The 72,089-nt window shown below is 43.7% G+C and overlaps 3 protein-coding genes across 3 annotated transcripts; all 3 read left to right on the top strand.

The window, feature by feature from the left end:
* The first annotated feature begins 27,517 nt into the window (after positions 1-27,517).
* LOC125541650 (xyloglucan galactosyltransferase KATAMARI1 homolog) lies at positions 27,518-29,578 on the top strand. The gene has a single exon (XM_048705002.1). The coding sequence runs from the start codon at positions 27,788-27,790 to the stop codon at positions 29,306-29,308; it is 1,521 nt and encodes a 506-aa protein (XP_048560959.1). The 5' UTR covers positions 27,518-27,787; the 3' UTR covers positions 29,309-29,578.
* A 4,955-nt stretch (positions 29,579-34,533) lies between these two features.
* Positions 34,534-35,198, top strand: LOC125537797 (subtilisin-chymotrypsin inhibitor-2A-like). Its single transcript, XM_048701108.1, has 2 exons — positions 34,534-34,729; positions 34,793-35,198. Exon 2 carries the CDS (start codon positions 34,808-34,810, stop codon positions 35,021-35,023), a length of 216 nt encoding a protein of 71 aa, XP_048557065.1. The 5' UTR covers positions 34,534-34,729; positions 34,793-34,807; the 3' UTR covers positions 35,024-35,198.
* Positions 35,199-38,204: 3,006 nt separating this feature from the next.
* Positions 38,205-39,219, top strand: LOC125541649 (glycine-rich cell wall structural protein-like). The gene has a single exon (XM_048705001.1). The coding sequence runs from the start codon at positions 38,279-38,281 to the stop codon at positions 39,035-39,037; it is 759 nt and encodes a 252-aa protein (XP_048560958.1). The 5' UTR covers positions 38,205-38,278; the 3' UTR covers positions 39,038-39,219.
* The last annotated feature ends 32,870 nt before the right edge of the window (positions 39,220-72,089 follow it).

Here is a 72,089-nt window from a genome sequence, read left to right as displayed (position 1 = left end):
CTTTCTTTGGCCATGTTATTTTGAGAAGACATAATTGCTTTGTTAGTATGCTTGAAGTATTATTATTTTTATGTCAATATGAACTTTTGTCTTGAATCTTTCGAATCTGAATATTCATATCACAATTAAGAAGATTTGCATTGAAATTATGCCAAGTAGCACTCCGCATCAAAAATTCTCTTTTTATCATTTACCTACTCGAGCACGAGCAGGAATTAAGCTTGGGATGCCTGATACGTCTCCAACGTATCTATAATTTTTGATTGCTCCATGCTATATTATCTACTGTTTTGGACTATATTGGGCTTTATTTTCCACTTTTATATTATTTTTGGGACTAACCTATTAACCAGAGGCCCAGCCCAGAATTGATGTTTTTTTTGCCTATTTCAGTGTTTCGGAGAAACAGAATATCAAATGGAGTCCAAATGGAATAAAACCTTCGGGAATGTGATTTTCTCACCGAACGTGATCCAGGAGACTTGGACCCTGCTCCAAGGAACAAAAGAGGCGGTCACGAGGGTGGGGCCCCCCCTAGGGCGCGCCCCCTGCCTCGGGGGCCCCTCGGTGCTCCTCCGGCGTACTCCTTCCTCCTATATAAACACACGTACCCCCAAACGATCAGAAGAGGGGCCAAAAACCTAATTCCACCGCCGCAACTTTCTGTATCCACGAGATCCCATCTTGGGGCCTGTTCCAGAGCTCCGCCGGAAGATGGCCGTCATCACGGAGGGCTTCTACATCATCATAGCCTCGCCGATGAAGTGTGAGTAGTTTACCTCAGACCTTTGGGTCCATAGTTAGTAGCTAGATGGCTTCTTCTCTCTCTTTGAATCTCAATACAAAGTTCTCCCCCTCTCTTGTGGAGATCTATTCGATGTAATCTTCTTTTTGCGGTGTGTTTGTTGAGACCGATGAATTGTGGGTTTATGATCAAGTCTATCTATGAATAATATTTGAATCTTCTCTGAATTCTTTTATGTATGATTGGTTATCTTTGCAAGTCTCTTCGAATTAACCGTTTGGTTTGGCCAACTAGATTAGTAGTTCTTGCCATGGGAGAAGTGCTTAGCTTTGGGTTCGATCTTGCGGTGTCCTTTCCCAGTGACAGAAGGGGAAGCAAGGCACGTATTGCATCGTTGCCATCGAGGATAACAAGATGGGGTTTATTTCATATTGCATGAATTTATCTCTCTACATCATGTCATCTTGCTTAAGGCGTTACTATGTTTTTAACTTAATACTCTAGATGCATGCTGGATAGCGGTCGATGAGTGGAGTAATAGTAGTAGATGCAGAATCGTTTCGGTCTACTTGTCACGGACATGATGCCTATATACATGATCATGCCTAGATATTCTCATAACTATGCTCAATTCTGTCAATTGCTCAACAGTAATTTGTTCACCCACCATAGAATACTTATGCTCTTGAGAGAAGCCACTAGTGAAACCTATGGCCCCCGGGTCTATTCTCATCATATCAATCTCCATCACTTTAATCTTGCTTTGCTTTTTTACTTTGCCTTTACTTTTTACTTTGCATCTTTATACCAAAAATATTATATCTATCAGATCTCACTCTCGTAAGTGACCATGAAGGGATTGACAACCCCTAATCGCGTTGTTTGCGAGTAGCTATCATTTTGTGCTGGTACGAGGGACTTGAGCGTGGCCTCCTACTGGATTGATACCTTGGTTCTCAAAACTGAGGGAAATACTTACGCTACTCTGCTGCATCATCCCTTCCTCTTCGGGGAAAACCAACACAAGCTCAAGACATAGCAGGGGCTTGATATGGTCGGACCCCTCAAAGGGGGAACCCATAAGAAAAAATACTTACTGGTCATGGTGGATAAATTCACCAAATGGATAGAAGCCAAACCTGTCAAAACGGCTGAATCCAAACCGGTGATAGACTTCATATCCGGGGTTGTACACCATTATGGCGTCCCCGACAGCATCATCACTAACAATGGCACGAATCGTTTCGGTCTACTTGTCACGGACGTGATGCCTATATACATGATCATGCCTAGATATTCTCATAACTATGCTCAATTCTGTCAATTGCTCAACAGTAATTTGTTCACCCACCGTAGAATACTTATGCTCTTGAGAGAAGCCACTAGTGAAACCTATGGCCCCCCGGTCTATTCTCATCATATCAATCTCCATCACTTTAATCTTGCTTTGCTTTTTTACTTTGCCTTTACTTTTTACTTTGCATCTTTATACCAAAAATATTATATCATTGACAACCCCTAATCGCGTTGTTTGCGAGTAGCTATCGTTTTGTGCAGGTACGAGGGACTTGAGCGTGGCCTCCTACTGGATTGATACCTTGGTTCTCAAAACTGAGGGAAATACTTACGCTACTCTGCTGCATCATCCCTTCCTCTTCGGGGAAAACCAACACAAGCTCAAGACATAGCAGGGGCTTGATATGGTCGGACCCCTCAAAGGGGGAACCCATAAGAAAAAAATACTTACTGGTCATGGTGGATAAATTTACCAAATGGATAGAAGCCAAACCTGTCAAAACGGCTGAATCCAGACCGGTGATAGACTTCATATCCGGGGTTGTACACCATTATGGCGTCCCCGACAGCATCATCACTGACAACGGCACGAATCGTTTCGGTCTACTTGTCACGGACGTGATGCCTATATACATGATCATGCCTAGATATTCTCATAACTATGCTCAATTCTGTCAATTGCTCAACAGTAATTTGTTCACCCACCGTAGAATACTTATGCTCTTGAGAGAAGCCACTAGTGAAACCTATGGCCCCCGGGTCTATTCTCATCATATCAATCTCCATCACTTTAATCTTGCTTTGCTTTTTTACTTTGCCTTTACTTTTTACTTTGCATCTTTATACCAAAAATATTATATCTATCAGATCTCACTCTCGTAAGTGACCGTGAAGGGATTGACAACCCCTAATCGCGTTGTTTACGAGTAGCTATCGTTTTGTGCAGGTACGAGGGACTTGAGCATGGCCTCCTACTAGATTAATACCTTGGTTCTCAAAACTGAGGGAAATACTTACGCTACTCTGCTGCATCATCCCTTCCTCTTCGGGGAAAACCAACACAAGCTCAAGACGTAGCAGGGGCTTGATATGGTCGGACCCCTAAAAGGGGGAACCCATAAGAAAAAAATACTTACTGGTCATGGTGGATAAATTCACCAAATGGATAGAAGCCAAACCTGTCAAAACGGTTGAATCCAGACCGGTGATAGACTTCATATCCGGGGTTGTACACCATTATGGCATCCCCGACAGCATCATCACTGACAACGGCATGAACTTTACAGCCAACGAGGTGAAACTTTGGTGCAGCAACTTTGGTGCAGCAACATGGGCATTAAGCTCGATTATGCTTCTGTCTATCATCCGCAAACTAACGGTCAAGTCAAACGAGCGAATGGTCTTATCATGAGCGGCATTAAACCCAGATTAGTGCGGTCCTTAAAGGAATCAGACACGCATTGGGTAGAGGAGCTCGACTCCGCACTATGGGGGCTGCGGACCACGCCGAATCACACTACCGGATACACATCATTTTTTATGGTGTACGGCACTGAGGCGGTGCTGCCTTGCGACATAATTCATGACTCACCTCGAGTGCGCATGTATGAATAAAGAGAGGCCGAGCTCGATCGGCAAGACAGTTTGGATGCCCTGGAGGAGGAACACGACATAGCAAAGGCCCGTTCCGCACTCTATCAGCAACAGGCTCGAAGGTATCAAAGCAGAGAAGTACGGGCCAAAACCTATAACGTTGGCGAACTAGTTCTACGCCTGCCGGAGAAGAAAAAGAACAAGCTCAAGCCCAAATGGGAAGGTCCCTTCATTATCGACCAGGTTCTGACTGGTGGAGCGTACCGTGTGTGGGATGCATCGGATAATCGACTCGAGCCAAACCCATGGAACGCAGCCAGACTCTGAAGATTCTACGCCTAGCGTCGGACTCTATGTTCGTCTCCTTACCTCCATCAATTTTTTGCACATATGTTTTTCTCTCTTTCTTTCTCTTTTTCTCTTCATGGTCCTAAAAGGCTACACTTGTGTCTTGATTACACAATCTTGATGCGCTAACCGCGCTCAACATACCTGGGGGCTTCTTATATAGAAGCTTAATCTAATTACCTTTCCGGGCTTTATGCCCCACACATGTGTTATTCTTCCGCATGTACATTTTTTCGCCATTATATGCATCGATATGACTTAAGTTCTGGCCAAGCTGGGTTGCCTGGCTCTTGTATTTATGCCCTACGTTCCCGTTAATTCGGCTAGGGCATAAGGGGAGCACCTCTGCGATTGTTACTGCCGGGTCAGCCGGATGTGTACCTCAGACTGGGTGAAGCCGAAAGCTAGCGTTCTTAAGGGAATATTCGGTCGGTGAATAAAAGATGACTTTCATTTGATTTACTACACGCCCCCAGATGTTTTAGCCTGCATTTCGCAGTTTGGACATGCACATTAGGGCATGCGTACCCAGGGAAAGGAACCCTTAACGGAACTATTCTCCCTGGAAGATGTTTCTTACTATCCATGTAATATAACATAGCTAGTTGGATACTTGTCTGTTCAAGCACTTATGACCCCTACTCCGGGTTTCCATGCATACCCCGGTTTTTACATAACCGAGTGGGTATTCGGATACACTCCGGACTATCGGGTCCAGAGGTCGAAGCCAAAAGGTCTGCCATGACAAATGATTTACAATCTGGCTAGGGACATTACAGATGTCACTTGAAGTACACAGTCACTAAGACTGATTAAATTCTTCTTCTATACCATCCAACAAGCTGTCTAGCCTACAATCCTGTTGGGAATACTTTGCGGCTAATTCTACTTGGTCATACACTAAACTGACAGGGTCTCTTTCCCATCGGGCCCCACAGGTCCGACCTCGGCCATGTGGTTTGGGTCCGCCTTGGTATATCGTGTCTTCACCATAGCCCAGGCTTCCCTTGCAACTTGTCGAAAGGCTGATATCTTCCATAATCGGAAGCGCCGCCGCACTCCCTTGAGCTTCTCGATGAGCTCCCCCATGCCTCCTGGCGGGGATGCGGATGGCCACAAAGCTTGGGCAATACCCTGCATCACCTGCTGAACTTGTTCGTGCAGTTGTGAGAGCTCTGGTAGAAGATCACCCGAAGAACCAGGCATCTCCTCCACGGGATGACCCGTCAGCATACCTGCAGACATAACACTGTTAGCACGCTTCTTCGCCGAACTCCTTTAAAAAGTTCGTTCAAGCACTTACTAAAAATGCCGCGTCGAAGCTGTTTATTCTCCTTCACGGAGTCCGCAAGCTGGGCTCGGACATCCTTCAGTTCCACGCCCAGCCGGATATTGGCGTCTTGGAGATCATTTTTCTCATGACTAACTCGCGTTAGCACGCACTCGCCAGCATTTCGCTGCCGATCATCACGTGCTGTATCCGCATCCACGGCCTCCAGATTCACTCCGGGGCCACCTGCAACATCTATTGTTAGGTGTGCATACATGCCGCATACTACCTGGTACCCATATTCTTTGTAATAGTAAAAAGTGTTACCAGGGGGACCCTTTTTGGACTCCTTCAATGCGGCAACAGCGGCTTCCAGCTGGGCCTTGCACTCGTCCAGCTCTTGAGACAATTGGGAATTCTTCTCCGTAAGAACCTGCACAAATAATGATCCTTAAATCAGTTGCGTCAACTGTTTCAAGTCTCAGGGGCTACTGATACATATAATCGTTAGATTTGCTTACCCGTATATCCCTTACATACTGGCCCGTGGCTCTGGCTAGACCATTTTGAGCGGCACAGATGTACGCGTCTCCAGAATTGAAGGCATCAAATGCCTCTGGTGAGAAACAAGCGTCACAGAGTACGGCCCGGCAACGCCTGTGATTCATGGCGCTCTCCAGTTCTGAATTTGTAGCGGATAGTCCATCTGCATCTCTGTAGGAGGAGCATCCGGCGTCCGCCCCATGTTGGCTTCCGCCTTTGTGTCCGGCCCTGGAGCCCGACTGGTGGAGGCATGATCGGCAGCCTCTCAGGATATAGTCCGGCGAGCGTTCTTTCTATTAAAGAAACATGGACGTCATTATATTTTAAGAAAGACGACAACCACAGAGCGAGGTTTTGTGTCATACCTCTGCGCCGGCGTCTCCGTCCTAACCGCCTTCCTTTTTGGCCTGCCCGGCTTCGGTGCCTCTTGTTGGCGAGTTGCTGCGGGTTCGGCACGGCGTCCCGAATGCCTTCCCTGTAAAACACCATTTGTGTATGGTAGGTGAAGTGTATAAAAGGGGATCCTATTTTTGGGAGTTGGGATTTTTGGTTTTTCTTACATGCGATGCCAGGGAGTAGTCCGGGATAGTCGGCCATTATGGCCACCATTGCGTCATTACAGCTCAATTGATAGAATTGCATGTCTATCAGCTCCACAAATATGTCCGGATCCTCTTCGAGTCCAGGACCGAGGACCTGACCAGGATCCTCTGGTTGTGGAGGTGGGCCGTTGACCTCCCTTACGGCTTTTCGCAGTTCCTGCCGTAAAATGGCAAGGTTAGTACCTACGACGAAGGATGCGGGAAGAATGGGAGTAAAGAGGTATAACTCACCCAGCTTGGAGGGTTGTACATGGAGAATCCATCCCGTGGCTTGATATGGATGAACTCCTCTTCCTCCCCCTTGAACAACTCGGACAGAATTTTTGCTAAAGAAGTAGCGGAATCCGGTCCCTTACGCCCGCAACGGGTGGCATCATCTTCCTCGTTAAAACACCACAGGGGATGCCCTCGATATTGAAGTGGCTGCACTCCCCGCATTATGCATATTCACATAACCTCGATTATTGTCAATCCTGATTGAGCCAGCACTTTAATCCGGTTCATCAGGTAAAGGACTTCTCCGTTGTCTTCCTCCTGGGGGCTCCGTGGTCGCCAGCTTCAGCGTTTCTTCAGAGGAGCATTGTTGAACTCAGGAAGACCCCGTCGAACAGGGTCTGGAAGGGGGACGTCCTCCATATAAAACCACTCCGAGGGCCAATCTTCGGACGTCTTCTTCGGAGTACCGGACAAGTATCCGGTTTCGGCGATGCACCATATTTCGGCTCCGCCCACCTGATAAAGTGACCCCTCTGTGTGCGGGGCACAAGGCAAAATAACCTCTTCCACAGCTCGAAATGAGCCTCGCGGCCGAGAAATAGCTCGCAAAGGGCAACGTATCCGGCGATGTGTAATATGGAAGCAGGGGTGAAATTGTGCAGTTGGAGGCCGTAAAACTCCAGGAGCCCGCGGAGGAACGGATGAATTGGAAATCCGAGTCCCCTTAATAAGTAAGGAACAAGGCACACCCGCTCCCCCTTGGAGGGGCTGGGGAAGCTCTCCGCTTGCTCCCCGCCATTATAGGTGGCGAGCCCGGCTCGGGCGGGGACCAAATACACTGGAGGGAGAAATCCCTGGGTCTGCAGCTCTACCAAACGACTGTGCGGGACGGAACACCTCTCCCAATCACCAGGCTTAGGGCTACGGGGCGAGAGGAGGAGCTGCGATGGTCGGCCATGATGGAATGGATTTTTTCGAGCGCGCTCCGATGGATTCTCGTTGGGGGAGGAGGGCATGGATTGGATCTAAGAATCCCCATCCCTTTAATATACAACTTATTTACCTGGCTAGGGGGGCGAATGTAAAAACACCCTGGCTCCTCGCATTCGCTCGATGTGTGGAGGGTGGCACTTATTGGGCACAGAAGCCAAGAAGTCCAACATTTATGGGAGTTGGACACTACTTAACAGATATTCAACATTTGGAGAAGAACCCGCCTTGCAATGCTGAAGACAATACTGCGCGCCAGACTCATCGTCATTGAAGCCTGGTTCAGGGGCTACTGAGGGAGTCCTGGATTAGGGGGTCTCCAGACAGTCGGACTATATCCTTTGGCCGAACTGTTGGACTATGAAGATACAAGATTGAAGACTTCGTCCTGTGTCCGGATGGGATTCTACTTGGCGTGCAAGGCAAGCTAGGCAATACAGATATGTATATCTCCTCCTTTGTAACCGACCTTGTGTAACCCTAGCCCCCTCTGGTGTCTATATAAACCGGAGGGTTTTAGTCCATAGGACAACAGACAATGATACCATAGGCTAGCTTCTAGGGTTTAGCCTCTCTGATCTCGTGGTAGATCAACTCTTGTAATACTCATATCATCAAGAACAATCAAGCAGGACGTAGGGTATTACCTCCATCAAGAGGGCCCGAACCTGGGTAAACATCGTGTCCCCTGCATCCTGTTACCATCTGCCTTAGACACACAGTTCGGGACCCCCTACCCGAGATCCGCCGGTTTTGACACCGACACCCATCGATTGATGTTAATGCAAGGAGTAGGGATTGCCATGCAACGGATGCACTAGAGCTATAAATGTATGAAAGCTCAACAAAAGAAACTAAGTGGGTGTGCATCCAACTTGCTTGCTCACGAAGACCTAGGGCACTTGAGGAGGCCCATTGTTGGAATATACAAGCCAAGTTCTATAATGAAAAATTCCCACTAGTATATGAAAGTGACAAAACAAAAGACTCTCTATCATGAAGATTATGGTGCTACTTTGAAGCACAAGTGTGGCAAAGGATAGTAACATTGTCCCTTCTCTCCTTTTCTCTCATTTTTTTGGGCCTTCTCTTCTTTTTTTATGGCCTTTTTTTTATTTCCTCACTTGGGACAATGCTCTAGAAAATGATGATCATCACACTTCTATTTATTTACAACTCAATGATTACAACTCGATGCTAGAACAAAATATGACTCTATATGAATGCCTCTGGCGGTGTACCGGGATATGCAATGAACCAAGAGTGACATGTATGAAAGAATTATGAACAGTGGCTTTGCCACAAATACTATGTCAACTACATGATCATGCTAAGCAATATGTCAATGATGAATGTGTCATGATAAACGGAATGGTGGAAAGTTTCATGACAATATATCTCGGAATGGCTATGGAAATGCCATAATAGGTAGGTATGGTGGCTGTTTTGAGGAAGATATAAGGAGGTTTATGTGTGAAAGAGCGTATCATATCACGGGGTTTGGATGCACCAGCGAAGTTTGCACCAACTCTCAATGTGAGAAAGGGCAATGCATGATACCAAAGAGGCTAGCAATGATGGAAGGGTGAGAGTGCGTATAATCCATGGACTCAACATTAGTCATAAAGAACTCACATACTTATTGCAAAAATCTACAAGTCATCAAAAATCAATCACTACGCGCATGCTCCTAGGGGGATAGATTGGTAGGAAAAGACCATCGCTCGTCCCCGACCGCCACTCATAAGGAGGACACCTCATGTTTCAAATTTGTTACATAACGTTTACCATATGTGCATGCTACGGGACTTGCAAACTTCAACACAAGCATTTCTCAAATTCACAACTACTCAACTAGCACGACTTTATTACCTCCATATCTCAAAACAATCATCAAGTATCAAACTTCTCTTAGTATTCAAAACACTCATAAGAAATTTTTTACTAATCTTGAATACCTAGCATATTCAGATTATTTAAGCAAATTACCATGCTATTTAAGACTCTCAAAATAATCTAAGTGAAGCACGAGAGATCAATAGTTTCTATAAAACAAATCCACCATCGTGCTCTAAAAGATATAAGTGAAGTACTAGAGCAAAACTTTATAGCTCAAAAGATATAAGTGAAGCATATAGAGTATTCTAACAAATTCCAAATCATGTATGGCTCTCTCAAAAGGTGTGTACAACGAGGATGATTGTGGTAAACTAAAAAGCAAAGTCTCAAATCATACAAGACGCTCCAAGCAAAACACATATCATGTGGTGAATAAAAATATAGCTCCAGGTAAAGTTACCAATGGAAGTAGACGAAAGAGGGGATGCCTTCCGGGGCATCCCCAAGCTTTGGCTTTTAGGTGTCCTTAGGTTATCTTGGGGGTGCCATGGGCATCCCCAAGCTTAGGCTCTTGCCACTCCTTGTTCCATAATCCATCAAATCTTTACCCAAAACTTGAAAACTTCACAACACAAAACTTAAAGTAGAAAATCCCGTGAGCTCCGTTAGCAAAACAAAACAAAATACCACTTCAAGTTACTGTAATGAACTCATTATTTATTTATATTGGTGTTAAACCTACTGTATTCCAACTTCTCTATGGTTTATAAACTATTTTACTAGCCATAGATTCATCAAAATAAGCAAACAACACATGAAAAACAGAATCTGTCAAAAACAGAACAGTCTGTAGTAATCTGTAGCTAGCGCAAGATCTGGAACCCCAAAAATTCTAAAATAAATTGCTGGACGTGAGGAATTTATCTATTAATCAGCTTCAAAAATAATTAACTAAATATCACTTTCCAAATAAAAATGGCAGCAGTTCTCGTGAGTGCTAAAGTTTCTGTTTTTTACAGCAAGATATCAAGACTTCCCCCAAGTCTTCCCAACGGTTCTACTTGGCACAAACACTAATTAAACACAAAAAAACACAACCAAAACAGAGTCTAGGTAAATTATTTATTACTAAACAGGAGCAAAAATCAAGGAATAAAAATAAAATTAGGTTGCCTCCCAACAAGCGCTATCGTTTAACGCCCCTAGCTAGGCATAAAAAGTAAGGATAGATCTAGGTATTGCCATCTTTGGTAGGCAATCCATAAGTGGCTCTCATAATAGATTCATAAGGTAATTTAATTTTATTTCTAGGAAAGTGTTCCATGCCTTTCCTTAACGGAAATTGGAATCTAATATTTCCTTCCTTCATATCAATAATTGCACCAATCGTTCTAAGGAAAGGTCTACCAAGGATAATAGGACATGAAGGATTGCAATCTATGTCAAGAACAATAAAATCTACGGGTACATAATTCCTATTTGCGATAATAAGAACATCATTTATTCTTCCCATTGGTTTCTTAATAGTGGAATCCGCAAGGTGCAAGTTTAAAGAGAAATCATCAAAATCACGGAAACCTAACAAATCACACAAAGTCTTTGGAATCGTGGAAACACTAGCACCCAAATTACATAAAGCACAGAACTCATGATCTTTAATCTTAATTTTAATAGTTTGTTTCCACTCATCATAAAGTTTTCTAGGGATAGAAACTTCCAACTCAAGTTTTTCTTCATAAGATTGCATCAAGGCATCAACGATATGTTTAGTAAACGCTTTATGTTGACTATAAGCATGAGGAGAATTTAGCACAGATTGCAACAAGGAAATACAATCAATCAAAGAGAAATTTTCATAATTAAATTCCTTAAAATCCAAAATAGTGGGTTTAGCAACATCTAGGGTTTTAATTTCTTCACTCCCACTTTCATCAAATTTAGCATCAAGATCTAAAAACTCCGAATTTTTGGAACGCCTTCTAGGTAAAGGTGGATCATATTCAGTCCCATCATTATCAAGATTCATATTGCAAAACAAAGATTTAATAGGGGACACATCAATAACTTTTAGATCTTCATCTTTATTCTCATAGGAACTAGAAGAACACGCCCTTATAAAGGCATCTTTCTTAGCACGCATCCTAGCGGTTCTTTCTTTGCACTCATCAATGGAAATTCTCATGGCTTTGAGAGACTCATTGATATCATGCTTAGGTGGAATAGATCTAAGTTTCAAAGAATCAACATCAAGAGAAATTCTATCAACGTTCCTAGCCAACTTATCAATCTTAAGCAATTTTTCTTCAATCAAAGCATTGAAATTCTTTTGCGAAGTAATAAATTATTTAATATTAGATTCAAAATCAGAGGGCATCTTATTATAATTTCCATAAGAATTGTTGTAGGAATTACCATAATTATTAGAGGGATTACTAGGATAAGGCCTAGGATTAAAATTTCCTCTATACGCGTTGTTACCAAATTGTTCGTACCAACAAAATTCACATCCATAGATTCATTATTATTCTCAATCAAAGTAGACAAGGGCATATCATTAGGATCAGAAGAAACACTCTTACTAGCAAATAATTTCATAAGTTCATCCATCTTTCCACTCAAAACATTAATTTCTTCTATCGCATGCACTTTTTTATTAGTAGATCTTTCAGTATGCCATTGAGAATAATTAACCATAATATTATCTAGGAGTTTAGTAGCTTCTCCTAAAGTGATTTCCATAAAAGTGCCTCCCGCGGCCGAATCTAAAAGATTCCTAGAAGCAAAATTCAATCCGGCATAAATTTTTTGTATAATCATCCACAAATTCAAACCATGAGTAGGGCAATTACGTATCATTAATTTCATCCTCTCCCAAGCTTGTGCAACATGTTCATGATCAAGTTGATTAAAATTCATAATATCGTTTCTAAGGGATATGATCTTAGCGGGAGGAAAATACTTAGAGATAAAAGCATCTTTGCACTTGTTCCAAGAATCAATACTATTTTTAGGCAAAGACGAAAACCAAGCTTTATCACGATCTCTAAGCGAAAAAGGAAATAGCTTCAATTTAACAATATCATTATCCACATATTCCTTCTTTTGCATATCACACAAATCAACGAAGCTATTTAGATGGGTAGCGGCATCTTCACTAGGAAGGCCGGAAAACGGATCTTTCATGACAAGATTCAGCAAAGCGGCATTAATTTCACAAGATTCAGCATCGGTAAGAGGAGCAATCAGAGTGCTAATAAAATCATTGTTGTTGGTATTGGTAAAGTCACACAATTTAATGTTATCTTGAGCCATCGTGACAAGCAAGCAATCCAACACACAAGCAAACAAAAATCAAGCGGGCAAAAAGAGGCGAATAGAGAAAGAGAGGGGGGATAGATAGAGAAGAGAGAGAGAGGGCGAATAAAACGGCAAGGGTGAAGTGGGAGAGAGGAAAACGAGAGGCAAATGGAAAATAATGTAATGCAGGAGATACGGGTTGTGATGGGTACTTGGTATGTTGACATTTGCATAGACTCCCCGGCAACGGTGCCAGAAATTCTTCTTGCTACCTCTTGAGCACTGCGTTGGATTTCCTTGAAGAGGAAAGGATGATGCAGCAAAGTAGCGTAAGTATTTCCCTCAGTTTTTGAGAACTAAGGTATCAATCCAGTAGGAGGCTACGCGCGAGTCCCTCGTACCTACAAAAAGCAAATAACTCCTCGCAACCAACGCGATAAGGGGTTGTCAATCCCTTCACGGTCACTTACGAGAGTGAGATCTGATAGATATGATATGATAATATTTTTGGTGTTTTTGTGATAAAGATGCAAAGTAAAATAAAAGCAAAGTAAAAAGCAAAGGAAATAACTAAGTATTGGAAGATTAATATGATGAAGATAGACCAGAGGGCCATAGGTTTCACTAGCGGCTTCTCTCAGGAGCATAAGTATTTTACGGTGGGTGAACGAATTACTGTTGAGCAATTGACAGAATTGAGCATAGTTATGAGAATATCTAGGTATGATCATGTATATAGGCATCACGTTCGAGACAAGTAGACCGACTCCTGCCTGCATCTACTACTATTACTCCACTCATCGACCGCTATCCAGCATGCATCTAGAGTATTAAGTTCATGAAAACAGAGTAACGCCTTAAGCAAGATGACATGATGTAGAGGGATAAATTCATGCAATATGATAAAAACCCCATCTTGTTATCCTCGATGGCAATAATACAATACGTGCCTTGCTGTCCCTACTGTCACTGGGAGAGGACACCGCAAGATTGAGCCCAAAGCTAAGCACTTCTCCCATTGCAAGAAAGATCAATCTAGTAGGCCAAACCAAAATGATAATTCGAAGAGACTTGCAAAGATAACCAATCATACATAAAAGAATTCAGAGAAGATTCAAATATTGTTCATAGATAATCTTGATCATAAACCCACAATTCATCGGTCTCAACGAACACACCGCAAAAAGAAGATTACATCGAATAGATCTCCACAAGAGAGGGGGAGAACATTGTATTGAGATCCAAAAAAGAGAGAAGAAGCCATCTAGCTAATAACTATGGACCTGAAGGTCTGAGGTAAACTACTCACACTTCACCGGAGAGGCTATGGTGTTGATGTAGAAGCCCTCTGTGATGGATGCCCCCTCTGGCGGAGCCCCGGAACAGGCCCCAAGATGGGATCTCGTGGATACAGAAAGTTACGGCGGTGGAATTAGGGTTTTGGCTCCGTCTCTGATCGTTTGGGGGTACATAGGTATATATAGGAGGAAGGAGTACGTCGGTGGAGCAACAGGGGGCCCACGAGGGTGGAGGGCGCGCCTGGGGGGGTAGGCGCGCCCCCCTACCTCGTGGCCTCCTCCTTTATTTCTTGACGTAGGGTCCAAGTCTCCTGGATCATGTTCGGTGAGAAAATCACGTTCCCGAAGGTTTCATTCCGTTTGGACTCCGTTTGATATTCCTTTTCTTCGAAACCCTAAAATAGGCAAAAAAACAGCAATTCTGGGTTGGGCCTCCAGTTAATAGGTTAGTCCCAAAAATAATATAAAAGTGGATGATAAAGCCCAATAATGTCCAAAACAGTAGATAATATAGCATGGAGCAATAAAAAATTATAGATACGTTGGAGACGTATCATCCAACATCGAGCGTAGGAAGGTGCTCCAACTTATGAATAATGCCCTTGAGTGCGGTGATATGCTCTTGCAACAGAATATTTTCACGAGTTAGATACTTGTTCTGCACCCGAACTATTTCAATCATCTTGAAAGCTTCAATTTTAGTAGGGGTAAGAAGATTGTAATGAGGTTGAAGGATGTCTTCTTCTTCTGTTGTCGGCTCTTGATCCTCCGTGTCCTTCTTGATCCTATCATCCTTGTTGATCTCCCCGGGTTCTTCTCTCTTCAGCTCTATCTTCATTAGCCAAGCATCGTCGCCCTCATTGCTGGAGGAGGGGGACGACATGATGCCTGGCCTTGACAACTCTGGCAGAAAACAGCTTGAAACAAAAGCAGGAGATATTCGCGTGGTGTGGTGGTCAAAACCTTTGGGAGATTATATAATGAATTTTTACCGACCAAAAGGAGTATGATGCAAGAAATCGGAGTCCGGAGGGCACACAAGGTGCCCACGAGGCAGGGGCGCGCCCAGGGGGTAGGGCGTGCCCTCCACCCTTGTGGACGCCTCGGGTCCTTCCTGGACTGCTTCTTATTTTCCTATTTTCTTAAATATTCCAAAACGGAGAAAAATTGCTATTAGAACTGTTTTTCGAGTTGGTTTACTTACCGTACCACATACCTATTCCTTTTTGGAGTTTGAAACGTTCTGGAAAGTGTCCCTTATGTACTCATCCGGGGTTACGATGTCAATAACATTAGTTTCAACATTTATGGGATTACCTGAGATATAATGTTTGATTCTATGACCATTTACCACCCTCGGATTTGTGCCTTCGAAGTTGTTGATTTTTATGGCACCGGAACGATAGACCTCTTGATAACGTAAGGACCTTCCCATTTAGAGGAGTTTTCCTGCAAAAAATCTTAAACGAGAGTTGTATAGCAATACATAATCACCTGCATTAAACTCACGCTTTTGTATCCTTTTGTCATGCCATCTTTTAACTTTTTCTTTAAACAACTTGGCATTTTCATAAGCTTGGGTTCTCCACTCATCAAGTGAGCTAATGTCAAATAGTCTCTTCTCACTGGCAGGTTTGAAGTCATAGTTGAGCTCTTTAATGGCCCAATATGCCTTATGTTCTAGTTCGAGAGGTAAGTGACATGCTTTTCCATAAACCATTTTATACGGAGACATACCCATAGTATTTTTATATGCGGTTCTATAGGCCCATAATGCATCATCAAGTTTCTTGGACCGATTCTTTCTAGATCTATTAACAGTCTTTTGCAAAATTAATTTAAGCTCTCTATTACTCAGTTCTACCTGACCACTAGACTGTGGGTGGTAAGGAGATGCAATTCTATGATTAACATCATACGTAGCAAGCATTTTACGAGAAACACCATGAATAAAATGTGAACCACCATCAGTCATTAAATATCTAGGGACTCTAAACCTCGGAAAAATAACTTCTTTAAGCATCTTAATAGAGGTGTTGTGATCAACACTACTAGTTGGAATAGCTTCTACCCACTTAGTAACATAATCAACAACAACTAAAATATGTGTATACCCATTAAAGGAAGGAAACGGTCTCATATAATCAATGCCCCAAACATCAAATGGTTCAATAACAAGTGAATAATTCATAGGCATTTCTTGACGTCTACTAATATTACCAATTCTTTGACATTAATCACAAGACAAGACAAACTTACGGGCATCCTTGAAAAGAGTAGGCCAATAAAAACCGGATTGCAATACCTTATGTGCAGTTCTATCTCCAGCGTGGTGTCCTCCATAAGCCTTGGAGTGACACTTGCGTAAGATCTGTTCCTGTTCATGCTCAGGTACACAATGTCTAATAACACCATCTATTCCTTCTTTATAAAGGTGTGGGTCATCCCAGAAGTAATGTCTTAAATCATAGAAAAACTTTTTCTTTTGTTGGTATGTGAAACTAGGTGGTATAAATTTAGCAACAATGTAATTAGCATAATCATCATACCATGGAGCAGTACGAGAAGCGTTTATGATAGCTAATTGTTCATCAGGAAAGCTATCATCTATAGGTAGTGGGTCATCAAGAACATTCTCTAACCTAGATAAGTTGTCTGCAACGGGGTTCTCAGCTCCCTTACTATCAATAATATGCAAATCAAATTCTTGTAGCAAGAGAACCCATCTAATAAGTCTAGGTTTAGCATCTTTATTTTCCATAAGATATTTAATAGCAGCATGATCAGTGTGAACTGTAACTTTAGAATCAACAATATAAGGTCTGAACTTATCACAAGCAAATACAATTGCTAAAAATTCTTTTTCAGTAGTAGCATACTTTCTATGGGCACTGTCTAGAGTTTTACTAGCATATTGGATAACATTTAATTTCTTATCAACTCTTTGTCCTAGAACATCACCTACAGCATAATCACTAGCATCACACATAATTTCAAAGGGTAAATTCCAATTAGGAGGCTGAACAATAGGTGCAGAAATCAAGGCTTTCTTAAGTATTTCAAATGCTTCTACACAATCATCATCAAATACAAAAGGAACATCTTTTTGTAAAATATTAGTCAGAGGCCTAGAAATTTTTGAGAAGTCTTTAATGAACCTCCTACAAAAACCGGCATGACCAAGGAAACTTCTTATACCTTTAATGTCCTTAGGACACGACATCTTTTCAATAGCATCAACTTTAGCTTTATCAACTTCGATACCTCTTTCAGAAACTTTATGCCCCAAGACAATACCTTCATTAACCATAAAGTGGCACTTCTCCCAATTAAAGACAAGATTAGTTTCTTCGCATCTCTGCAAAACTCGGTCAAGGTTGTTGAAGCAATCATCAAAAGAAGTTCCATATACAGAAAAATCATCCATGAAAACCTCAACAATCTTTTCACAAAAGTCAGAGAATATAGCAGCCATACATCTTTGGAATGTAGCAGGTGCATTACATAAACCAAAAGGCATACGTCTATAAGCAAAGGTACCGAAAGGGCAAGTAAAAGTGGTATTTTCCTGATCCTCTTTCGACACAGGTATTTGAGAGAAACCAGAATAACCATCTAGAAAGCAAAAATGAGTATGTTTGGATAATCTTTCTAGCATTTGATCAATAAAAGGTAAAGGTAATGATCCTTTCTAGTAGCTTTATTTAATTTGTGGAAATCAATTACCATTCTATAACCTGTAGCAATTCTTTATGGGGTCAATTCATCTTTATCATTAGGAACAACAGTAATACCTCCCTTCTTAGGGACACAATGGATAGGACTTACCCACTGACTATCAGCAACATGATAAATTATACCTGCCTCCAGAAGCTTTAGTATTTCATTTCTTACCACTTCTTTCATCTTAGGATTTAACCATCGTTGGTGATCAACAACCGATTTAGCATCTTTCTCCAATTTTATTTTGTGCTGGTATAGATTGGGACTAATGCCCTTAAGATCATCAAGAGTACATCCAATAGCAGCACGGTTCTTCTTCAGAGTTTTCATTAATCTCCCTTCTTCCTGCTCTGAAAGGTTAGCACTAATAATGACAAGATATATCTTCTTCTCATCAAGATAAGCATATTTAAGAGTATCAGGTAATGGTTTAAGCTCAAACACGGGATCACCGTTGGGTGGAGGAGGATCCCCTAGAATTTTAACAGGCAAATTGTGTTTGAAAATAGGTCCCTGTTTAAAGAATACTTCATCTATTTCCCTTATTTCATTCATAAACATGTCATTTTCATGGTCTAGCAAATATTGTTCTAAAGGATCATTAGGAGGCACGACAATAGAAGCAAGACCAATAATTTCATCTTTACTAGGCAATTCGTTATCATGGGGTTGTCTATGAAATTTAGCAAAATTAAAATCATGAGACATATCCCCTAATCCAACAGAAACAACATCCTTTTGCATTCTATCTTAGTATTAACAGTATTCAAGAAGGGTCTACCAAATATAATGGGACAAAATTCATCTTGTGGGGAAGCAAGAACAAGAAAATTAGTAGGATATTTAATTTTCCCACATAAGACTTCAACATCTCTAACAATCCCAATTGGTGAAATAGTATCTCTATTGGCAAGCTTAATAATAACATCAATATCTTCTATCTCAGCAGGTGCAATATCATGCATAATTTCTTTATATAAAGTATAAGGTATTACACTGACACTAGCACCCATATCACATAAGCCATGATAACAGTGATATCCTATTTTAACAGAAACAATAGGCATGCCAATAACATGTCTATGTTTATCTTTAGTATCGGGTCTAGCAATTCTAGCAGCTTCATCATAGAAGTAAATAACATGCCCATCAATATTATCGACCAAGAGATCTTTAACCATAGAAATACTAGGTTCAACTTTATTTTGCTCAGGGGACAAAGGTATTCTAGTATTACTCTTACGAACCACAGTTGAAGCTTTAGCATGATCCTTTATTCTAGCAGGGAAAGGTGGTTTCTCAATATAAGCGGTAGGAACAATAGGATCAACATTATAATTGATAGTCTTTTCTTCAACTTTAATAGGTTCGGCTACTTTTACTTCAATGGGAGGATGATATTTAAGACATTTCTCTTTAGGGAGATCAACATGAGTAGCAAATGATTCACAGAAAGAAGCTACTATTTCAGAGTCAAGTCCATATTTAGTGTTAAATTCACGAAAAGCATCGGTATCCATAAAAGATTTAAAACAATCAAACTTAGGTGTCATACCTGACTCCTTACCTTCGTCGAGTTCCCAATCTTCATAGTTGCGTTTAGTTATTTCCAATAAATCCCATTTGAATTCGCCCTATAGTGAGTCGTATTACAATTCACTGGCCGTCGTTTTACAACGTCGTGACTGGGAAAACCCTGGCGTTACCCAACTTAATCGCCTTGCAGCACATCCCCCTGGGGCATGAATATAACATTGACTTAAGCCTCCCCCAATCTTGAGCGATACTTTATCCTTCGCGAGGACAAAAATTATATATTTAATTATGATCACGATGAACCAGATGCATAGGATAAAACTTCTAATGAAATTCCAATTTCAATCGGTTGTAGTTCCATGATCCAATATTATCACATAGCCTAAACCATGTCAATGCCTTTCCCTTAAAAGATAAAGGGAAGACCTTCTTCTTGGTAACATCCTCGGGCATACCTGCAAGCTTAGATAATCCACAAACTTCATCCACATAGATTAGGTGCAAATCGGGATGTAATGTTCCATCTCCTGTAAAAGGATTAGCTAGCAATTTCTCTATCATACCCGAAGGAATTTCAAAATAAACATTTTCAGTAGGTTCAATAGTTTGAGGAGCAATTCTTTGCTCTACTGGCCAGGGTGAAGATACCCCAAACAAGCACCTCAAAGGATTACTTTCCATAGTAACAAGTGATAGTAAATTTCAGCACACTATATAAATTTTTCCTTACCAGATTCCACTTACCAAAGGCGATTCACTCCCCACCAACGGTGCCAAAAAAGAGTATTGATGACCCACAAGTATAGGGGATCTATCGTAGTCCTTTCTATAAGTAAGAGTGTCGAACCCAACGAGGAGCAGAAGGAAATGATAAGCAGTTTTCAGTAAGGTATTCTCTGCACTGAAATTATCGGTAACACAAAGTTTTGTGATAAGGTAATTTGTAACAGGTAACAAGTAACAGAAATAAACAAGGTGCAGCAAGGTGTCCCAATCCTTTTTGTAGCAAAGGACAAGCCTGGACAAACTCTTATATAAAGGAAAACGCTCCCGGGGACACATGGGAATTATTGTCAAGCTAGTTTTCATCATGCTCATATGATTCGCGTTCGTTACTTTGATAATTTGATATGTGGGTGAACTGGTGCTTGGGTACTGCCCTTCCTTGGACAAGCATCCCACTTATGATTAACCCCTCTTGCAAGCATTCGCAACTACAAAAGAAGTATTAAGGTAAACCTAACCATAGCATGAAACATGTGGATCCAAATCAGTCTCTTACGAAGCAACGCATAAACTACGGTTTAAGCTTCTGTCACTCTAGCAACCCATCATCTACTTATTACTTCCCAATGCCTTCCCCTAGGCCCAAATAATGGTGAAGTGTCATGTAGTCGACGTTCACATGACACCACTAAAGGAGAGACAACATACATGTCATCAAAATATCGAACGAATACCAAATTCACATGACTACTTATAGCAAGACTTCTCCCATGTCCTCAGGAATAAACGTAACTACTCACAAATCATATTCATGTTCATAATCAGAGGGGTATTAATATGCATAAAGGATCTGAACATATAATCTTCCACCGAATAAACCAACTAGCATCAACTACAAGGAGTAATCAACACTACTAGCAACCCACAGGTACCAATCTGAGGCTTGGAGACAAAGATTGGATACAAGAGATGAACTAGGTTTTGAGATGAGATGGTTCTGGTGAAGATGTTGATGGAGATTGACCCCCTCCCGATGAGAGGATCGATGGTGATAATTTCCCTCTCCCGGAGGGATGTTTCCCCGGCAGAACAGCTCCGCCGGAGCCCTAGATTGGTTCTGCCAAAGTTCCGCCTCGAGACGGCGGCGCTTTGTCCCGAAAGCTTTCTCTGTATTTTTCTAGGGCTATAGACTTCATATAGCAAAAGTGGGCACCGGAGGCTTGCCAGGGGGCCCATGAGGCGGGGGTGCGCCCAGGCGGGTAGGGCGCGCCCCCACCCTCATGGACGGTGGGTGGCCTCCCTCTGGTGCTTTCTTTTTTTATATATTCCAAAAATGACTTTCGTGGAGTTTCAGGACTTTTGGAGTTGTGCAGAATAGGTCTCTAATATTTGCTCCTTTTTCAGCCCAGAATTCCAGCTGCCGGCATTCTCCCTCTTCATGTAAACCTTGAAAAATAAGAGAGAAAAGGGATAAGTATTGTGACATAATGTGTAATAACAGTTCATAATGCAATAAATATCGATATAAAAGTATGATGCAAAATGGACGTATCAAGACCACTGCCCAATAGTGGTTTTCTGCGTGGATTTTTGACATTGACTAAGTAGCTTGAGAGCCCCAAACAACAATCTGGTTCCTCTAGAGGGTTGTTTGTTTAGTTCAAGGATTCTTAAGCCATGTGTTAACCTTGTCTTTACTAAGACATAATTTGCTTCCATTGATGCTTGTTGTATGTTGGATCATATGACCTATGTGTGCACTAATCACTATGATTTTCTCATTAGAACCTTTCAATATATATGATTTGAGTCATAGAGTTTGTGTTGTGATACTTTGTCGTTCCAACACATGGTTTGCATGATGCATGTACGATTATAAAATGCACATCATGTTTGAGGTTTGGCGTATTAGTTGCTAACCCGTTGGTGGCCTTTCTGGCAGAGGAATGTATCTTTGTGTTCTGTCAGATCAAAAGTTTACCGCACCACGTCAGGTGCTGACGCTTTGGCTCAGAACATAGTGTTCGAGCGACACGTGCATTGTAGTTGCAATGTGTCGACCATTGTACGATCGATCCTGCCTGAGTTATATGACTAAAAATGTCGAGCCGAGATCTTTGTTGTGTGATTGGTACCAACTATTCGCGTATAGACCCAAGACAATAGTTTTCATGCGTACAAGCGCGGGTAAGGTGGCAGTTGTTGTTTCGGTGTGAGTCTCGTACTCCTATATAATTCGCTACAGCTATAATTATAAGCTTAGACCCCGGGTCCCAACACCTTCTGGAAATGGAGAAGGGAGGGAGAAGTAGGGGGGGCTAGTGGCCACTGGGGAGAGCGCCGCCCGAGTCGCCCAAGGGAAAGGATGACGCATGGACATCTTTATACATGGTTTGTTCCTCTTAAGATCGTATCTTGCCAAGGACAGTGGTATGTGTCTCTGTCTTCCCCGGCAAAGAGGATCAACGTCCGGTCCTCGGTCCACGCGGAGGTAATCTTGTAGGTAGTGGTGCCCTGTGTGGCAAGCGGTCAGATGAGTTGAGAATCACTTGAGCTGCTTGCGTTAGGGCAGGGGAATCCATCTTGCAGAGGGAATAGGCCAATAGAGGGACCAGGGTTTTTTAGGTGAATAGAGGGGCCAAGTGTTTTACCACGATGGGCTTAAATTCATTTGATACTATGGCCCCGACATAGAGATATCTTGCTTAGCGAAGTGAACTTAGCTCTGAGCAATCATATTTGGCGCTTCAGGCATCGGTTTATAGTGTTTTTGCAAACGTGCGCGATCGCCTAGATTCGAACTCACCCCCTCCTTTTCGATAGCGTGCTGCACTAACCACCCACCGCCTTCACGTCGTGCTCACGTACATCTTCTTCAGTCTTTTTTCTCTTTTACTCGGAACAGTTTGGTTTGGTTTTCTATTCTCTTTATTTTTTAAAATTGAATGAACTTTTTTTAAAATGGAATGGACTTTTTTCAAAAATCAATATCTTTTTCCAAAACCAATGATTTGTTTTCAAAATCAATAAAATATCCGAATTGATGCACTTTTTTCTAATTGAATGAACATTTATCAAAATTGATGAACCTTTTTTCAAAATCAATGAACTTTTTGCAAAATTGACAATTTTTTGTTTCAAAATCGATGAACTTTTTTCAACACAGATGAAGTTGTTTCAAAATTGATGAATTGTTTTCAAATTGAATATACTTTTTTAAAGTTGATGAACCTTTTTTCAAAACCGATGAATTTTTTTTCAGAACTATCGATTTTTTGTTTCAAAATCGATGAACTTTTTTTAAAACCGATGAACTTTCTCAAATCGATGAATTGCTCTTTCGAAATCTTTGAAGCTTTTAATTTTTTGTTATTTTTCTTCAAAATTGATAAACTTGTTGAGGGATTTTTGCAAAAAAAAAACTATTTTGAGGGAGTGCGATCGAGAGCAATTCTTTTTAGGAAGCGTGATCGGGAAGGAATAAAATAATGGGCCGGCCCAAGAGGTGGGGCGCGTGAGCGCCACCTACCTTCAGGCGCTTAATGCGCCGAACAAGAGCTGCCCTTAGCTCTGGCAAATCATAAATGGCGCCCTCTGAGCTAGGCCGGCCCCTTTTAACTTTTCTTTCTTCTATTAAAAATGCAAAAAAAAACATGTGCGCATAAAGGAGTCGAACCGGGATCTCCTTGTACTCGAGATGACAAACTAACCACCTAGTCACTACATGAGTTGTGCTTAGTTCTCCCTTTTCCACATCTTTTTCTTTTCTTTTCTTTTTCTCTTTACTAAATTCATGAACTTTTACCAAAAGAAGATTTTAGTAAATAACCAAATATAACACTCGGACTAAGGGGCAAATTGGTAATTTTTCTTACATCTCCCCCAGGGGCCTAGGTATCATACACCGCCAAAATAACTTTTCTCAAATCGATGAACTTTTTTTAAAATTGATGAACTTTTTTCAAACTCGATGAGCTTTTTTTCAAATTCGTGAAGTTTTTCCAAAATCGATATTTTTTTTCCAAATTCGATGCACTTTCTTCAAACTCGGTGAACCTTTTTTCAAATCAATGATCTGTTTTTCAAATTAGATGAACTTCTTTTCTAAAATCGATGAAAGTTTTTTCAAAATTAATGAACTGTTTGAAAATTGAAGAACTTTTGTTCATATTTGATAAAAAAATTCAAAATCAATGAACTTTTTACAAATTTGTTTTTTTTCAAATTTCTGTACTTTTTCCAAAATTTCATGAACTTTTTTTCAAATTCATGAAGTTTTCTCAAATTCACGAAGTTTGAAAATTTATACGGACCCTTTCAAATTTAGGGTCTTTATTTCAAGTTCACGTTTTTCCAATGAGCAAACTATTTTTCGAATCGCTAGAGTACCTCATGACGCCGGAGTAACTGATATCGCTACAGTACCTTAAACGCTACAATGCCTGGCGCCCTGCTTGTGTACTGCACAAATGGACCTGCCCAATCAGGAAGGAAAACTGGTGCAGCAGGCGCCGGTTAGGAGGTCCCTTAGCTCTCGCCTTAAGCGCGACTCAGTCTAGGCTCAGTAGCTATGCACGGAGCGTTTCTTTCTCTGGTTCTTACGTGTGTTTTTCTAGGAAAGCGATTTTCGGCGTTATTTACAGCGATATGTTAGAAGCTGTTTTGTCCGGTTTTTAATTATTTTGGGGTTTTCTCTTTCTCTAACATTTTTTTCCTTTGGTAGATTTTTAATTCTCTGCAATTATTTACCATCATTTCATTTTTGTTTTTAGTTTTCTTACAGCTTTTTTCATATTTTTTCTTTATTTCATCTTCCCCCGTGTTAAAATACATGTTGACTATTTAAATGCACATTGAACATTTTCGTATAAAGGTTGAAAATTTTCAGATACATGTTGAACAATTTTTAAATACATACACATTGAGCATTTGTTCGAATATATCTCGAACATTTGTAAAATTGCACATTGAGAATTTTTTAATACACAGTGAATATTAGTAAGAAAACCCATCAAACATTTCTTAATGTTATTTCTTTTTGTAAAACATGCAAACACATTTCTGAGATGTTTATGATTTTTTATATAAATGACACATATTTCTTTTATGCTTTGGACATTTTTTTACCTAAATTATGCAAACATTATTTTGCATTTCATGAATATTTTTAATGTTACACATTTTCATGAACATATTTGTAAAACATGCAAATTATTTCTTTAGTGTTTGTGAACATTTTATATAAATGGCACATATATTCTTTTGATGTTACGAACATTTTTATTAAATTGTATGAACAATTGTTTTTCATTTTATGAACATTTATAGAAAGGTTATTAACATATTTTTGAAGGCGCGAACATTTTAAAATGTCACACACAATGTTTGATCTACTTATTTATTTATTGCAAATTACATGACAATGACATGCCCTCGGGGTATATCCATGAAGGGCGGAAGAGGTCAAATGGACATATAGGGCGACCCCAGCAAGTCCATCGACAATACAAGGTGCATCGTCACCTTGGGGATAAGACAAGGGACTCTGCTACGTATGCAGTTAGGTCTTCTGGTTTTTTTTTTTTTTGCATGTACAAATGGACAAGGTTTCTCCTACTTCATGTAGACCGGGATGTCTCCTAATCGACTTGGGACGTGTAACCTAGCCATGAACAACTATATAAGGCCCAACAGGGACCCCAATAGGTACACACTCATTACAATCTCACAACCTTTAGTTTAATGCATGCACCCTATCGGATCTTATGATCAAACAATTGTACACACAATCTCTAGTTCTTATACAAGGCTGGATCATTAATATAGACAAGTAGGAAGTAGGGTATCACCTCGATTCAAGGGACTGAACCTGGATAAATCTCCTTGTATAACCATCCGAATCACCGCCGTATGTGCTACCCTAAGATGGATATTGTCGAAAAGAGACTGATGATGCGATAGGTAGGACCTGTGCGTGTCAGAAGTATGGTTCAGATTCCTTTCGACCTATCTTCGTCAACTTTCTTTAGTGGCAAAGTTTTCGCTTTCACTCTCCAGACTTCACAACTGATGCAGCCGGGCACCTCCCCTCCGTTGTTGCGCCACTGAAGGTTGCACTTTCTCATTCGGAGCCCTCGTCGTTCAGCTCTGTGGCATGCACCTCTGCGGTCTGGCTTTCGACCAATCGTCAGAACCGTCTCCTGGGCGACCCTAGGATCAACATCGTCTTTTGGGGAACCCCTAGGACTGACATCGTCTCTCGGGCAACCCCTAGCATTGGGAGAGATAATTGCAAGTCCTGGATGGCGTCATCGTATGGCATCGGAGACGACAACTGTGAATCGCTAACGGCATTGTCCATTCTGGATGAGGAATAGACCATTGTGATATTCTGAGGGCGACAGAGGAGAGCTTCCACCACTACCCTCTGTACTCTTATGCTTATAAACTAAGGGGGAATCTCGTGATCTGTGAGACTTCACACGATGGGCCTGATGCGACGTTTCAAAGCGACAACATGGTACCTAGGACACACCTCCAGCAGACGGTGAGTCAGGAGTCGAGTTTCCCTTTTGGAACAGTAGCTGAATGCAGACTCTCCGGCTCCCAAGGCATTTCTTGAAAGACCAGCCGTGACTACCTCGGTCTGGGCCACGAGTCGGTACCCCATGGATGCACCATTGACTCTGTGTGCAAAACTGAAAATCCCACCCAATTAGGTTACATCAGAGCACATCTTATATACCTAGATGTTTCTTATGATTCCTTCAATTACAATTTCATATAGTTAGCCTCACTTCACGGTTGTATTTGATTTTTGTGCCAATAATAAGTCTCACCTACATTCATCAAGTCCAAGTGTCGAAAGAAAATAACAAGGTCTGCTGAGGCAACCACATGAAACATGCCAAAAAGAAAAAGAAAAAGGGTGATACAACACTCCGCGGCGGCGTCATATCTCTAGCTAAGAAGCGAAGCAAGACGGGCGTCATCTCGCACACAAAGTACTCCCTCCGTTCCTAAATATAAGTCTTTGTAGAGATTCAATTAGGTAAACTACATACGAAGCACAATGAATGAATCTACATTTAAGATGCATCTATATACATCTGTATGTGGTTCATATTAAATCTCTACAAAGACTTATATTTAAGAACAGACGAAGTATCAATCATGCCGCCTAGTTGATCCCTTTCCCGCCACCTAGAAAGCGGGCAGTGCTAAATTCTTCCTTGCTTCTTCACAGCCTACACCCTCGATTCTTACCAGAAATAGCTTACGGGCGTTACCTATAAGCATGTTCTTTATGAACAGTTGAGCCGTGATGCCCGCCGAGTCGTGAGGTACGGTGAAACACTCCGGACGACACGACACCCACCATTTCCATCATGAGTTCGTGTGATCAAGGTTGGGAGGACGTGACGCACATTACAGTCGCAGAACTACAAAAAACACCTAATCAAATAAGAGTCAGCCCCATATTATAAACATCCACATGCTCACATAAGCATTATTCCCATATTCTTGTGAGCGTCTTGTCAGAGTCAGCCCCTGCACGTATATACACCTACCTAATCAAGTAATCAGGGCGAACTAGTCTAGAAAGTGACGACGTGCGGGGCACCGCTGCGCATGTCTAACTTAAAATCAGTCACCTTCCAACAAAATACTCTCCACTTGGAGACGCCCCGTACGTCGATCAGTAACAGACACACCCACTGTACACGTATATAATACTCCGTATGGCAGTGGTCGGGTTCCACCGATGAGCCGGCAGCGACGACACACCGCCGGTACGAGCCACATTGTCCGCCAAGGCGACCGGCGATCAATGGAGATGTATGGCGCCGTTCCCCGGCCTCGGTTCCTCCTCCTCCTGCTCCTCCTCCTCGCCGCCGTGTTTTGGGTCTGCCTACTCTACTTCCGCCTGTCCGCGCTCATCAGTGGCGTCGCGGTCGCGCCGATGGAGCGCATGGTGTCGTTCGCGGCAGGCTACGAGAGCCGCGGCGACGACGGGGACAAAGACCCTTGCCGGGGGCGACGCGTGTATATCCATGAGCTCCCGCCGCGCTTCAACGCCGACATACTCAGTGGCTGCGGCAGGACGGACGGGCGCTGGCCCAACATGTGCGAGCAAGTGAGCAACGCCGGCCTCGGGAAGCCGCTGCCCGAGCCCAACCTGGAGGGCAAAGGGGAGGGCGCGGGCGGCTGGTACGCCACGCAGCAGTTCGCGCTGGACGCCATCTTCCACGGCCGCATGCTACGCTACGGCTGCCTCACCAACGACTCCTCCGACGCGGCGGCGGTGTTCGTCCCGTTCTACGCCGGCTTCGACTTCGCGCGGCACCACTGGGGCTACGACAACGCCACGCGGGACGCCGCCTCGCTCGACCTGGAGCGCTGGCTCGTGCGCCGCCCGGAGTGGCGCCGGGCGGGCGGCCGCGACCACTTCCTCGTGGCGGGGCGCACGGCGTGGGACTTCCGGCGCCACACCTGCCCCAGCCCGACCTGGGGCACCAACCTCCTCTTCCTACCGGCCGCCAAGAACATGACCGTGCTTGTCGTGGAGTCGTCGACCGCGCCCAGCCACGGCAACGACATGGCGGTGCCTTACCCGACCTACTTCCACCCACGAGCAGACGCCGACGTCCTGCACTGGCAGCAGAGGATCAAGAGCACCCGCCGCCCGTGGCTCATGTCCTTCGTGGGCGCGCCGCGGCCGGGAGACCCGCGGTCCATCCGGTCGCAGATCATCGCCCAGTGCGGCGCCTCGTCCGCGTGCCGGCAGCTGGGCTGCGCCAACGGCGCCACCCAATGCCACACCCCGGGGGACATCATGCGGCTCTTCCAGAGCTCCACCTTCTGCCTCCAGCCGCCGGGGGACTCGTACACGCGGCGGTCGGCGTTCGACGCCATGGTCGCCGGCTGCGTGCCCGTCTTCTTCCACCCGGCGTCCGCCTATCTCCAGTACCGGTGGCACCTGCCGGGCGACCACGCCAGGTACTCGGTGTTCATACCGGAGGACGCCGTGCGCGTTGGGAACGTGAGCATCGAAGACACGCTGAGAAGGATACCGGGAGCGGCGGTGCGGAGGATGCAGGAGGAGGTCATCACGCTCGTGCCCAGGCTGGTGTATGCTGACCCGAGGTACTCGCTCGACACAGTCAAGGACGCATTCGATGTAGCCGTGGAAGGTGTCCTAGAGAAGGTGGCGGAGTCGATGCGGAAGGTCGAAACGACGGATCATCGCCGGTCCAGCTGGCTAGACAAGATTTGGTCCGAGTAATAGGTCTCTCTGATGAGAATGGTCGGTCTAATGAAGTAGTAGTAGTATACAGTACAATTTTGTGGCAGGCTTTGAGTGATTTCATCGGTTCTTACAGCGAAGGCCACGTACCTGCTCCCTCGCCATCGCCATGCTCCACTTCATGCTCCCACTTCATCTTATGGGTGTCTTTTTTTCCTTTTTTTTCTAATCTAATCATCTCCCTCCCTGATTTTAAGGGGGTGGAACCGAGCCTTATTTTGTTTCAATCAAATCATGCCACGTATGCGGGAGCACGGATGGGAGCATGCTGGGACAGCAGGCAAGTCTCGTCCCACGTACCAATCTTTTTTTTCTTTCCAAAATGATTCAGAACTATTATAGAAGTTCACAAGAAAAACACAACACCTTAAAACATAATAAAATTACATTGAGGCCGTTAGACCACCGGATGGCTAATACAGCTGCCATATTAATAACTTTCTCTCCAACTTTCCTCTGAAAAAGTTTATGCCAATTTTTTTCAAGAAAGATATTGACTCAAGCTTTCCAATGCAATGCAAAAAAAAGTCACTCAATTCTGAATTGATATGAGGAGTCAAAGAATTCTAAAACTGGCCTGAAAAACTGGAACAACTGTATGCGCGAACTTCAAAGGGCAAAAATACCTATTTAGAAGCCGATTTTGAGGTGCCAAATATTGAACTTGCTTCTGCAACTATTTAGATGTGGCTCGTCGCTAGCTTTTATTTAAGTACTCGCGGAGCCAAAACGGACTTAGTAAGAGGAAGTTATGCCTGTTTTACTGAACAATGCACAAAACAGATTTCAATCCAAATTCAACTACGAGATTGAGTCTAGATAGGTCTGAATTTTTTTTTCTTCTCTTTTTTTTTCCTCACATTTTTTTCTTTTTTTTCTCTGACTTTTTATTTTATTTTTTCTCTCGTTTTTTTCTCTGTCTTTTTTTTTTCTCTCCCTCTTTCCAAAACAAACTAGATAAGATGCAGATTGGATCAAGCGAAGATGTGAACGATCTTAACTATGATTATGACAATGAACAATGGGTAGCATGTGGTGGAAATTGATGGATGGATGGTGGACATCGGAAGGGATAACGATGCAGCGGTAGCGTGGCTAATGTGAACAGAACTCGAAACTCTAAACGAACTAGACACTAAGACCAGCAACTCGACACGACGATGCAACCGATAATTCAACTATGCAAGCAATGAAAAAAAATTGCAAAGGCTCAGACTAGCTTGGACAAAGGATGAATAGATCTAATTTTTTTTGTGGCTTTTTCTTGGACAATAGGAAAGAAAATAAATCTAATCTAGGAAAAACTGAAAATTCTCACCGAGCAACCTGAAAACTGATACCACTTAATTGGACAATAGGCACCGACGCGCCGCTGTCGATGCTCTCCTAAAAGAGTCAGTTTGGCATTGTCAATGACACTCGGGGAAATCTTCATGCACATTCTTTAAGGACCATTGAACTGAAGCCGCTGTCGTCATTGTTGCACCCTTGAATAAATCTGAAGTACCTAACACCGAATCTCAACAGTATGAACGCACAATGAGAAACTCTAACATCACCGCCCCAAGAAGACAACGGGAATCTACGCAAGAAGAGGTCATCAGGCTCGTGTAGTCGATGCTAGTGTACTCTAACCCAAGGTGTCATACAAAAGCTAGCGAGACTGTGAAGGACGCATTAGATGTGGCTCAAGACTGTGAAGGACGCATTCCATGCCGTCGTGGAAGGTGTCATACAAAAGGTGGCGGAGATGAGGAAAATCAAAACGACGGATCATCGGTCGAGCTGGCTAGACAAGATCTGGTCCGAGTAATAGGTTGATATGATGAAGTGTTTTTTTTATTTCCGACAAGGTAATTGGCCTGTGCATTGCTACGGATGTAAATATATGTTTGTGGATCAAAAGTATTTTGATTCCGCACCAATTGTGTATGCATGTACCTTTAGAATTTGCACACACAGATCGAGCTTCAACCTTTTTAGGAAAACGTAGTACTCCTACCATCCACAAAAGGATGCCGCGGTGGCAATTTTGCAAGAAACTCCTCATGTTTTTTTTGACATAACTCGCGGTCCTCCTCTCCTTCCTCTCTCGACGCAGGCTACGCCACTTTCTCCCCCAACCCCGCCCGCCCTGTGTCGCCTTGCTTTCTCCATGTCGCGATGCGGCCACCTAGTTTCCCTCCATCAAGATTATATCTTGTGTCGTTCTGCACTCCGACGACGAGGAGCAGCACTACTTGTCTATAATCGGAGCAACGGGAGCGCACTGGAGCAGCGCGAGCCGGAGTTTGCCTCGACGTGGAGGCCAGCTTCTCCAAGCAAGTACGAGCTCGGCGAGGAGGTCAGCCACGACCTCTTCGGCTACACCTGCGCTGCCAAGGCCAAGAAGGGCACACAAGGGCCAGGACACCTCTGTCAAGGAACGACACCTCCTTTGAGTGAAACTTGTTCACACAAAACACAAAACGTGCAATTCAAGGCATAGTCTATTATGAAGTTATGAATGCATATAACTTAAAGCTCTAGGAATAAGTTTAACTTAATAGTCTCTGCTGAAACACTTGTATATTAAATAATTATAGTGAGAAAAGACAAATCTGTAAATGGGTATTTAAAATCTGGTGGAGGATTGTTAGAAATAAATAGGCTACTCCCATTAACAATTTCTGAAATATTAAATTAGACCATGTGTAAAATGGCAAGTGGTGATAAAGTTTAGTGCCACTTGAAAGTTGAGGAGGTGTGAGACCTCTTTATATAGTGGGTTCTTTCTACCACATGCGATGGCCTTGCCTCGCCTGGCCGGGCTGAACTCGGGCCGGGGCAGCGCGGGTGTGTGACATGCACGTGAATGATTCGCCGAAATCCGATCCGAAGCCTTACAATGGTGTGACTTCCTTATTTTATTTTATTTTTTGATGTCTTAATAGATAAGTTGATTGTTTCCTTATCTGGTAAGTTGACTTGAAAACCAATTCGGTTTAAGATTGTGATCACAACACGATACCGCCTTTGATATTCCTATATATACTGCTTACCGGCCTTAGCCGAAGACATCGAAATCGACTAGGGCTTTGTTCGCTCTTTACTTGCGCCGCCACCTCCGAACACCGGCGTCCACCTGCGAACGGGTGAGTAGGTCTTTGAAATCTCTCAACCTTGTGATCCTGCACCGGGAAATGACGAATAAGATTTTTGGAAAGCGCTCCGTGCGACTGCTCAAATTCGTCAACACGGGTCATCTTCCACCAAGATCAGGCTGCACGTCGTCATCACTAACATCTGTACCGACTAGTCATCAACAACATCGCCACCCCTACAACAACCACGGCTACTTCATCTGCACCGTGAATTGATCTTGTCTCTAATTATAATAGTTGTTGCGTGTACGATGCTGCTATTTCAATCATCTAGTATGCTAGAGCTTTGCATGCTACCTACCGTTTTCGTCATGAATTATTGAATGAAATTAATCATGAATTTGCGTAAGATTCCAATAGTTATTTGATCCTTAGATGAAGGAGATGATATAGTTCTTTTCGTTGAAGTTGAAAGGAGACTACTAGTCGGCCCGTCAAATTCTTAGACTACACCTTAAGCGAAGTCTATATTTTTTAGAAAAAGAGAATATACCCCCGGCTTCAGCATCTGGATGATGCATGCAGCCATATTATTAATTATTCATAAAGCCCATACAAAATGATACATCAATAAGTCGGAAGCCACCATCTTGACAACGCTATTGCTATTTTTATCCTCTTGATGAAGGTGTGCTGAATGTCCGGGCCTAATACCAAACAGACATCGCACTAAAGCCTAACATCTAAATCCGGGTGTCCCATCCAAGCCACTACCTGTATTGGGTCCCACATCGGTCCGACACACTCCCAGTGACCACCGCACGCTGCAAGGGCCGTCACCTTCATTTTCCATCGATCCATCCTCAGAGCAGAACTGATGCACCGACCTTGCCAGGCCTCTCCGCCATCAACGCCACCATGACGCCAGACAGCTTCCTCCTCCCGGGCGAGTCCATCTCCGCGCATCAGACACCGAGTCTCCACTGCGCATGCTGCCGAGACCCACCGTCGACAATACGGTTGATGGCACACCGCTCCACCTACATGCCATCTCGCGTCGACTCCGAACTACCAGCAACTCCACCACCTCGAGCAGTCCCTGGCCGACGCCTTCAGAAAGGAACACGACACCAAAGTGTCATCGTCGCCCAAACAGAGGAACAGAGGCTTTCGCTTGTGCTCATGGCAGAGGTGGGGGGGGGGAGGGGGCGTAGGATCCACACCGAAGCCTCCAGGAAGGGAATCAACGCCGAGGACGTCGACTTTGGTGCGGCCACCATGCCGGCCTGGAGTTTCCCCCAGATCCATGCCCACCCGCCAGATCCTTCCAGATAGTATTGGCGTTGACCGTAGTCGCTACCATAGCCCGCATCGGAGTAGATCGAGTCGGAGACGACGCCTTCCATGGAACTCCGGTTGGCCCTCGAGGAGCCGCTGTAGCGCCACCGCCTCCACGTCGCCCACGCAGCCGTGGAAGGCCCCCCATCTGCACCCGCGGGTGCCGCTCGCCAGGTAGGCCGCACCACGCGCCACCGATCGAGGCCGCCGCCCCGAGATCCGATCTGCCAGCCGCCACGACGCCATGAGAGCCAGATCCCCACGTCTGCATCTGCACACTGCACGCGCTCCTTACACCCACGCCGTGCATCCCCAGCGCAAGCTCGCCACGGCGACCACGCGCTTCCACGGTGGACGCCCCGCAACGCCGGAGCACCGTGAGAGGGAGAACCGGAGTGCGCTGCCGGCAGCACCTGCTGGCGGCGGCGAGGGGAGGGAGATCTGGGAAGGAGGGAGCTCGCCCGGCGGCTAGGGTTCCGCCCGGGTCTACATACATTATCTCTTTTTTTCATATTGATTATTATTCTGAGAGTGAATAAGCTAGTCATGTCCTCGTCATCGATCTGTTGCTTAGCTATCAGTCAGATCGTCGTTCTGTACATCGATTGCAAGTCAAGTGTGACTTTGAGACGTATGTTGCACCGCCTGCGTTTTTTTCAACTCTCATACATGTATCAATCTTATCCTCCACTATTTCAGCAGTACCATCTCGTTATCCATCACGTGGAATTCAGCACTATAGTCAAATAATACAGCCTAACTAATTAAGCTAGAGGTTGCTTGTTTGACCTGACCGCATCTGTGAAGATATCGTGTGGCGACGGTGTACCAATCTCGCTGCATATCTTCATCCATAAATACAGCACCCGAGCGAGGCCTCCAAGCGAAATCAAGTAGTACAACACAAAGCTCTCTATCAGGAATTCGATCAGGAGCATCGTCGTCCATCAGTCGAGACGTACGTGGTTCAGTTCAACAGGTAAGTACTCACCATGCATGTCTCAAATTTTGTGAGGGCTATTTTGATCTCTACAATCTATAGGTCCTCAGTACGAGAATGAGCTCCTCGGACGACACCTGCGGCAAGAAGGCGTCGTGGCCGGAGCTGGTTGGGAAGTCCATCGAGGAGGCCAAGAAGATCATCATGAAGGACAGGCCGGACGTGAAGATCATCGAGGTCTTCCCGGTCGGCACCGCCGTGACCGAGGACTTCAGGCCCGACCGTGTCCGCATCTTCGTCGACACCGTTGCGGAGATCCCCCGCATTGGCTAGCTTTTGTTGATGCCCCACCGTTTTATGTGTGTGTGTGTCTGTATGTGTTATGTTCCTGAATAAACCATAGCTAGTGAGTAGTGACCATGTATGCATACTACTCCTAGCTATGTCGGTCGCTCTATAAGAACTAAAATAATTATTAAACTTTTTTATGGGAAATAATTAAAGTTGATCGCTGGCTTGCAACTTTGCTATCTTGATCTTTATTTCATTTCTCTGCTGAAACCATTTCAATAAGAAGAATCTCAAATGATCGAACATGTTCATCAATTACCAAGACAAGAAAAATATACTAATTGACAAAAAAATATACTAATTACCAAGACTAATTGACTACAAAAACATTCTCAAATGATCGAACATGTTCGTTTTATGTGCGCGCGCTCGTGTGTGTGTGTGTGTGTGTGTGTGTGTGTGTGTGTGTGTGTGTATTATATTCCTGAATAATAATTAAAGTTGATCACAGGCTTGCAGCTTTGATATCTTGATCTCTATTTCATTTCTCTGTTGAAACAATTTCGATATCAAAATACTCAAATGATGGAACAAGTTCGTCAATTACCAGGACCAAAAAATACTAATACTGAGTCTAAAAAAACCAAATACTAATACTAGTCAATAAGACTCCTACAAAAACAAAAACAAACTTAGTCAATGAGAGATTGCAAGAACTCCCACACACCATTAAAAATAGGGCATCAAATAAATAGGCGGGGTAGCGCACATACGCTGATTACCGGGCCACCAAAGGCACGGCCAATACTATTAGATTTTAGTTTTTCAGAACATTTTGTTAAAAAAAATTCTTTCACAAATGTTATTGAGGCATGTTTATGTATTTAATAAAATTTTCAAATGTACTTCATTTTTTATGCATTTTCAAAATGTCTCTGTAATTTAAAGTTATTCCTGTATTTAATAAATGTTAATATAATTTAAGACATGTTCACGTATTTTAAAAATATTCATCTATTTTAAAAAGTGCTGACTTTTTTGAAAACTATGCTTTAATTTTAAAAATATTCGTGCCATTTGAAAAAAATCATGTATTAAAAATATTTGTGCCATTTAAAATATTATGTCTTTAAAAGGTTCATGTAATTTAAAAAACATGAATATTTAAAATTCCTTTGTCTGTTTATAAATGATTTTTTTCTTAAAATGGGGAAACATGAAAAAAGTTGGGAAAGTAAAAAAATGAAAATGAATAAACATAAAAAATGGAATACTATAAAGTAAACAGAAAAAAAAACCAAAAGAAAAAATTGATAAATCAATACCAAGTGCGCATGGTGAGAGAAAAATAAAATTAGACCCAGTGGCATCGCCAGACTATTGGGCCAGGTTGGTCCAGCACTAGAACATTCCATTTGAATTTTTTACTTATTTATAAAGAATCACCTTTTTGCTATAATATGAAGGCTATAGGGAAACCTCAGTGCCGTCCATGAACCACCCTATCCTTCCCTAGCTACACTATCGGTGAGATCCCCCGAATTGAGTCGACCCATGACTCTAGTGTCTATTGTGTTTTGTCGATAGTTGGGTGCAATAAGCGTCAAATAGGATTTTTCCCATTAAGATGGCGTGGTGACGAGAATTAACAATCACATGTGCATGCAATTGTTTTTGGCCCAATCTACAGTCAAGCATGGTCTCGGCCCATAAGAAATCACTCACCTACCTGCCCGACACAGTTTTCCACACACATGTGGACGTCCCCGATCTATCATGGACGTTCAATCTGCATCCAATGGTGGATATAAATTATATGTGTTTGCAACCGCAAGCTTGAACATATTTGCCATTCTTGAAGTGCTTTTAATAGGAGGAATACGAGTGAGATGTGTTTGAAGTATATTGAGAAAAACATGAGGGGCTTGAAAGGGAAATTATGGATGCGGTTTAGGCTATTTTACAAGATTTCTAGAAAACAAATCTTGATGGAATCAATGGCCTTAGATAATTCTTGCACATCCACTATGGACTTGAGTTTTCACGGCACAAAGCTTGTTTTAGATCATCATGGCACCGCCTTAGGCCTGTAACACACCCCATGAGGAAACCGCAGACTCCAAGCATATGTGCAAAATTGGAAAATAACATCAAGTCAGTGCCAATTTCCACTGCAGCTACCTTTACAATCTTACCGAGAAAATATCTTGGTAGTGTAGATTGCAATTTGTATTACCTCCGCCCCAAAAACAATTTAGATTTATCTAGATACGGGTGTATCTAACACTAAAACGTGTCAAGATACATCCGTATATAGACAAATTTAAGACAAGCTTTTTGGAACGGAGGAAGTACATCCAAAGACATATACACCGGTTATCACATGGGTACAGAATATAGAAAGGTCACCATTGAGTTTTCTGACTCATGGTCCTTGAAAAAGTAGAGAAAGTGGAGAGAGAAATGGGTGGATTTTTGCAACCAAATTATATATACGGTGATTTTTTACTGTTCTATAGATGTCTATAATTTCTTCCAAAAGGTAGTTACGGTTAAAATTAGACTAAGAATGGCGGCGTTGGGCTAGAAAAGTGCGGATACAAAGCAAGGGGGAAAAACAGAGTGGAACAAAAGTGGGCCGGGATTGTGAGTCCTACGTGGCGGAGGTCCAAACTTCCACAAACCTCCTCCAGTTTATGGCCGGTTTGCGAGAATACCGACTCATGGACCCATCCACCAAAGTATGCGGCATCGCGTCGGATGGCAAAAAAATGTCCGGACGCTGTCAGTCTAGACGTTTGTGGGCATTTTATGAGATGCCCTTTGTTTAGCACATGCCATCGAGCAGAACATATTCGCCAGCTGTCTGTCACACCTGCAAGGAAAGCAAGTCTGCAGCCAGAGAAAATGAGCTTGAAAGGGTTCTCAAAAGAATAGAAAGAGCTTGAAAGGCCATGTGGAACTCAACTTTGCATGTACATGTCGATCAAAGTACGTGTGAATGGTTGCGTTAGTTTTTTCAAAAAGAGAGCAACACTTTCGAACATGACAGCAAATGAAATTGTTCCGTGCACGCCGAACAGCATTTTCTTGGCCATGCATGTGCATGTGTCACACAGCTCACGGCAAACCACCTTTGCTTGAGGCCGGTTACTCAGCACAGCATTGATCGAGCCACAAGATATATTTATCATAACCTGATTATATATAAAGGCAACTACCAGCTACCCACTTATACCATCGATCGGTGTACACTACCACATACAGCAATTGCACCACCCTTCCCCGCATTTCCCCATGGCCACTTCTTTTTCTTGCTTCCTTGCCATCTCAATTCTACTAGTGTTCTTCTCACTCCCCCCGCTTACTGGTGCAAGGCTCCTGTACGCGGACAAGAACTCCCTCAATGACAGCAAGTCTTTCTCCATCGGAGGTGGGAGAGGCAAGGGTGGCGGCCGAGGTTTTGGTGTGAGTATCAGCCATGGTGGGCACGGCACCTCCATCACTATAGGTGGCGGACTTGGAGGTGGAGCTGCTACTAACCATGGTGGTGGCCCAAGCGTAGGTGGTGGAGCAGGTGCGGGCATTGGCATCAATATAGGGCATGGTGGCGTGAATGTAGGGATAGGCGGGGGTGGAGGTGGAGCGGCTAGCACCGGCGGGGTGCATGCAGGTGGTAGCGGTGGAGGTGGCATTGGAGTTCACATAGGCCATGGTGGCGTGGATGTAGGGATAGGTGGAGGTGGAGGCGGGGCAGCTAGCACCGGCGGTGTGCATGCAGGTGGTGGCGGGCGAGGTGGCATCGGATTTCACATAGGCCATCATGGGGCTACTGTAAGCGCCGGGGGTGGGGGCGGCGGCGGTGCTGGTGTACGTGGAAGTGGGGGAGGCGAAGGCGGTGATAGCGGTGTTGGTCGTGCCGGCAATGTTGTGGGTGGTGGGGGAGGGTATGGCAGTGCAAACGGCGGTAACGGAAGCGGGGGAGGTACCGGAGTTGGGTCAGCTGGTGGAAGTGTAGGTGGTGGCTCTGGAAATGGTGGTGTAGTACATGGTTGATTGGTTTGTTAATTTGAGAAGTGCATATGCATACAACATATTTTAGTTTGCTAATGAAATACTCCCTCTGTAACTTTTTATAAGATGTTTAATATAATATGGGTATGTATAGGAAACGATAAATATGCTAGTATTTTTATGTTTATTGTATGTTTAATACTATTGGTGTCACCTTCTATATACTAATGGATTTGATGGGAAACGATAAATGGATTTGATGGGAATGAAATGAAATGAAATCTATGATGGGATTTCATTTAGTTGAATCTCAATTTGAAATCCAAAAATCATGTTTGGGTGGCACTAGAGTTTATCAATTGAAATGATATCTACATCGTGTTTGGCTGCCATCTGGCAAGAATTCAGAAAGCAAGCCCAAGCTTGACTAAGAAATGAGACAAACATAGTCACTCCAAAATTTAAAATTCTTAATCACATAAAACAAGTTGCATCACAGAATTATGAGCAGCTGCATAAAGCAAAATCTACATAATCAAACCACAACTACCATGGATAAATTGCAACAAACAGTCATAAACATCTCCATAAAGCAAAATCCACATAATCAAATTACAATTGGCATGGACAAGTTGCAGCAGCAGCAACACACAATCAGAAGCAAAATTGTTATAAATTGCATCCAAGTAAGGCTTGATGAGGGTTGAACTTGTGGCTTTTTTTTGTGATGCAAATATGATGAGAAGCATCTACATCAATATGAATATTAGTTGCATCCAAATAATCAATCTCACAAGTTGCATGCCAGAAATCATTTTTATATTTCAAGTTGTAAAGGATTTGTACAGAGCACTTTGAATTACCAATTGTCAAAGTTTCTAGTTCACATCAGTAGGGACTAGGGAAACATGATATAAGAGTGGGTTAATTACTTGGTAACACTGGACATTGAGAATGCACAAATTGCTCGCCATATATATAAGAGAAAAGTATACTTTTCGTCCCTTAACTTTTGTCCAAGTCTAGATTTGGTCCCTCATCTTTGAAACCGGACAACTCGCACCCCCAGCTACTGAAACCGGACAAGATTCATCCCTGGTCTCGATTTTGAGCGGTTTTGGTGCTGTCTCACCCCGGTTTTGACCGGTGCTAACTTAAATACGTGTATATCTTTCAAATATGTGAATCTCTTGAATTCATGTACCTTTTCCAAATCTATGTACTTTTCACGTTTGCGTAAAATTTCAAATTTACATACCTTTTTGAAATCCGCACTATTTTCAAATCCACGTACCTTTTCAAGTTCACATAATTTTCCAAATCCGCATACTTTTTCTAGTTCGCGTATTTTTCTTAAATCCGCGTACTTTTTTCATGTTCGTGTACTGCTTTCAAATCCGTGTACTTTTTCAAATTCATGAACTTTTACAGAAAGTACGCAGAATTGAAAAAAAAAGCACTTGAAAATGGTATGCAGACCTGAATAAAGTAAACGGATTTGAAGAAAGTACGCGAATTTGAGTCAAAACACGGTCAAAACCGGCAAAAGTCAGCACCAAAACCGGTCAAAACCGTGTCCAGGGACGAACCTTGTCCGGTTTTAGTAGTTCAGGGTGCAAGTTGTCCGGTTTCGGAGTTGAGAGACCAAATCTAGACTCTGCCAAGAGTTGAGAGACGAAAAGTATACTTTTCTCTATATATAATGATCAATAGTGGCATTGGATCACACTGAACACACATGTAGACATTTATAAGCAACCCAGTGAACAAAGTGTGTGATCTCACTACCAATGAACAACCAACATCTTGAATCTAACACCTTGCAAAAAATTCTAAGCACATCTAACAGTGAAGTTTCGGCAAAGAGCATTCGATCCTATTTAATGTGTTTACACAAACGCCACAGAAAAAAAACCCTCAAGACTTTCCTATACCGGTGCATTGGGGCCTAAATCTTCTTCCATGGGTCAAACCAGATTTAATGATCTAAACACCTATAATACCAGGTTCCCACAACAACATCTCTGCCAATATCTTTTCACTTCCGCCGCAGCAACGCCTTCAATAAGAGATAAACGCCTTGACACCGGTTTCACAAAAAAAAACGCCTTGACGCCGCTGTCATCATGGAAACGTCTTCAACAAAATAACGACGTAAGTATACCGTCGTTGTGCCCGACCAGCAAAGACCAGAACAAGGGTTTTCACCTCGGACATGAAGTGTATTCCGAACATCGTCTTGACGATGGATGTTCCGACAGTCACGTATGCCAGTTCTCCATGCTAGACCAAAGTGGCTCTAGCAGATGGGTGGGACGAATGCCCACCATAGACCATCACCATGGCTGTCAGGAGGCTGGCCATGCCACGGCTCGAATCTAGCCGACGAAGCCACGTCTCAGCCAGATGCTAGATTCATCGGGCGCTAGACTGCTGCCGCCATTGCCACTACAACAACCTATATTGTCCAACCAGCGATCGGACGCCTTGTGGCGCCAACCTTCCGCCCAAGGCCGCAGCCCCGACGCGAAGGTGATCTCGCCACCATGCACCATGAGAGCTCGGCGCCACCCTAGCATGGCTCCTTCATCCCAAGGCCACTGCACTGGCGCAAAGGAATCCTCGCCGCCGCCGTATGCCGTGCTCCACCCCGGCATGGGCCCTATGCAAGGCTACCACTGCACCTCCATGTGACAAGCGACGCCTCACCTGCACAGCCTACCCGGCGATGCGACTTGCAGCACGGATGCGAAGACTGGCCCTCCGGATGTCGTCGTCCTCCGTGCGTGAAGGGAAGGAGGCGAGGTAGGAGGAACCCGATTCTCACACATCTCTGTGGACTTGGCTGTCGTCGTCACAGCCACCAACGCCGCGTAGGTGCATCCCACTCCTGCAGCAGCTCCCTTTCTATTTCTTTCTTCACTTGTCGTGGTAGCCAACGCCAACGCCGTCTCCTTTGCGATGAAGGTCGACACCTTCCACCACCGCCGGGCACAGAAACTTGGGTCGGTCCGCTCCGCCGCGACCACCCGCATCATCATGTGATCTTCCCGCTTCACCTCCCCCGTCCCCAATCAGCCCCAACCGTCAAAGGCTATGCAAGAACATCGAGGGGAAGGGAGGAGCCAGCCCATGGGTCGGCACGGCCGCAGTTCCCATCGAGGACGGGGAGGGCCGATCGCCTCTCTGCAATATTAGGATTGGGTAGCCATGAGCAATATTTTGTCGCTTGTGTTACACGACCATGGCAGAGGAGCAAATTGACTTGCTTCATACCTCTCTGCCTATATGATGTGAGAATGGACAAAAATGGCTCTTTTCTGAAACTTCAACACAAAATGACCCCAATCTAAAATTATTTCCGAAACTGGCCCTTTTGCATGATGCCCGGAGCTAGGGCGCCATACTAGATACCATGACGCCCCGGGCTAGGGCGCCATGCTATTTGGCATGACGCCCTAGCCCGGGGCGCCGTGCTACATGTCACTATCATGGCGCCCTAGCCCAGGATAGCATGACGCCCCAGCCCCGGGCGTCATGCAGAAAGGGGCCAGTTTATGAAAAAAATAGATTGGGGTCATTTTGTGTTGAAGTTTCAGAGAAGGGTCAGTTTTATAGATTTTGATGTCTATCTATCAAACAACACAAGAATGAACCACAATAAAACCCTTGTTCCCAGCCAAGATGAGGGATATCTCTACTGGACGATTCGGGCCTTCTCTACTAGCCGATTAACTGACAGAAGCTAAGAGCATCTCTAACTGACCCCTTATCGCGCGGACTTTTAAAGTGAGTATAAGGGCCGCGGAAAACGTGTTTTGAGGGTTGGCGCGGGCTGCGGCCGAACAGACCCGGCAAGGCCGAACGGTAAAACAGAAGGCGAGTGACAAGTTTTAGCCACCTTTTGTAAGTTCATGTTAAGAATTGGTGGTGGCGGTGACAAGTTGTTGACTATTGTATCTGTTTTGCTAATAGTGAAAGTTGGAGTTGACCGGGTGGTCTGTTCTTTTTAGTCCACACCTTGAGGTTTTGGTAATAGTGAAAGCTGGAGTTGACCAAGTTGGATATGGTTTTGCTAATGGTGAGGTTTTCCATGATAAAATGTGTTTTTCTTTTCTTTTGTGCATATTATTTTGTTGTTTATATACTTACTGTTTGAAGCTATTGTGAAAGTTCACCATAAGTTGATGCATTGAGCATATTTACTGTGTGCCTAAAATTGATGCGTTGCTTTTGTTAGTGTGTCCGACCCTCGCATCGATCCACAACTGGATAAGTACTCCCTCATTCCATTTATATAGGGCCTAATACATTTTTCAAGACCGCCTTTGACTATTGATAAAATTAATACTACATGACATGCATAATGTGAAAATTATATCATTGAAAGCTGCTTTCACATACGAATTTGATGATGTGCTTTGTGTAAGTTGCATGTCATATATTATTGCTCTAACATTTGGTCAAAGTTAGCCTCAAAAAACGCATTAGGCCCTATATAGATGGAAGGAGGGAGTAACTAAAATGGTAGCAGAATGGTGGAACTCAATCCGGTTGGCTGAGTCTAACAGAGCATGGCAAGCATGCTAGTAAAACAGCCAACATCCATACCAAAAGCCTTGCCTCGAACACCTAACCATCTAATTACAGATCCAATTGTAGTCTAACTCGCGCATATATTAGCCACATATCGAACATCTGAGAGACAAACCATAAGAAAGAAACATGTAGGGTGCGTGTGTGACTTAGCTCTGGCTTCTTAGAAGCTAAATCTCATATTTGTAGTTTCACTCGCCCACACAAATGCATCTCCCACATGAATGGAGCAAGCTAGGAAGCAATTTCAAAATGATCAACTCTCATTAATTTTTGAGCGACTTTCATTGAGTTTCGTGAGATTTTTGAGCAAGTTTTGACAACTCTTAATCAAGTCTCACCAATAACATGCAAACTGAAGGCCAGATTTACACATAATTCAGACAGTCTAGCAAGTTCAATAATTCCCAGTTCGGCGCAACACATGGATGTGTACGTTCTACATGAGTTCCGGGTGTTCTGTTGGCAAATAATAAAAGATCGACGGTTTTTATTCCAGATAATTCAAATTTGTTTCACACGATACTGCACGATCCCGCGGATCATGTCAGTGGCGGCGGCGAGAGGTTGCTCGGCTGAGGGCCTATGGGAGGCCCAGGTTTCGGAGCCGGAGGCGGCGGCAGTGGGACCAGTAAGAGCTTCCTGCCGCCGGTGATCTGCAGCTGACTCCGACGAGCTGCGAGGCCATCAAGACGCGCCGCCGGCGGCTCGCGCGTTCCTAAGCAATACAAAACGCAAAGCAAAACAAATTAGCACCTAACCAACGTAGTCTTACGTAGTGCCGTTATCGATGCATAAACCAACGTACCATGTATGGCGCGGGCCTCCAGAGGATACGGCGAGGAGACGAGGAGGACGAAGACGAGGGCGGCGGCGAGCAGAATGGACGGCGCCGGCCGACGGGCAAGGACCTCCATTAGGTGGCGGTACCTGAATCTCGCTGATAGATTCCTACAAGATAGGAGTACAGTAGGATCTACACGTTTAGCTCCCGGTGGTTTGGAGGACGTTCAGCACCTGCTCCCATTTATAGGGAGGAAGGCTGACCTAGTTTGAGTTGCTTGATCTAGACTTCTAGAGGTTGACGATGCTTCGTTAATTAGCATGGCCGAGGTTTCTCCAAGTTGTTTTGAGCTGGCCGAGGTTACTGACGCCGCGGAATCAAGCAAAGCAGGCATGCATGCATGCACGTGCAGCCCGGTCTCAAGATCTGCGCTAGCTTGCTCGGGCTTCGGACATTGTTGTACAGGTGGCAACTGAATTTATGGCTAGATTCCAGTGGTTCCCACCTCACCGTGCAGCTGCCACTTGGATCGGGCGTACGCTATCTATTTTTAATTCCCCCTGACAAGGTCACACTAGTAGAAAACGGGCCTATTGTCTCGGTTCGTAAGGGCCTTTTGTCCCGGTTTCTGAACCGGGACTAAAGGGTCGGTACTAATGCCCAGTCCCTTTAGTCCCGGTTCAGTCCAGAACCGGGACAGATGGGCCTCCACGTGGCCTGTGCGCGGAGCCCAGGCAGGAGGGCCTTTGGTCCCGGTCCACCAACCGGGACCAATAGGCATTCACGCGTCAGCATTTCTGTGGCTGTGGTTTTTGTTTTTTTTTGAAAGGTGGGGGGTTAATTTAGGTGTTTCATATATTGTGTTAGCTAGCTATAATTAATAAAGAGAAGTGTCCTCTCTTATGTCCATGCTTGGTCGACGCTACGTACTATAGATACGTATAGAGAGGACTAGACACGCTAACTAGCTAGTAAGCAAACGAAGGAAACAGAAGATCGTCATGAACATATATGCATACAGAGAGAAGTGATATCGACCACCTCTCCTTCTCCGAGAGATTGGTCGAACAACAAGTTCTCGTATATCTATCCGACACTACCGGCTACATATATACAATAATTATCTCTTACAAATATAATCTCCTAACATACGGACGCATGGTCCACATAGTATTCTCCGTCTTCAGCGATCACGTGGTCAAGAAAGAATGCCGCCAATTCCTCTTGAATTGCTCGCATGCGAGCTGGTGCTAGGAGTTCATCCCGCTTCCGAAACATCTAATTTGAAAAAGGGGGTCAATACATATATATATGAATGAATGAAACTCAACACAAATGATGGTAATAAAATAAAATTATGAATGTTGTTATTTACGCACTTCATATTGTTCGTCAGAGTAGCCCCGCTCACAGGTCGTGTGGCGGATGGACTCGCAAACGTAGTATCTACAGAAATCATTCCCTTGTTCCTGCCACAACCACTTTACAAGAAATAGAGGTCAATCAAACTGATAAGCAAGAATGCCAAATGATATTGATGAAACTGGCGCTTGAATCACTAGGAAATGCGCGGAACATGCTACTATAGTACTTACTTTCGGGTGTCTAAATTGCAGCTTCTTCGGCAGTCCCGGAGCTTTTTTGGTGAATTTTCTCCAAACCCTGCCAGACAAAGAAAACAATTACTTGATATATCAGGAAGTAAATAAAGTTGATGATATGGTGGATAATGATCGATTTAACTTACTTCTCGAGCATTTGAGTCATGTCCGCATAGTCCTGGGGATCTTTTCGTCTCGAGTCTAAGACGGTTACTAGTCCCTGCTCAAGCTTAATCTCTAGGAGAATATAGTGGAAACTGCACACGCATGCATAACTCATCAATTACATTACTATAACCTTGACTAATATATAAGGGAAACCGAATATGCACAAGACAGTAACATTCACTTGAACTTGTAAGGAAAGAGTGTTATATCTTTGTTTTCATTTATTACCAACGATCGTAGCAAATTGGCCTCGGTATCTGCGGCATGAAATTTAACCTGAGTTGCATCTATGAGATTTGTGTTAATGAACCCAATATCACCGATTTGTCTTTTCTTCAATTCGACGATCTTCAATCTGCATAATATAGTGAGGATAATTATAAATACATGCAATGAAAGAGCTGAGCTATATAGAGACTTAATGACAGAAGTAGTACTACTTACAGACAGTAGCAGGTGACCGTTGCTTTATCGAGGGCCAATTGATTGAAAAACTGAAAGAACTCCTCAATGGAACAGGCAACAGTTCAATTCCAACGAGGTCATGCTCCTTTTTAACTCTCACATACAAAGTACTCCTCCCCCCAGACTCTCTGCAGATTTTCAAGTACCAATCATGCAATCTTCGCATCATCGTTGATAGAGATCTTTCATCTTTGACGAGAGGCTTCCCGTACTCGTATCTTTGTATCTGCACCTCCATGAAATCATAATGTATATCATCGGGCAGGTAATCTCCAAGATTGCTATAACCGGGCACCATCCTCGGATCATTAGCGACGATGTCGCTAGGCACCTTGAGCGGGGGGCACGATTGCTTCGCTTGTTCGCCGAGCTGGGCAATTTGTTTCCCAGCTCGTCGTTCTTTCAACCTTTGATCACTGACAGTACTTCCCGACCGCTCCGCTTCGGCAAATGCCTTTCCAATAATGCGCTCATAGTTGCCTTTCGGCGGAGACTTGGGTGGTTTTGTGAAGGAAATATGCCCTAGAGGCAATAATAAAAGTTATTATTTATTTCCTTATAATCATGATAAATGTTTATTATTCATGCTAGAATTGTATTAACCGGAAACATAATACATGTGTGAATACATAGACAAACAAAGTGTCACTAGTATGCCTCTACTAGACTAGCTCGTTAATCAAAGATGGTTATGTTTCCTGACCATGAACAATGAGTTGTTATTTGATTAACGAGGTCACATCATTAGTTGAATGATCTGATTGACATGACCCATTCCATTAGCTTAGCACCCGATCGTTTAGTATATTGCTACTGCTTTCTTCATGACTTATACATGTTCCTATGACTATGAGATTATGCAACTCCCGTTTGCCGGAGGAACACTTTGGGTGCTACCAAACGTCACAACGTAACTGGGTGATTATAAAGGAGCATTACAGGTGTCTCCAAAGGTAGATGTTGGGTTGGCGTATTTCGAGATTAGGATTTGTCACCCGATTGTCGGAGAGGTATCTCTGGGCCCTCTCGGTAATACACATCACATAAGCCTTGCAAGCATTACAACTAATATGTTAGTTGTGAGATGATGTATTACGGAACGAGTAAAGAGACTTGCCGGTAATGAGATTGAACTAGGTATTGGATACCGACGATCGAATCTCGGGCAAGTAACATACCGATGACAAAGGGAACAACGTATGTTGTTATGCGGTCTGACCGATAAAGATCTTCGTAGAATATGTAGGAGCCAATATGGGCATCCAGGTCCCGCTATTGGTTATTGACCGGAGACGTGTCTCGGTCATGTCTACATTGTTCTCGAACCCGTAGGGTCCGCACGCTTAAGGTTACGATGACAGTTATATTATGAGTTTATGCATTTTGATGTACCGAAGGTTGTTCGGAGTCCCGGATGTGATCATGGACATGACGAGGAGTCTCGAAATGGTCGAGACGTAAAGATTGATATATTGGAAGCCTATGTTTGGATATCGGATGTGTTCCGGGTGAAATCGGGATTTTACCGGAATACCGGGAGGGTTACCGGAACCCCCCGGGAGCTATATGGGCCATAGTGGGCCTTGGTGGAAAAGAGAAGAGGCTGCCCTAGATGGGCTGTGCGCCTCCCCCTTCCCCTAGTCCTATTAGGACTAGGAGAGGTGGCCGGCCCCCTCCTCCTCTTTTCCCCCTCCGCGAATCCTATTCCGACTAGGATTGGGGGGGGGGAATCCTACTCCTAGAGGGAGTAGGACTCTCCTGCGCCCTCCTCCTTGGCCGGCCAGCCTCCCCCCTCTACTCCTTTATATACGGAGGCAGGGGGCACCTCTAGACACACAAGTTGATCCACGTGATCTATTCCTTAGCCGTGTGCGGTGCCCCCTGCCACCATATACCTCGATAATACTGTAGCGGAGTTTAGGCGAAGCCCTGCTGCTGTAGTACATCAAGATCGTCACCACGCCGTCGTGCTGACGGAACTCTTCCCCGACACTTTGCTGGATCGGAGTCCGGGGATCGTCATCGAGCTGAACGTGTGCTCGAACTCGGAGGTGCCGTAGTTTCGGTGCTTGATCGGTTGGATCGTGAAGACGTACGACTACTTCCTCTACGTCGTGTCATCGCTTCCGCAGTCGGTCTGCGTTGGGTACGTAGACAACACTCTCCCCTTGTTGCTATGCATCACATGATCTTGCGTGTGCGTAGGAAAATTTTGAAATTACTACGAAACCCAACAGTGGCATCCGAGCCTAGGTTATTTATGTTGATGTTATATGCACGAGTAGAACACAAGTGAGTTGTGGACGATACAAGTCATACTGCCTACCAGCATGTCATACTTTGGTTCGGCGGTATTGTTGGACGAGACGACCCGGACCAACCTTACGCGTACGCTTACGCGAGACCGGTTCCCTCGACGTGCTTTGCACATAGATGGCTTGCGGGCGACTGTCTCTCCAACTTTAGTTGAACCGAGTGTGACTACGCCCGGTCCTTGCGAAGGTTAAAACGGAGTCTATTTGACAAACTATCGTTGTGGTTTTGATGCGTAGGTGAGATTGGTTCTTACTTAAGCCCGTAGCAGCCACGTAAAACATGCAACAACAAAGTAGAGGACGTCTAATTTGTTTTTGCAGGGCATGTTGTGATGTGATATGGTCAAGGCATGATGCTGAATTTTATTGTATGAGATGATCATGTTTTGTAACCGAGTTATCGGCAACTGGCAGGAGCCATATGGTTGTCGCCTTATTGTATGCAATGCAATCGCGATGTAATGCTTTACCTTATTACTAAACGGTAGTGATAGTCGTGGAAGCATAAGATTGGCGAGACGACAATGATGCTACGATGGAGATCAAGGTGTCGCGCCGGTGACGATGGTGATCATGACGGTGCTTCGGAGATGGAGATCACAGGCACAAAATGATGATGGCCATATCATATCACTTATATTGATTGCATGTGATGTTTATCTTTTATGCATCTTATCTTGCTTTGATTGACGGTAGCATTATAAGATGATCTCTCACTAAATTATCAAGAAGTGTTCTCCCTGAGTATGCACCGTTGCGAAAGTTCTTCGTGCTGAGACACCACGTGATGATCGGGTGTGATAGGCTCTACGTTCAAATACAACGGGTGCAAAACAGTTGCGCACGCAGAATACTCAGGTTATACTTGACGAGCCAAGCATATACAGATATGGCCTCGGAACACGGAGACCGAAAGGTCGAGCGTGAATCATATAGTAGATATGATCAACATAATGATGTTCACCGATGAAACTACTCCATCTCACGTGATGATCGGACATGGTTTAGTTGATTTGGATCACGTGATCACTTAGAGGATTAGAGGGATGTCGATCTAAGTGGGAGTTCTTAAGTAATATGATTAATTGAACTTAAATTTATCATGAACTTAGTCCCTGATAGTATCTTGCTTGTTTATGTTGATTGTAGATAGATGGCTCGTGCTGTTGTTCCGTTGAATTTTAATGCGTTCCTTGAGAAAGCAAAGTTGAAAGATGATGGTAGCAATTACACGGACTGGGTCCGTAACTTGAGGATTATCCTCATTGCTGCACAGAAGAATTACGTCCTGGAAGCACCGCTGGGTGCCAGGCCTGCTGCTGGAGCAACGCCAGATGTTATGAACGTCTGGCAGAGCAAAGCTGATGACTACTCGATAGTTCAGTGTGCCATGCTTTACGACTTAGAATCGGGACTTCAACGACGTTTTGAACGTCATGGAGCATATGAGATGTTCCAGGAGTTGAAGTTGATATTTCAAGCAAATGCCCGGATTGAGAGATATGAAGTCTCCAATAAGTTCTATAGCTGCAAGATGGAGGAGAACAGTTCTGTCAGTGAGCATATACTCAAAATGTCTGGGTATAATAATCACTTGATTCAATTGGGAGTTAATCTTCCAGATGATTGCGTCATTGACAGAATTCTCCAATCACTGCCACCAAGCTACAAGAGCTTCGTGATGAACTATAATATGCAAGGGATGAACAAGACTATTCCCGAGCTCTTCGCGATGTTGAAAGCTGCGGAGGTAGAAATCAAGAAAGAGCATCAAGTGTTGATGGTCAACAAGACCACTAGTTTCAAGAAAAAGGGCAAAGGAAAGAAGAAGAGGAACTTCAAGAAGAACAGCAAGCCAGTTGCTGCTCAAGAGAAGAAACCCAAGTCTGGACCTAAGCCTGAAACTGAGTGCTTCTACTGCAAGCAGACTGGTCACTGGAAGCGGAACTGCCCCAATTATTTGGCGGATAAGAAGGATGGCAAAGTGAACAAAGGTATATGTGATATACATGTTATTGATGTGTACCTTACTAATGCTCGCAGTAGCACCTGGGTATTTGATACTGGTTCTGTTGCTAATATTTGCAACTTGAAACAGGGGCTACGGATTAAGCGAAGATTGGCTAAGGACGAGGTGACGATGCGCGTGGGAAACGGTTCCAAAGTCGATGTGATCGCGGTCGGCACGCTACCTCTACATCTACCTTCGGGATTAATATTAGACCTAAATAATTGTTATTTGGTGCCAGTGTTGAGCATGAACATTATATCTGGATCTTGTTTAATGCGAGACGGTTATTCATTTAAATCAGAGAATAATGGTTGTTCTATTTATATGAGTAATATCTTTTATGGTCATGCACCCTTGTAGAGTGGTCTATTTTTATTGAATCTCGATAGTAGTAATACACATATTCATAATGTTGAAGCCAAAAGATGCAGAGTTGATAATGAAAGTGCAACTTATTTGTGGCACTGTCGTTTAGGTCATATCGGTATAAAGTGCATGAAGAAACTCCATACTGATGGACTTTTGGAACCACTTGATTATGAATCACTTGGTACTTGCGAACCGTGCCTCATGGGCAAGATGACTAAAACACCGTTCTCCGGTACTATGGAGAGAGCAACAGATTTGTTGGAAATCATACATACCGATGTATGTGGTCCGATGAATATTGAGGCTCGTGGCGGATATCGTTATTTTCTCACCTTCACAGATGATTTAAGCAGATATGGGTATATCTACTTAATGAAACATAAGTCTGAAACATTTGAAAAGTTCAAAGAATTTCAGAGTGAAGTTGAAAATCATCGTAACAAGAAAATAAAGTTTCTATGATCTGATCGTGGAGGAGAATATTTGAGTTACGAGTTTGGTGTACATTTGAAAAACAGTGGAATAGTTTCGCAACTCACGCCACCCGGAACACCACAACGTAATGGTGTGTCCGAACGTCGTAATCGTACTTTACTAGATATGGTGCGATCTATGATGTCTCTTACTGATTTACCGCTATCATTTTGGGGTTACGCTTTAGAGACGGCCGCATTCACGTTAAATAGGGCACCATCAAAATCCGTTGAGACGACGCCTTATGAACTGTGGTTTGGCAAGAAACCAAAGTTGTCGTTTCTGAAAGTTTGGGGCTGCGATGCTTATGTGAAAAAGCTTCAACCTGATAAGCTCGAACCCAAATCGGAGAAATGTGTCTTCATAGGATATCCAAAGGAAACTATTGGATACACCTTCTATCACAGATCCGAAGGCAAGACTTTTGTTGCTAAATTCGGAAACTTTCTTGAGAAGGAGTTTCTCTCGAAAGAAGTGAGTGGGAGGAAAGTAGAACTTGACGAGGTAACTGTACCTACTCCCTTGTTGGAAAGTAGTACATCACAGAAAATTGTTTCTGCGACACCTACACCAATAAGTGAGGAAGTTAATGATAATGATCATGAAACTTCAGAACAAGATACTACTGAACCTCGTAGATCAACCAGAGTAAGATCCGCACCAGAGTGGTACGGTAATCCAGTTCTGGAAGTCATGCTACTAGATCATGATGAACCTACGAACTATGAAGAAGCGATGGTGAGCCCAGATTCCGCAAAGTGGCTTGAAGCCATGAAATCTGAGATGGGATCCATGTATGAGAACAAAGTATGGACTTTGGTTGACTTGCCCGATGATCGGCAAGCAATTGAGAATAAATGGATCTTCAAGAAGAAGACTGACGCTGATGGTAATGTTACTGTCTACAAAGCTCGACTTGTCGTGAAAGGTTTTCGACAAGTTCAAGGGATTGACTACGATGGGACCTTCTCACCCGTAGCGATGCTTAAGTCCGTCCGAATCATGTTAGCGATTGCCGCATTTTATGATTATGAAATTTGGCAGATGGATGTCAAAACTGCATTCCTGAATGGATTTCTGGAAGAAGAGTTGTATATGATGCAACCGGAAGGTTTTGTCGATCCAAAGGGAGCTAACAAAGTGTGCAAGCTCCAGCGATCCATTTATGGACTGGTGCAAGCCTCTCGGAGTTGGAATAAACGTTTTGATAGTGTGATCAAAGCATTTGGTTTTATACAGACTTTCAGAGAAGCCTGTATTTACAAGAAAGTGAGTGGGAGCTCTGTAGCATTTCTTGATATTATATGTGGATGACATATTGCTGATTGGAAATGATATAGAATTTCTGGATAGCATAAAGGGATACTTGAATAAAAGTTTTTCAATGAAAGACCTCGGTGAAGTGCTACATATAGGCATTAAGATCTATAGAGATAGATCAAGACGCTTAATTGACTTTCACCAAAGCACATACCTGACAAAATTTTGAAAAAGTTCAAAATGATCAAGCCAAAGAAAGGGTTCTTTGCCTGTGTTACAAGGTGTAAGTTGAGTAAGACTCAATGCCCGACCACTGCAGAGATAGAGAGAATATGAAAGATGGTCCCTATGCTTCAGCCATAGGATCTATCATGTATGCAATGCTGTGTACCAGACCTGATGTATGTCTTGCTATAAGTTTAGCAGGGGGGGTACCAAAGTAATCCAGGAGTGGATCACTTGGACAGCGGTCAAGAACATCCTGAAATACCTGAAAAGGACTAAGGATATGTTTCTCGTATATGGAGGTGACAAAGAGCTCATCGTAAAAGGTTACGTTGATGCAAGCTTTGACACTGATCCGACGATTCTAAATCGCAAACCGGATACGTGTTTACATTAAACGGTGGAGCTGTCAGTTGGTGCAGTCTAAACAGAAGCGTCGTAGCGGATCTACATGTGAAGCGGAGTACATAGCTGCTTCGGAAGCAGCAAACGAAGGAGTCTGGATGAAGGAGTTCATATCCATTCTAGGTGTCATACCTAGTGCATCGGGTCCAATGAAAATCTTTTGTGACAATACTGGTGCAATTGCCTTGGCAAAGGAATCCAGATTTCACAAGAGAACCAACACATCAAGAGACGCTTCAATTCCATCCGGGATCTAGTCCAGGTGGGAGACATAGAGATTTGCAAGATACATACGGATCTGAATGTTGCAGACCCGTTGACTAAGCCTCTTCCACGAGCAAAACATGATCAGCACCAAGGCTCCATGGGTGTTAGATCATTACTGTCTAATCTAGATTATTGCCTCTAGTGCAAGTGGGAGACTGAAGGAAATATGCCCTAGAGGCAATAATAAAGTTATCATTTATTTCCTTATATCATGATAAATGTTTATTATTCATGCTAGAATTGTATTAACCGGAAACATAATACATGTGTGAATACATAGACAAACAAAGTGTCACTAGTATGCCTCTACTTGACTAGCTCGTTAATCAAAGATGGTTATGTTTCCTAACCATGAACAATGAGTTGTTATTTGATTAACGAGGTCACATCATTAGTTGAATGATCTGATTGACATGACCCATTCCATTAGCTTAGCACCCGATCGTTTAGTATGTTGCTATTGCTTTCTTCATGACTTATACATGTTCCTATGACTATGAGATTATGCAACTCCCGTTTGCCGGAGGAACACTTTGGGTGCTACCAAACGTCACAACGTAACTGGTGATTATAAAGGAGCATTACAGGTGTCTCCAAAGGTAGATGTTGGGTTGGCGTATTTCGAGATTAGGATTTGTCACTCCGATTGTCGGAGAGGTATCTCTGGGCCCTCTCGGTAATACACATCACATAAGCCTTGCAAGCATTACAACTAATATGGTAGTTGTGAGATGATGTATTACGGAACGAGTAAAGAGACTTGCCGGTAACGAGATTGAACTAGGTATTGGATACCGACGATCGAATCTCGGGCAAGTAACATACCGATGACAAAGGGAACAACGTATGTTGTTATGCGGTCTGACCGATAAAGATCTTCGTAGAATATGTAGGAGCCAATATGGGCATCCAGGTCCCGCTATTGGTTATTGACCGGAGACATGTCTCGGTCATGTCTACATTGTTCTCGAACCCGTAGGGTCCGCACGCTTAAGGTTACGATGACAGTTATATTGAGTTTATACATTTTGATGTACCGAAGGTTGTTCGGAGTCCCGGATGTGATCATGGACATGACGAGGAGTCTCGAAATGGTCGAGACGTAAAGATTGATATATTGGAAGCCTATGTTTGGATATCGGAAGTGTTCCGGGTGAAATTGAGATTTTACCGGAATACCGGGAGGGTTACCGAAACCCCCCGGGAGCTATATGGGCCATAGTGGGCCTTGGTGGAAAATAGAAGAGGCTGCCCTAGATGGGCTGTGCGCCTCCCCCTTCCCCTAGTCCTATTAGACTAGGAGAGGTGGCCGGCCCCCTCCTCCTCTTTTCCCCCTCCGCGAATCCTATTCCGACTAGGATTGGGGGGGGGGAATCCTACTCCTAGAGGGAGTAGGACTCTCCTGCGCCCTCCTCCTTGGCCGGCCAGCCTCCCCCCTCTACTCCTTTATATACGGAGGCAGGGGACACCTCTAAAGACACAAGTTGATCCACGTGATCTATTCCTTAGCCGTGTGTGGTGCCCCCTGCCACCATATTCCTCGATAATACTGTAGCGGAGTTTAGGCGAAGCCCTGCTGCCGTAGTACATCAAGATCGTCACCACGCCGTCGTGCTGACGGAACTCTTCCCCGACACTTTGCTGGATCGGAGTCCGGGGATCGTCATCGAGCTGAACGTGTGCTCGAACTCGGAGGTGCCGTAGTTTCGGTGCTTGATCGGTTGGATCGTGAAGACGTACGACTACTTCCTCTACGTCGTGTCATCGCTTCCGCAGTCGGTCTGCATTGGGTACGTAGACAACACTCTCCCCTCTCGTTGATATGCATCACATGATCTTGTGTGTGCGTAGGAAATATTTTGAAATTACTACGAAACCCATCACCATCCAATTCAAATCTTTCCTCACTTGTTGCAAGAGCTCCGCATAGCTAGGACTACTATCAAACACCATATCAAGCTCATCCGGATCCGGTTCAATATTGCCTTTCAAGAAGGCATCTTTGTCCCCATGATGAACAAACACACATGTTCTTCCCATCCCTATAAGCATTCAAACAACACAACGTAACATTGCTTCCATGAGTACTAATTTAAGGATTAACACGGAATACAAACCCTAATATATATATCAAACAACAACCCTAACCCTAACCATAACCATAACCCTAACCCTAACAATAACCCTAACCCTAACCATAACCCTAGCACCAACATAAGAACACCCATAAGAATAACCCTAACATACTAACAAAGCTTAATCATAGGAAATTGGCAAACAAAGATCTCACATCTCCATGCAAATCTCTAGATCCAAACAAAACTAGGGTTTCCCCAAACTAGCATTACTTGGATCAAAACAAGGGGATCGGAGAAGATTACCTTGAGGGAGGGTATGACTTCGAAATCCATGGACAAATTCTTCAAATTTGCAAGATTTCGGAGAGGATTTGAGAGGGGAGAGAGTGGGAGAGGGGGCAAAGCTCGGGTTGGGGTGTGTGGGGTGGGGGGAGTGGGGGAGGGGGGCCAAGCCGCTGGATAAGTCACAGTGCAGCGCCTACGGGCCGGGCGCTGCACATTACATGTGTGGCGCCTAGCTCGGAGGCGCTGCACTACTGGGTGCGGGCCCAAGGGCTGCCATGGTGGACAGGCGTGCAACGCCCCAGAGCTGGGCATTGCACCATAGGGTGTGGCGCCTGCGTGGCGGGCGCTACACAAAAGGGTCAGTGCTGTGAAATAGTTTCACGGGCTGTACACAAAAGGGTCAGTACACAAAAGGGTCAGTTCATTCCGTGAATTGATTTCGTGCCAAGGTCAAAATTGTCAAATTTGCCTCAAACCTCAGGAGTCGATCGATCTGTCCGTCTGCTGGTGGCTACCTAAGCTAGATTTCTCTAGGGTTGTCGTTTCGTTCTTTATGGCAGCCGCTGAGGTTTCAGGGCAGGATGCACGTGTGGGTGCTCAGATCCGCGGTTGCTCGGGCTTCGGACATGGCAGTGGCAGCCTGGCAGGCGTGCGTACTGTAGTAACGTAGAGCGAGTGATTTTATGGCGGATCCCGACGGTCTCCTGCTCGCCGCACAGTCGTCGCTGCTTTCTCCGTGATAGACGGCACAACCAGGATTTTTTTAAAACTATGATGATTTTTATAGTAAATTTGGAAACTATACCCCCTAATCCACACTGTGGTTGCTAAACAGCTCTGGTTGGGTATCTCTAATGTTTTCTCTTGTGAATTAGGCACTACCTACTTGTCAGTTGCTAGATATTGGCCAACACATCAGAAATTTTTAGTCTTGAATTCAGTATGTGCCTGTGTAATGTGGTGCATTTGGAAGTACAGAAACTCCATTATATTCAATAATGTAATGTGGTCTGATCTTAAACAAATTTGGTGGCAGATTCATCTAACTCTCAAGAAGTGGATGATCCTTTTCAAGGACTCACTTCCCCTTCCCTGCTGACTATGGGGTGACTGATGGCATGGATACTGAGGGTGTCCTGAGCCTAGGTACACTCACAAAAATGTCATTGGGAATGAAAGGAGAGGGCTCTGGTAAGATGTCACAAGGGCCCTGCTCGCCTCCTAGGAGCCCTGGGAGGAACTTCAAGACCATGGCTACACTCAGCCCCACCACTCCGCTGGAGCTGCCGCTGTCTCCGGTCCAAGCAATCAAGAGAATCAAGAGTGGAGAATACCACAAGGCACTGGAGATGGAGGCGCTGATGAGCAACAATGAGATGATACTGGGGGTTTAGCCTGGTCTTTGCACATGGCTGATTGTAATAGACTAGCCATGAACTCGCACTTTCTTAGATTAAGTGAGAAAAGTTGGTATGTAATAATCTGCACTTTGGGGCTGTTGGCTCGTCAGTTTCTAGTTCCTTAGCCTGGTAGAACTTTGGAGTCGTCTAACAGATTCTGCTCTGGTTTCGTTTTGAATGAAAAATGGAACCGGGGGGAGGGGGCGTTTTTGCCCTCCTGACAGTCTAAACTATACACCCTAATGCATAAAAATCGAAACTATGACCCCATCGGCCTTCTTTGATCGAAAAGGGACTTTTCGGCCTACCGTTGGCTGAAGTGGGCTCTTCAGCCTCCCGTTGCCGAAGATGGTATCTTCGGCTTCCCGTTCGCCGAAGAGTGTTAGGGGCACAAAACGCAATTAAGATCATCTTAAATGAAAAAACTATCTACATGAAAAATCTTCGTCTCGTCGAAACGGATGATTTTGATATAAAAATCGTCTTAATCCGAGGTCGTATGCAACCTGTAGAGCCAAAACAAGGTCAGGGGCAGAAGCTGCAGAGTTACTTTGGACAGACCGAATGGATGTCAGAAAATTTGTTACGGGACACCCGGTGCACTCGGTGAGACTGTGTGGAATATAGAAGAGTACACAAGTTTGGTCACGTTCACTCGGTGAGACCGAACCAAACCACTCGGAAGCTTCGAATGGATCTGAAAATTTGCCAAAGATTCCTGTCTGAGTTAAAGCTAGGATTTTTGATCTGAAAAATTGTTCGTCTGCACCGGGAAGAATGCTTGCGTACCGCGCTTCCGGGGTCTCCTTCGACGTGAGCTACGGTGCATCACCCCAACGTCGAGGGTACACAGTGACGTTTTTGTGTGCATCACCCTCGACACCGAGGGTACACCGTGACGGGCCTGAGAGGTGACCATTGCCTCTACTTTGCATGGTGGATGATGCCACCGCCGAAAGTTTTGGTCTCAATTCCTGCCATCGCAACAGAGACATTTCTTCAGTGCCGGCATGTGTCTTCCCGGTCCATACGAACAATGCCCACATTGATTTATGAGGCGGCTAGACTTCTCGTACAATAAAAGGACTAAAAATTATATCCAAAAATCTTTGGCAATTTTTCGGAGCCTCCGAGTGGTTTGGTTCGGTCTCACCGAGTGAATGTGACCAAACTTGTGTACTCTTCTGTATTCCACACGGTCTCATCGAGTGCACCGGGTGTCTCGTGATAAATTTTCTGACATCCATTCGGTCTGTCCGAAGTAACTTTGCAGCTTCTGCCCCTGACCTTGTTTTGGCTCTACAGGTTGTATACGACATCGGATTAAGGCGATTTTTATATCAAAATCAACCGTTTTGACGAGACGAAGATTTTTCATGTTGATAACTTTTTCATTTGAGGCCATCTTAATTTTTCATGTAGCACACCCCCGTCGTGTGTGGTCACCATCGGCAGCTGCAATTCGGGTACAACAATTTTTTGTGATCCTCTAACATGCGCTGCAACTTCTTCTTCTCCAAATCACTCGCGCAGTTTCTCTTTGCATCGGCAATGGCCCGACCTAGGTCATCAACGGGCTCATCCGATGCCTCTTCTTCAGCTTCTTCCCGCATTACCGGCTCAGCTTCTTCCCTCATTGTTGTATCATCGTATTCAAGGAACCCATGGCCAGGATAGCTGTCGTCGTCCTCTTCTTCTTTATTGTCTTCCATCATAACCCCTCTTTCTCCATGCTTGGTCCAAACATTATAGTGGGGCATGAAACCGGACTCAAAAAGGTGGACGTGAATGGTTCTTGACGTAGAGTAATTGTGACCATTCTTACAGCCAGCACATGGACAAGGCATAAAACCATCCGCCCGCTTGTTTTCCTCAGACGCAAGCAGAAAAGTACGCACGCCATTAATGAACTCGGGAGAGCATCGGTCATCGTACATCCATTGCCGGCTCATCTTCAATACACAGCACTGAAAACACCAAATTAATACAATACATAAAGTTCATACATAAAGATCATACAACACTTAAATGCAACAAGCAAATAACTCTCTAGCTAAAGAATTTAAATGCAACAACAAATGCGATTAAGATCGCAACTAAGGTAACAATTGATCCAACAGCATAATGATACCGAGCCTCACTATGAATGGCGTATTTTCTAATCTTTCTAATCTTTAAGCGCATTTTCTCCATCTTAATCTTGTGATCATCGACGACATCGGCAACATGCAACTCCAATTCCATCTTCTCCCCCTCAATTCTTTTCAATTTTTCCTTCAAATCCTCGTTTTCTCTTTCAACTAAATTTAACCTCTCGACAATAGGGTCGGTTGGAATTTCCGGTTCAACTACCTCCTACATACAAATATCTATGTCAACTTGATGGGCATAATTTGTCATAAACACGAAATGCAATGAATAGTTTTAAAAGAGAATATACCACATCTGAATCATAACCCGGACGAGGGCCGACGGGGACGGATATCAAAACCATGGCACTATGTATAACAAACAACGTATGGGTAAGATAATTATATGAGTAACTATATATCCAAATCACACAAACATCAATTTTTTATATAAAACTTCATGAACAAGAGGCTCACCACAAGGTGGTGCCGGCGACGGGACGTTGCGGGCGATCGACGGTGGTTACGACAGACATTTAGAAGGCACTAAGTAAACCACACCTACATATGCAAACTAAGTGTTATTTTTGACCTCAAATTGCATATAAATCAAATACTAGCACATATATATAATTCCTCCCAAATTACTAAACTCAAAAATCAATCACTATATAAAGCATTGCATGAGCTAATCTAGCAATGAGAGATGAAAGGACAAAGTTGCTAACCTTTTTGATCATTTGAATGGATGGGGGCCTTCAAATCTTGACAAATTTTGGGCAAAATGTGTGATGAGCTTGAGAGGAAGAGGGAAAAGAACAGAGAGGAGAGGGGAAAGGGGAAGAACAGAGAGGAGAGGGGAAAGGGGAAGAACAGAGCGAGCTCGGGTGGACGAAGGGTTTATGTAGGACGACCTTTAGTACCGGTTCGTGAAACGACCCGGTACTAAAGATGTTGGAGGGACCCCGGACTGACAACATCCTGCCACCACTCACTTTAGTACCAGTTCGTGGCACGAACCGGTGCTAAAGGTTCACCACGAACCGATACTAATGATGTCCGTCCGCCTAGCCGTTGGAACCAGCACTAATGGACACATTAGTGCCGGCTCAAATTCAAACCGGCACTAATGTGCTTCACATTTGACCCTTTTTCTACTAGTGAGAAGACCCAGAACTACAACTCACATGCCTCCTTTTTGACCTACATCTCAGGAGGAAGAAACGGAACTTGCACCGAACTTGGTGGCGACCACCCGATGCCATCGCTTGAAGCCGCTGCTATTTGGCTAGAAGAATCAACAGTGTTGTGGGGAAGATTGAAGCGCTTCCGAACAACAAACATCGCCAATGATAAGCACCATGATCGACCAAAGCCAGATCTCACACATCTGAGTGGTTTGGTTCGGTCTCACCGAGTGAATGTGACCAAACTTGTGTACTCTTCTGCATTCCACACGGTCTCACCGAGTGCATCGGGTGTCATGATAAATTTTCTGACATCTATTCGATCTGTCCGAAATAACTTTGCAGCTTCTGCCCTTGACCTTCTTTTGGCTCTACATGTTGGATATGACGTCGGATTAAGGCGATTTTTATATCAAAATCAACCGTTTTGATGAGACGAAGATTTTTCATGTTGATAACTTTTTCATTTGAGGCCATCTTAATTATGTTTTGTGCCCCTGACACTTTTCGGCCAACGGGAAAGCCGAAGAGTGCTCTTCGGCCAAAGGGAAGCCGAAGATACTATCTTTGGCCCAGCTAGGCACTCTTCGGCCAACGGGAGGCGGAAGAGCCCACTTCGGCCAACGGTAGGCCAAAAAGTCCCTCTTCGACTAACAGAAGGCCCACGGGGTCATAGTTTTGATTTTTATGCATTAGGGCGTATAGTTTCTGAATTTGCTATAAAAATCATCATAGTTTCAAAAAAAATTCCACAGCCAGTCGGGCTGCGAAGGAAGGAATCTTCCTTTTTTATCCAGGGATGGAGGAAGGAAGCTTCTTCCGTGCATGACCCGTGTGTGCTGCATGAAGGCCCCGAGGGCCGACAATGGTGGCAGCCCATGCTAGCAAGCTAGTAGTACAAACAGGTAGGCAAAAGAGGGATTCAGCTTTTAATTCATAAAGTGATTTAGCATTCATGAACATTGTTTGAAAATAAAAAAAGTTGAATGATGAAAGATTTTAAAAATTGTGAACATTTTTAGATTAATGATTTTTAAAAAAATATGTCATTAACATTTCTCAATTTTACGAACTTTATTTTCAAATTCACAAACCTTTTAAAATTGATCACCATATTTTCATTTTTGTGAACATTGCAGTAAACACAAACATTTTATCCACAATACATATTTCCCAGAAATGTGTTAAATAAAACATTCACAATTGTTTCATTATTTAAACAGATGTTTCTTAACTGACCAACAATTTTTTCTCTGAATCCTATATATCTAAGTAAGTTATCGCACTTAAATGCACGTGCAAGTCATCCACTTTATCAAGTATATGCAACCAATCCACTTTTCACTTCTCATACATGCAAGCCCTCGACATAATTAAGCGCCCATGCAACAATTTTCACTTTCAACCACATGCAAGTTATCCACATCATCAAGCAGGTGCAAGCCTTCCACGTCATTAATTTTATTTTACTTTTTTTAATAAAAAATTGAACTTGGATGTCATAAAGCAATATAGCATGCTTCCACCCTCCATTTACCTGTGGTGCAGCATTATTCTCATATACTTATTTTTAATAATTTCATTTCTATAAATTTCCCAACAACCGACGGGGCACCATCCTTTTTTTAGGAGGCGGGCACCATCCAGTTACATAAAATAATAAACTATTGAACTAATGGGCCATGATAATGTTGACCCAATGTGAGATTCTTTGAGGCGATCTGCCTCTCTACTGACAGGCCAGGTGTGACTAAAAAAGAAAAAAAAATACTGACAGGCCTGGATGCATGCTTCGATAAAAACAAATGCTCGAACAGCTCTGTCCAGTCTAGGCCAACCAAACAACCCTCAAAGCATCGGCCCAGCCCAACGGTTTGCTCCGAAGAATAATCAAACCATCAGAAACGTGGACCCCAAGTTCCCGATCACGACCCGAACCGACGTGCACGAACCCGTGGCCGCCAAGGAAGGGAAGCTCGAAAGCGGGCCGCGCTGTATGTAGTACCATATATAAATAGGCCACCGGCAGCCCCAACCCCGTCGCACAGAAGAGTCGAAGCAATCCAAGGAAACGATCGACGATGCGGCGCGAGGGTGCGCGTGTACGACCGCGCGCTGGTCGACCCGGAGGGCAAACGCCGCGCCGTGCACGTCGTCGACGGCCCGGTGGTGGCAAACGGCGGATTCGTCCGGGCGTCGCGGAAGCCGACCAACCAGTCCAAGTCCGGCGGCCTCCGCGCGCTCGGCAGGGACGCCCTCATGGACGAGGAGGAGGAGCCGCAGCCCCTTCCGCCGGAGAACAAGCGCGTCGGCTACTACTACTCCAAGGCGTGGCAGTCGCCGTTCAAGTATGAGGCCACCTCAGGGCAACGGCTGTCGTGGAAGTACGACGCCGCCGAGCACGAGGAGGTGCACGCTCGCCAGCCGCCACCGGCAGCGCGTTCCGGGGGCAGATCGGCGTGCAAGGGGAGCCGCAAGTTCAAGCACGACGAGATCAAGACGTACTACCTCGATGCGCCGACGTAGTCGACGAGCAGCTCGATTGTCTCTGTGATTTCGATTCATGAGCGCACAAAACCGGGCTGCATTGCGGCTACGGCAGCAAGAGGATCTTTTGTATCTTTGTCGCTTTTATTATGTGTGTATCCAATAAAGGTGTCTTGCTTAAGGGGTATTTGTTTCCAGGGATTTTTTTATGTAGGGATTAGAAAAAGTCCCTTTTAAAGACTTTTTTACCAAGCGGAAGAGATTTTTTAGGGACTAAACTAGACATTTGGGACTTTTTGTAACTTTTCCAACAATGCCTCTCCATGCACCCATTGGCCCGCCACCTCATTGTGTTGTTTAATTGTTATTTTTCTATATACTAGGGGCAACATGGTCATTTAATAACCTCTAGGAAGGGATTAGAGACTTTTTAGTCTCTGAAAACAAACATGGAGGGACTTTTTAGAGACTAGGGACTTTTTAAGTTGGGACTAAAAAAAGTCCTAAGACTAGAGAACCAAACACCATCTTAGTTGCTTTAATAAGTAGACTTAGCTCTTGTTAAAAGCATTGTACTCGGAGTCTGTTGACCTCAAATTAAAACTTCATATTTCAGTAGTACATCTTGAAGCTTTATGGGCCTTGTCGGCCGGGTCGCGAGCCGCCCGATCCGCAAACACGTTGATTGAACACGAATCTTGTTATAAAAACATCGATCCTGCAACAAGAGACTTGTTGCAAAAAAGATCCACGGTGAGCGAACAAGAGCCTTGTTGCAGATGTATCGGGCCCTTGTTGCAAAACAAAAATCATCTAAGCTCTTGCCGCCCTTATTGCAATTGCCGCCGTTTGCAAGCGCATTGGCTCGTCGAAGGAACATGAGTGAGGGCACCGGACGAGGGCGTGGAGTGTGGACTAACCGCACGACACGGGCCGTAGATCAGTTCCACGATAACCATGGGGCTCGGCCACGTTCATGGAGGCGGTCGACGCACATAGCTCCATTGGTCGTTAATGCTAGCATTTCCTTTGTTTTAAGGTGCATGCTAAGCATTACCCGACTGATCCGTGTCTAAGATTAGCCATCTCACCGGCCATCTGATACCGATCAATTCCAACACATGTAGCCATCTGATTGCATCAAAACATCCTTTTGTCCTTCTCGACTAACCAACACAACAAAGTAAAATAAATGTGCGCACGGACCAACCAACTCGAAACAGTCTTGACCTTTCCAAGACGGGCTTTGAAACAAATCCGCCACAAAAGTGGTAGTGCAGCCGACCTCCTTTCTAGGAATGTTTAGAAAGGTTTTCTGTAAGTTGGATCCACTTGGGAAAATAGATCCAAATCTATATCTGTTGTGGCTGATGGCTCAATTGGAGTCCAACCAGAGCCCTAAGTGGGCTATTTAGGTGGCCTTTCTGTATGCTAGAGGCGAGAAGCGTACTGGAGATTTCCTCCTCATCCTCCTCCGAAAACAATGATTACCGTGGTTATTATCATCAAGTTGTTCGTGTCCTTTAGCTGCTAGGTACTCGTTATGTCCGTGTTGTTTAGATCAATCTATCTTGCACTCAAGTTTGAATTTGCTTTTCAAATACTATGTGTGGAATAGTATGATGCATGATCATAATTATTTGAATCATTATTTGATGTAACATGGAGATTTGTTGGAGCGCAGGAGCAATATAGAAGATTTAGGTAGTCTAGTGGAGAAGACCCACAAAATATTGCCTGATGAAGTTAATGTATCACATGTATTGGAGACGCTATTACGTCCTTGATTTTTTTTCCCTGGCGTGTCCTTAAATTTGTGTTTCTTTTCTGCATCGTCCTGAAATATGATTGAGCGTCTTTTTTGGGCTTGTCCCCTATGACACATGTGGCAAAATTTAAAAGGCAATGGCTACACATTTGATGCCAAAGTGCGACGATTCCTACTCGTTTTTCAAACAATATTCTCAATATATTTTTAAATGTTCACTTTTTCTATTAATATTAATATTCTTAAAAATGTTCCCTTCATATACATAATAAATATCATGTATTTTCTAGGAAACCCAAAAAAACAGCGTGAGCGCTCGTTACGTGGGCGGGCCTAGTCGGGGGGACTCCGAGCATAATTGGTTTGCTGCCAAAAATTGGCATTCCAATGTTTGGCATTGTGCCAAATATTGGCAACTACTTGGTTGGCTACGAGTTGTTTTGCCTCTCTCACATAAAGTTATCAATAGTTGGCAAGTCTCGGTATTGCCAATAGTTGGCAATGCCAACATTTGGCAAGCCAAATATTGGTAGCAAACCAATTATGCTGCACATGGGTGACAGAACGTCGCAGCGAGCAACAACTAAGAGGTCTGTCCAAATTTTATATTCTGCTTCTCCTAGGAATTGCCTATAGCAAGCCGAGGTGGGTTGGCACATTTTCCGAGATTGTATTTTATCGGTCTGGTTTTTCAAGAATCCGGTTTTCTTTGATTGTTTTCTTTTTCTGGCTTTGTTTTTGTTCTTTCCTCCTTTATCTATTTTTTATTAATTTTAATTTATAACCTTTCAATTTTTATTTTTATTTTTTCCTTTTTAATGAAATTCTATTTAATATGACATAAATAATTCTGGAAAATATTTTTCTAAATGATGCAAATAATTTTTAAATACATGGGTATTTTTTATGGTGTGAATGTTGTTAAAATTACATCAATAATTTTGTGAATAGAGAAATATTTTTTAATTACATGACCATTTTTAAATGCATGAACACATTTCTAATAATATGATTTTTTACAAAATATGTAAAAATATATATTTTACATTAATGTTTTCCTAAATTGTGTCAAAAATAATAATTATACCAATAAAATAAAATAAATGAACGTTTTTATCTATAGTTTTTTCCCACATATAATTATTTTTTGAACGTGCAATGTTTTTGCAAATACGCTACTCCCTTTGTCCCATAATATAAGAGCGTTCTTGACACTAGTGTAGTGTCAAAAACGCTCTTATACTATGGGACGGTGGGAGTAGCATTTTTATTTGTTAATTTTTTTCAAAACACATGCTTATTTGTATAGAATTAGTGAAACCGTTTTTTCTTTAGGTTTACTAGTTAAATGACCATGCATTGCAATGGGTGGTAAACAACAATTGTGTTAAACACATATAAGATCCATGTTCACAATTTTTATAAGGTCACAATAAGTAGAAAAAATTATTCGCATAGTAAATAATTCACTTGTGGCCAACCACAGCCAATCATATATCATGCGTCTAAAATCCGGCAAAGTCAAGACCCATTGCACTAGGGCAAGTCCGACGCAGGTCGTCTAATATTAGTCATCAAACGTTCGTAGACAGCCCAACCATCCAATCATATACATCAAATGTCCATCTCTTGTCCAATGGGTAGAGGAGAAAGAAGGAGGGAAAAAAACCTCACAGTACCAGTTTAAGGGGCCGCACTAAGCTGGCCCATATGTATTCTGCGACAAGTTGTTGATGTATCACACACCTTCGGCGGTACATGATCCGGCCCAGTTAGCTTTTTTTTCGTGCGACCATTTTCGGTTTTGGGGCCAGTTCCCGAACAGGTTTTTCTGTTTTTATTTTCATTTTTTCCTTCTTCTGCACTTTCTTAGTTTTTTCTGTTTATTTTTTCTTTTTCTTCTCTTCTCTATTTAATTTTTATGTTCTTCTCTTTTTATTTGAAAAATTCAAAAAAATTCAAAATATTCGAAATTTGTTTCTGTTTCCAAAAATATTCAGATTTTTCAAAAAATGTTTGAAGTTTCAACAAGTGTTTCAGTTTTTTAAAAAAATCACATATTAAAAAAAATGTTTGCGTTTCCAAATTTGTTTGGAATTTTTAAAATTGTTCTCTGTTTCAAAATATGTTCACAAAATTAAAAAAAGTGTGCTTTCAATAGTTGTTTCTGTGAAAACGTACCTGTTTTCAAATTTTGTTCACAAATTAAAAAAATACATTTTTGGGGGAATTTTAAATTTGTTCATGATTACATGAAATGTTCAGAACATTTCGAAATTTGTTTGAAAGTTACAAAAATTGCTCAAATTTTGGAAAAAAGTTCGTGATATTTTCAAAAAGTGGTGAGTCAGATACTGCCTTCAGTTCTTTAATGTTGTGCTGCATATCTATCGTGCGAGCTCTTGTGTCGGGCTAGCAGCCAACGCGCATCAATAGGCAGTCACGGGTTCAAAGCGTGTTTGGACCAAATCCTCGCTGAAAAATGTCTAGCTAAACTGTTGTTGTATACTAGATTTGCTGACCTTATGGTCCATTTAATAGTATACCAGGCCAGGCTATGATCCAAACACCTCTAGTTTAGGCAAGCCTCACCAGGCATGAATACACTAACGTATCAGGCAGCTTCCAGGCATCAACTTTTTCCAGGCACCGATGCCCAAACCACAATCCAAACTGACCCTCAATTCCCAGCGATCGCGCGCCCCCCGTTTGATATGGCCCGTGTGATCATGCTGCCACACAGGGCTCTTGTGAAGGTTGTAGTTTATGGCCGACGTCTTGCCGAGAGTGTCAACGGCAACTCTTGCTGCACTCCCCATGAGTTATTCACTAGCTAGCTCGATCCATAGGGCAACTTTAGCATCTGGTTGATCTATTAAATTATATGAGTCTTAATAACTACTACCTCTGTCAGAAATTACTTGTCACATAAATGGATGTATCTAGACGTATGTTAGTTTTAGATACATGCACTTTTGTCAATTTATATGAAAATTCAGAACAGAGGGAGTACAATATTATAATAATTGGTAAACGATGTACATATGCAGTGGCGTATTTAGCAGGTGAGCCGGTTGTGCCATGGCACACCCGATTTTTTGGGAAAAATTTTCTTTATGATTAGCGGATTTTCAAGGCCCGTCTAACCCAGTTAAATAGACCTTATTTTTTTTAAAAATATACACACCCTTCATTTTATTTCTAGATGCGCCACTGCATATTATACAATAGTAGATGTAAAGCATCCATGGGATGCATGAACGGATCAGACCGGGCGACCCTACACGCAACAGTGGCTAGCTGTTGCCATCGAAAAGCTTGGGCGCTCAACAACCGTTGGCATCTCTAGCTGCCTCCATTATAATGGTATGAGATTATCTGATTATGCCGCTCGCCATGGAGTATGTTGTGAGGAAGGAGATTAATTAGTGCGTGTGTACTGCTTTATATGCCTTTTCCCTCTACTCTTTCGCATTCATATACATATACATATATGGCACACTTCAGTTGGCTACATGTGAGATTAATAATATACATATGTATTACATGTCGATGACAGATCTACATGTGCATGCGTAGGTGCAAAAATGTTTTGTCTCACGATTGGTTAGGTAACATGACGACCCTGAACTAAACACATGCACATATAATAGAACTAGTAGTACTACTACATATTCCAGCAGCTTAATTTGCACACTGACAAAGATGGCTGATGCAATTGCACAAAAGACAACTTTTTCCAGTAATTCATATATTCCGGCCGCCTGCATGCACAGGCATATGCGGACGTCTTAAACTAACTAACTAATCCCGGGCGAGGAATCATTAGTGCTGGTTGTCTGAACAATGAAAAGGCACCCACACAAACCATGCATGCATACCAACTTGGCCTTGGCCATATTCGTTTCATATGCATCCACTTGTTTTAAGGGACACAAATGTCGTATAGGCGGTGATTAATCCCTGTACGCATCCACTTGTTTTATGGGACACAAATGTCCACATTTGATGCGGATCGATAGTTTTGTTTTACAGCGAGCAGCTGGCCAGGGACTTCTTTCACTTTCCATGCATGATTGTTGTTGTAAGATTTGACCCTAAGTACTCCCTCCGAGTGATCTAAACGCTCTTATATTTCTTTACCGAGGGAGTATCAAATAGCCACACTTCTTGCTAAAGGAGTTTATTACTTCTTTTCTGAAGGCAAAACATGTTGCTGAACTTCTATACGAGTGCACATGCAAATACATGGGATGGAACTGAAGTCCAGCTAACACACCATTTTGGATCTCAGATGGTACATGGATCGGACATGGAAACATGCAGCAGTTTCGTTCGCATAAACTCTAATAGATCAGTACGTCACTTTGCCTGATACAAAAATACCCCGTAGACGCAGACTAGTCGTGGACCGGCCAATACATGTGGAGAAAAACAACTACTACGTATTTAAGTATAGTAGCTCAAGATCCAGACAAGAGGATGGCGGCGTCGACAGCCAGCCATGCATGCATGATGAGCGAAGCCGACCGGCCCGGAAAATGTGTACAAGCAAGCTAGCTAGGGTCGGTCTGTCTAGTCGTCGTCGGATTGCGAGAGCTTGCATATAAAACCGCATTGTTTGATCACTGGTTTGATGGATACCCGCGCTCTACCGTATTACCATGCACGTACCAGTGCACCATGTGGGACTTGAATACATTCAGATCCTGGCCTTGTTAAATTGCTCCAACCACGCGCGTACGCATGCATGAATGAGTCCATTTTAGTTTGTCACAATAGTTACATGTAAATTGGCCGTATTTGTAATTTGGTCTGTCTAGGTCATCTAGATGTGCTTTACTTATTGCACGTATAAGTGACTCAATCAAACTAGAAAGAAAAGAAGAAAAGACACAAGAAAATGTGTGCATGAATCTTATCGTAAAATAAATGACATATCACTTATATATATATATATATATATAACTGTGTCTACCATAGCTTGCCACAAAACTAGTTAAGTTTCCCTAAACTTCTAACGGTTCAAAAGTTATCAAAGGACAGGGCTATTCTGTTACTAGTAACAGAATATTATTCTGTTACCATCAGGCCCTTATAGAGGCCCGATCAATTTTGCACAATCTGGTGCTTCTATGATGTGGCACGAAACAGAGAAAAAGCCCACCCACTCCCCACCGCCTCCCCGCTGCTTCCACCCACCGCTGGCTCCACCCCCTGCTCCCACCCGCCGCCGGCCGCCGGGCCCAGCCTCCCTGCTTCCACGCGCCGCCGACTTCGCCCCTGCTTCTACCTGTCGCTGGCGTCGCCCCTCTGCTTCCATCGTGCCACCAGCCCGCCTCCCCGCTGCTCCCACCGGAGCGCCGCCCCCGTGCTTCCACCGCGCCGCCTGGCCAACCTCCCCGCTGCTTCCACCGCGCCGCCTGGCCAACCTCCCCGCTGCTTCCACCGCGCTGCCGCCCCGCACACAACCTCCTGGTTGCCGGCCGCATTGGCGCCGCCGCTGCTTCACAAGCCTCCGTCGCCCCCATCTCCTCTTGATCTCGTCATCAATCCCCAACCACTCTCTGCAGTCACTGGCTCCAGCCGCCACCCTGTTTCCCATCTCCCCCGGCTCCAGTCTACCAGCAAACCACCTACACGCACAACCGCAGGTCTCCGGTGTGATCCACTTCTTCTGCCGCAGCGTCCCTGATGTCCATCTCCAGCACGACAACCACCAACCCGACTTGCCCTTCGTTCACCGCTGCCACCCCGGATCGTTCAACAACACAGTGCCAAGCCGTTCGATGCCGCAGCTCGGGAGGTGCCCATCTCAACCTTTCCACACCTCCCCCTGGATGTTCATGCTCTTCTGGTATATATTCAGTTCATATTGTAGCTATGGTCATGCTATTATGATTTTCAGCTCATCTTGTGTGATTTCTTTCTTTAGTCCCAAGTGGCAAATTTGGTCTGCAGCATATGGTATCATTGAACTGCACTTGTTTGTACTGTCCCTCTTCCCCTGCTCCTCAAGCGGCACTGTTGTCTTGTGCTTGTTGTTCGACAGGTATTTGTCTTAATGCCTAGAGAAGAGACTTGTTTTCTGTACTAAACTCATTATTAGTTTGGTTTGTATTATTTTGTAAATTCATGAAAAAACATAAGATAGTTGGGTGCGTGCGCAAAAATATCATCAGTACATGTTTCAAAATTATGTAAGTTTAGATATATCACCTAAAAAAAGTTCAAAGAAAAATTATGCAAGTTCAATCTGTGTGCTGCTACAAATTTGCACTTCTTGTCCAGTCATACTAGTACTGATGAATAACAAGTTACTGATAGTTATTATGAATGAAAAATGTAGGGGTTGAAGTAAACCCTCTCGATATAACTATTACTAATATATGTGCTCTGCCTGCACATTTTTCAATACCGAAGAATAACCCTAGGGAGAAGTTCATGTTTAGAAAGTTGGTAGGTTCATACATAGAAACTTAACAAATATTGTCCATTTTAGTATTGATCGAGTATCATATATGCGTCAGTTCTAAATACTTTGTTCATTGTGATTAGAGATAATACAAAAAGCATATCCTTCAGTTCTACAGATATTTTACAACTTCTCCGAACATGCGTCCACCGACATGCTCGGCGCCGTCCACAACTTCATCGTGTGAGAGCTTCTGCTCCAGATCCTCTTCCTCCATGGTCCCTGCACACCGTGACGACCAGGTCTGCAACCGGAACTACAGCATAGTGTTCTTGGAACCAAACTGAAGCAATGCAACGAGAAGTACAAAAATTTGGGCTGATGTACCTTGTCCTATACCCACTT

The sequence above is a fragment of the Triticum urartu genome, chromosome 2, assembly GCF_003073215.2.
Source record: "Triticum urartu cultivar G1812 chromosome 2, Tu2.1, whole genome shotgun sequence".
NCBI lineage: Eukaryota > Viridiplantae > Streptophyta > Magnoliopsida > Poales > Poaceae > Triticum > Triticum urartu.
The sequence above is the reverse complement of the archived record's forward strand: the minus strand, read 5'-3'. Positions and strand labels throughout refer to the sequence as shown.

Coding starts and splice junctions, on each gene's coding strand:
- LOC125541649 (XM_048705001.1), top strand. CDS start 38,279: ATGGCCACTTCTTTTTCTTGCTTCCTTGCCATCTCAATTCTACTAGTG.
- LOC125537797 (XM_048701108.1), top strand. CDS start 34,808: ATGAGCTCCTCGGACGACACCTGCGGCAAGAAGGCGTCGTGGCCGGAG.
- LOC125541650 (XM_048705002.1), top strand. CDS start 27,788: ATGAGCCGGCAGCGACGACACACCGCCGGTACGAGCCACATTGTCCGC.